The following is a 72089-nucleotide window of genomic DNA, read 5'->3' on the forward strand; positions in this document are numbered from 1 at the left end:
AAGTGCACTACAATAATATATAAAGGTTTTTAAATTTGGATAATTATATCAAAAGTTATTCAAAAAATGGTGCACCTATGTCTGTGAGAACTATGGAGACACTGGTAAAAGAAATTCAATAATAATATGTTATTGTTGTTCAAATTGAAAAAATCTTATATGGTTAGAAAGATCAGAAGATGGGTGAAAATATGGTGGCAATTTTAGAAATACCCACTTGATGAAGTGTAAATATGATGATGACAAAGTCGATAAACCAAGTTGATAAAATAAAACACGTCAAAAATGAGAGAAATGGAGGGAAATCAAACTTCCAAACCATAGCTTTGTCATCCAGGCCTATTTCCAAGCCTAAATAGTCAAAAGAGTGTACGAGGTACTTATGGTTTAAAAAGCACGTACGAGGTACCTATGGTGTAAGAAGTGCGTACGCGCTCTTTTTACTATAAATAGTCCATACGCACTATTGTATAATATATATATATATATATATATATATATATATATATATATATATATATATATATATATGTAAGTGTATTGTCTCCCCCTCTCAAACGCATACAAGGTCTCTCTCTCTCTCTCTCTCTCTCCCTTCCTCCATACCCCATCCCTCTCTCCCCTTCTCCCTTCCTCCATACCCCATCCCTCTTTCTCTTCTTCTCCTTCCCTCCCTCCATACCCCACTACAACTGTGTCTACACTTCTATAGAAGTAAGTGAATTATTTCTTGTCTACTACTTCCTCTTTGATTTTTATCATGTATGCTCTCCTAAGAAAATTGACTAATGGATTTGTGTGTGTATATTGAATAGGAGGAATAGGGTTTGAAATTGAACCACGGGTGTATTATCGTGACAAACAAGGAAACCTCCAGCAATATTCTTCCTGAATGTGTTTTTAATGAGCAGAGAAGATGTGGAAAATAGTGTCAACAAAGCAACATGATGAATCAGACTACCTGCAATATATTTTTAAGAGGAAACAACAGGTAGGAAGAGAAAGAGGGAGAGTAACATAGATGATGTCCTAGAGGATGATAGTGGTGGGTATGTGAGAGTTCCCATGTTGTTACACAACGCCTGTCACCTAAAGAAATTAAAGTTTGTTGTATGCATGGCAATGGTAGTATATGATGATGATCACTTGTCAAACAGCTTGGAACGGTACATACCCATGAAAGAAATCAAGTGTGTAATGCCTATAGCCACAATCGAGATCGGCCTAATAACCTTGCAAATTTAATAGCATCATATGTTTTAGAACTTAGGCAGTACTCTTAGGGTTAGGTCAAGCTCTTACACTTGCTTTTTAGCGAAGCCTCGTTGTTTGTTCGCTTGGAGTCTTGTTGATTGATGGATTTGTGTGTGTATATTAAATAGGAGGAATAGGGTTTGAAATTGAACCATGGGTGTATTACCATGACAAACAAGGAAACCTGCAACAATATTCTTCTCGAATGTGTTTTTAATGAGCAGAGCAGATGTGGAGAATAGTGTCAACAAAGCAACATGATGAGTCAGAGTACCTGCAATATGTTTTTCAGAAGGAAACAACAAAGAGGAAGAGAAAGAGGGAGAGTAACATAGATGATGTCCTAGAGAATGATAGTGGTGGGTATGTGAGAGTTCCCATGTTGTTACACGTCTGTCACCTAAAGAAATTAAAGTTTGTTGTATGCATGGCAGTGGTAGTATTAGAGGCTGTATTGTTTCCTAAGAGGTCATATGGTGTCTTGTGACCCCTTAAGACACCACATGACTCCTTAAGACACCATACGACCCATAGCAACACCATATGGTGTCCTAAGGGGTCATAGGATGTCATATGACCCCTCGGGATACCAATGATCGATAACAACACCATATGGTGTTCTAAAGGTTCATATGGTGTTCTATGACCCCTTAGGACACTATTTGGTGTCATTATAGGTCCTATGGCGTGCTAAGGGATAATATAGTATCATATGACCCCTTAGGACACCATATTACCCCTTAGATGTTGTTAGGGGTCATATTGTGTTCTAAGAGTCATATTGTGTCCTGGATTTGATCTCTTTCTCTCCCTCCCCTCTCTCTCTCTCTATCTCTCTCTCCATACCCTATCCCTCTCTCTCACTCTCTCCCCTTCTCCCTTCCTCCATACCCCATCCCTCTTTCTCTTCTTCTGTAATTCCTATAGTCATAATCGAGATTAGTCATATGGTGTCCTATGTCCTCTCTCTCTCTCTCTCTCTCTCTCTCTCTCTCTCTCTTCTTGTGTACTTCCTATAGTCACAATCAAGATAAGTCATATGGTCTCTCTCTCTCTCTCTCTTTCTCTTCTTCTGTAATTCCTATAGTCACAATCGAGATAAGTCATATGGTGTCCTCTCTCTCTCTCTCTCTCTCTCTCTCTCCTTCATTCCCTCCTACCCCTCCACCCTAATCTCCCTCTCCCTTCCTCCATACCCCTTCTTCTCTCCCACCTTGTTCTCTCCCTCTCTCCCACCCTCTACCTCTCTCCCTCCCTACCTTCCTCTACCTCTCTCCCTCTCTCTACCTTCTCTCTCTCTCTCTCTCTCTCTCTCTCTCTCTCTCTCTCTCTCTCTCTCTCTCTCCCTCCCTCTCCCTCTCTCTCCCCCTCTCTCCCTCTCCCTCCTTCCCTCCTCTCTCCCTCCACCCTACTCTCCCTCTCCCTTCCTCCATACCCATTCTTCTCTCCCACCCTCCCCCTTCTTCTCTCCCTCTCTCCCTCCCTCTACCTCTCTCCCTCCCTCTCTCTCTCTCTCTCTCTCTCTCTCTCTCTCTCTCTCTTCCCTCTCTCTCCTTCCCTCTCTCTCTCTTCCTCTCCCTCCCCCCCCCCTCTCTCTCTCTCTCTCTCTCTCTCTCTCTCTCTCTCTCCCTCCCCCTCCCCCTCCCCCTCCCTCTACCCTCTCCTCTCCCTCCCTCCCCCCTACTCTCCCTCTCCCTTCCTCCATACCCCTTCTTCTCTCCCACCTTGCCCCCTCTTCTCTCCCTCTCTCCCTCCCTCCTTCCCTTCCCCCCCACTCTCCCCCCCCCCCTCTCTCTCTCTCTCTCCCAATAGCGCGTATGGGGTACTGAAACTATTAGTTCATTGCCCTACCATAACTTTTTTAAGGCAAAGGAGCATGTATGCGGTACTTATTACTTGTAAGCATGTACGGGGTACTGAGCCCATTATTCGCTACCCTGCGATAACATTTTTTAGGCTTAGGTGCGTGTACGCGCTACTTATTAGTCCAGAATGGGAAAAAAGAATACCATTGAGCTTGCCAACATTTTATGGACTAAAAGAATACCATATGTGTCCTAGATTTGAAGAAACAGTCTGTCAAATTTTGACAATTTTTTGGACTCAAGGCACTTGAGAGATCGCATTGGTATGGTATGACTCTCGACATTCTGACGCTTTGGGATGCACGACAAGGGTATGCCTAGCATAAAACTGCCCACCCAGACGCGCTCGCGATGTCGATTTGTGCACATGACAAACCGAATCAATTCTAGCCCATCTTGCAACTTTGTATTGCATGCAACTGACAATTTTTGCAGCAGGCGAAAAAATGCTATCAATTGAAAATGGCTTGGAGTCAGCGAAAACTGAGATAGGCCATTGTAGATGAGTGTCACGCAACCCCATGGGTTCAAACGGATTAACCATATGTGTCCTGGATTTAAAGAAACAGTTCATCAAATTTTGACAATTTTTGGACTCAGGGCACTTGAGAGATCACATCGGTACGGTATGACTCTCGACGTTCGGGGGCTTTGGGATGCACGACAGGGGCATGCCTAGTGTAAAATTTCCCACCCGAATGCGCTCATGATGTCAATTTGTGCACACGATGAACCAAATCAATTCTAGCCAATCTGGCAACTTTGCATTGCATGCAACTGAAGGTTTTTGCAGCAGATAGAAAAATGCTACCAATTGAAAATGGCTCCGACTCATCAAAAAATGAGATAGGCCATTATAGAGGAGCCTCAAAAAACCCCACGGGTTTAAATGGATCGACCATATGTGTCTTGGATTTGAAGAAACAGTCTGTCAAATTTTGACAATTTTTTGGACTCAGGGCACTTGAGAGATCGCACCGGTATGGTATGACTCTTGAAATTTCGGCGCTTTGGGATGCATGATAGGGGCATGCTTGGTGTAAAATTACCCACCCAGGCGCACTCATGATGTCAGTTTGTGCACACAACGAACCAAATCAATTCTAGCCCATCTTGTAACTTTGCATTGCATGCGACTAACGATTTTTGTAGCAGGCGAAAAAATTCTACCAATTGAAAATGGCTTGGAGTCGTCAAAAACCAAGATAGGGCATTGTAGAGGAGCCTCACGCAACCCCATGATTTTAAATGGATCGACCATATGTGTCCTGGATTTGAAGAAATAGTCCGTCAATTTTTGACAATTTTTTGGACTCATGGCATTTGAGCGATCGCACCAGTATGGTATGACTCTCGATGTTTCGGTGCTTTGGGATACATGAAAGGGGCATGCCTAGCATAAATGTGCCCACCCGGACACACTCGCAATGTCAGTTTGTGCACATGACGAACCAAATCAATTCTATCCAATCTTGCAACTTTTCATTGCATGCAACTGACAGTTTTTGCAACAGACGAAAAATGCTACCAATTGAAAATGGCTCGGAGTCGTTGAAAACTAAGATAGGATATTGTAGAGGAGCCTCACAAAAACCCATGAGTACAAATAGATTGACCATATGTGTTCTGGATTTGAAGAAATAGTCCATCAAATTTTGACAATTTTTTGGACTCATGACACTTGAGAGATCGCACCGGTACGGTATGACTCTCGATGTTTCGGTGCTTTGGGATGCATGATAGTGGCATTCCTAGCATAAAATTGCCCACCCAGATGCACTCATGACATTGGTTTGTGCACACGACGAACCGAATCAATTCTAGCCAATCTGACAACTTTGCATTGCATGCAATTAACGATTTTTACAGCAGGTGAAAAAATGCTACCAATTGAAAATGGCTTCGATTTGTCAAAAGATGAGATAGGCCATTGTAGAGGAGCCTCATGCAACCCCACGGGTTCAAATGGATTGACCATATGTGTCCTAGATTTGAAGAAATAGTCCATCAAATTTTGATAATTTTTTGGACTCAGGGCACTTGAAAGATCGCACCAGTACGGTATGACTCTCGACATTTTGGTGCTTTGGGATGCATGACAGGGGCATTCCTAGCATAAAACTACCCACCTATACATGCTCATGATGTCAGTTTGTGCACATGACAAATCGAATCAATTCTAGCAAAATTTGCATTGCATGCAATTGACGGTTTTTGTAGCAGGCAAAAAAATGCTACCAATTGAAAATGGCTCTGACTCGTCAAAAACCAAGATAGGCCATTGCAGAGGAGCCTCGCGGGACCCCACGGGTTCAAACGGATTGACCATATGTTTCCTGGATTTGAAGAAATAGTCCATCAAATTTTGGTAATTTTTTGGACTCATGATACTTGAGAGATCACACTATTATGGTATGACTCTCGATGTTCCAACTCTTTGGGATGCATGACAGGGGCATGCCTAGCATAAACCTACCCACCCAGATGTACTCATAACATTGGTTTGTGCACACGACGAACCAAATCAATTCTAGCCAATCTGACAACTTTGCATTGCATGCAACTGACAATTTTGCAGTAGGCAAAAAAATGCTACCAATTGAAAATGGCTCTGACTCGTCAAAAACCGAGATAGGCCATTGTAGAGGAGCCTCATGCAACCCCACGGGTTCAAATGGATTGACCACATGTGTCCTAGATTTGAAGAAATAGTCCATCAAATTTTGACAAATTTTTGGACTCAGGGCACTTGAGAGATCGCATCGGTATGGTATGACTCTTGACGTTCCGATGCTTTGGGATGCACGATAGGGGCATGCCTAGCGTAAAACTGCCCACCTAGATGTGCTCGCAATGTCGGTTTATGCACACGACGAACAAAATTTGACTATTGTGAGCATGAGGGTGCTCTCAAACCAAACACATATTGTTGTTTATATTCATATTGGCGATTTTTGTTGTTTATATTCATATTGTTGATTGCATATGAAAATATTCATTTAAATTTATAAAAGGGCAGCCACCAAATACAACAAATACACAATAATGAACTAAATACAAGCAGTTTTGTAGGGTTAATTCAATATTTTAGAAATTTTATCAAATCATATTCCACAATTGCAATGTTTTATATCATATATTTTTGTTGTTTATATTCATACTGTTGATTACATATGCAAATATTCATTTAAATTTATAAAAGGACAACCAAAAAATACAACGAATACAAAATAATGAACTCAGTACACATTTATTGGATCGAATATCGATATTTATATATATAAAAAGGCATGTCTTCCAAGTCAATACACGTATTACAAAAATGTGGCATATGCCATGTCCAAATCGATAGACAATAGAAATGTAGAATATATCTACATGTATTGGTCATTCTATGACCAAAACGAACACTATATGATCCTAAACTTGTGGTGGATCATCAAAATCAAGCCTCTTCGATGCAGTACGTGGCTCTGTAGATGGCTGCAAAACCACAATTCAAAAGCTAAGTTAGAATTCTTTTGTAGAAAATAGTTCACAATTAACAACATAACTATGCATTTAACTTTAATTCCTTTGCAATTGAAATGTAGATTACCTCATTGGCTGATCTAGGAGCTAATGTCTTCGCTCTCCTCTCCTTGTCACTCTTAGGAGTTTTATTGAAGACATACTTAAATGGATCCACGTTATGGTTGTACCGCAAAGGGGTCTATTGTAGATTAAATGTACAATTAATACAATGTACTAACATAAGTATATCAAACACTCTTAAAAGCTATAATATAGAGAACAATGACATACCTGTGCCTGAGATGCTTCTCCAATGGACTAAGGATGGCTCACCATCGATGTAGAAATTGTCGCTATTACCTATACAAAAAATGTTCAAAGATTAAATACAATTAATATAATGATAAGTATTGAAGGTTAAAAACAATTAATTTTACATATCAAACAAAAGTGTACCGGGTCCTGAGATGCTTCTCCAGTGCACAGAGGAGGGCTCACCATTGATGAAATAAGTATGGATATTTCCTGTATGAAAAAAATATAAGATTATAATATATCACAAGTTCACATGTACGTGTGCATATAATCATGAAATCAAGAAAATAAATTAGAGATACATACCTCCTCCCTCTCTTGATCCATGGGCGAATCAGGGGCATTCAACAAATCCACATAGCTCAATGGTCGTTGTACATGTAAAATAGACAAAAAACACTAATCAATCTACAAACCCCAACTAATACTTGACACTAGTACATTTAGGCCTAATTTTCGATGGCTAATTGTCGGATTTGCAACGACCAAACGTTGGGCTTCGGACAAACTTTATCGTTGAAAACTCATCGTCGGGATTTTTGATGATGCCATTTGTATCGGTTGTCCAACGTTGTTATGAACTCCCCCAACGATAGCTATATCGGTGGATTTCCGTTGGATTTCCAACGGATGTTATGATTGCTCCTCGACGACCGTCTGACATGGCAGTGACGTCGAATATACAACATCCTTATTGGACATTCCATTAGTTGTCGTTGGAATTCCGACGATGAGAGATGATGGGGTCAAACGACTTTGCCGTCGGTGAATGAAAGCATTGAACGAGTTCTATTTTTAAAAATTGCATTAAACATTTTAATTTATTTGATTCAGTGTTATTTGCAAAAAATGATTATCAATGATGTTTCCTTTCTCCAATAATTGTCTAGGATCTTTCCATCAGATAATATGTAACATCGAATGACTAAATTTTTTCTTTACAAATGCTTATTTAATTTAATTATTATTTGAGCGTGAATTCAAATTTATATCTATATGAAAGCAAAACATACAAGCTTTAGAGTCATGTGCAAGAAAATTTCCTAAAAGAAAGCAAGCAGGCATTATCTTGAATGATATAGAAACAAGCTCATCAGCTGCATAGAAGAGAGCAATTGGAGAAAAGAAGAGGAAAGTGTTAAAGGGTGATAAATAGATAGATAGTATGCAATACAAACAAACAATGTCTAGAGTGTCTGATGTGACGTCTCTAATTTATATCCGGAGGAACTAACTGGTTTTGGAGTTCCTACGAAACCTATTGGGCCATGCTTTGGAGGAAATCAATGTGTTCATGCAAGGAGCACCTTTTTTCTATTATGAGAATGATGGTTTTGCACCGAAGGATATTTGGAAGTCAATATACAAAAATTTCTATAGTGTGGAACAAGAGTTGGCGGACTCGAAGTATAATTGTCAGTTTTCAGAAGACCAAGAGGTTATGTACACAATCTCTCAATAGAAGAGCGATTTCAAGAATTACCTCTCCCCCCCATGACTATTCAGGAAGCACTTCCTCAAACAAAGGACTATTGGCCTCCATGGGCTCAAAGAAAAAAATTGAAGCATAGACTCTAGACGATGTGGTGGTGTCCTTCGTGAAGAACTCTACACTATAATTGAAAATTCACGAGGGAAACTGCAAGATAGTGAAGAGAAATACAATCTTGAAAAGTGGGAAGAATGGATCTTGGTTTGGGTGGGGCCAAGTCAGGTGGCTCCTCTAGAGGTTGACAAGATAGAAATCATATTAGGATTTGAAAAAGATAACACTTGTGGAACTTCATGTGCGAGTGATCGATTGCGGTGTTTGGGTAATGCATTCCAAATAGATATAGTTGCATGCCATAAGAATAAAAGTCTTTAATCAAGACATTACCCATTTGGAATGCAACTGTATCTATTTGGAATGCATTACCCAAACACCACAATTGATTACTCGCACACGAAGTTCCACGAGTGTGATCTTTTTCAAATCCTAATATGATTTCTATCTCGTCAACTTCTAGAGGAGCCACCTGACTTGGCCCCACCCAAACCAAGATCCATTCTTCCCACTTTTCAAGATTGGATTTCTCTTCACTATCTTGTAGTTTCCCTCATGAATTTTCAATTATAGTGTAGAGTTCTTCACGAAGGACACCACCACATCGTCTAGAGTCTATGATTCAATTTTTTTCTTTGATCCCATGGAGGCCAATAGTCCTTTGTCTGAGGAAGTGCTTCCTGAATAGTCATGGGGGGGGAGAGGTAATGCTTGAAATTTCCCTTCTATTGGGAGATTGTGTACATAACGTCTTGGTCTTCTGAAAGCTAAAAATTACTTCAAGTCTACCAACTCTGGTTCCACACTATAGAAATTTTTGGATATTGACTTCCAAATATCCCTTGGTGCAAAAGTATCATTATCATAATAGAAAAAAGGTGCTCCTTGCATGAACACATTGATTTCCTCCAAGCGTGGCCCAATAGGTTTCGTAGGAACTCCAAAACCAGTTAGTCCCTCCGAACATAAATTAGAGACGTCACATCAGACACTCTAGACATTGTTTGTTTGTATTGCATACTATCTATCTATTTATCACCCTTAAACACTTTCCTCTGCCATTCTCCAATTGCTCTCTTCTAGGCAGCTAATGAGCTTGTTTCCATGTCATTCAAGATAATGCCTGCTTGCTTTCTTTTAGGAAATTTGCTTGCACATGACTCTTCAACTTGTATGTTCTACTTCCGTACAGATATAAATTTTAATTCACGCTAAGATAATAATTAAATAAAATAAGCATTTGTAATGAAAAGATTTAGTCATTCGATGTTACATATTATCTGATGGAAAGATCCTAGACAATTCTTGGAGAAAGGAAACATCATTGATAATCAGTTTTTGCAAATAACATTGAATCAAATAAATTAAAAATGTTTCATGTAATTTTTAAAAGTAGAACTCATTCAATGCTTTCATGCACCGACGACAAAGTCGTCTAACCCACACCATTATGCATAATAGAACAAATCAATATAATAGGCTATTATAAAGAATATATACAGAAATATGAAAGAACATTAAATTACCATTACAAACCCATAAACCATTAAATTTGTAAATGTCTCCCTATAAACACCACAACCATAACCAAAACAAAAAAAATTCTTACCCATAAAAACTTAGCTGGTGAGTTGCAAGTCTACAACATCTCTCAGATGATCAAACCGTTTCTTAATTTTGTTCTTCTGGTTAGTCAATGGATTTAGTTGCATGTTCAAGTTTTCTATTTGAAGCCTTCTGTTTCCCTATATTTGAGACATAATAAAATTCTTGTGAGTAGGAAATTGATTCAGGAGTTACGTGTGAAGAATTTGGCAAAGTAAATGATGACAATCAAACTCAAATTTTATCTGTCTTGATTAAAGAATTTTATCTTGATGGCATTAAATTAAAGTTCTTTCTCTATTTTTTGATGATCTCTAGAGCAGAGGTTGCTTTGCATCGACCTGGGATACATTTAACTTGAGTTGTATTTGCGGAAATATGTATCCTAGGATGATGCAATGCAACCTCTGCTCCACCAATACCAGATAGAAGAGAAAGTACTTTAATTTAAAGCCATTACGATAAAATGCTTTCAAGACATATATTAGGTATAAAAGGAAGCCTACCCTGTCATTTGAAGGGGTTTACCTACAATTCAAGTGATCTCTTAATTATAAAATCAATTCAATTCCAAGTGAACATGCAATCAAGCATTCATCAAGAATTGAAGGAGAAATCAAGTTAATAAAGTTATTTAATAAAGGAGATATTTAATAAAGATATCATCTTTTAAATTAAGAAATTGGCAAGAGATTAAGAATACAAACCTTCCATATTGCACACTTCAAGGTATATTAAAATCAATTTAAAGTGTATTCATTTAGGGACCTTTCATAAAATATTCTCAACTTACATATCATAAAAGGATCTTAAAATATTCATTGTTTATAATGATCAGAATTTGGTTGTTCCATACACCTTCCTTTACTATTTTAAAAATATCATTGACCAAAATATTGTGGAGCAGTAGTATGGAGTGCATTTCATCTATTTTATGTCTAAATATTTCATCATACCACTTTCTTTTCAAAGGTGACTGATCGATTGTGGTGTTTGGGTAATGCATTCCAAATAGATCCAGTTGCATACCATTTATCTGTCTTGATTAAAGACTTTTATCCTGATGGCATTAAATTAAAGTTATTTCTCTATTTTTTGGTGATCTTTGGAGCAGAGGCTGCTTTGCATCGACCTGAGATACATTTAACTTGTGTTGTATCTGCGGAAATATGTATCCTAGGACGATGCAATGCAACCTCTACTCCACCAATACCAGATAGAAGAGAAAGTACTTTAATTTAAAGCCATCATGATAAAATACTTTCAAGACATATATTAGGTATAAAAGGAAGCCTACCCTGTCATTTGAAGGGGTTTACCTATAATTCAAGTGATCTCTTAATTATAAAATCAATTCAATTCCAAGTGAACATGCAATCAAGCATTCATCAAGAATTGAAGGAGAAATCAAGTTAATAAAGATATTTCATAGAGGAGATATTTAATAAAGATATCATCTTTTAAATTAAGAAATGGGCAGGAGATTAAGAATACAAACCTTCCATATTGCACACTTCAAGGTATATTGAAATCAGTTTAAAGTGTATTCATTTAGGGACCTTTCATAAAATATTCTCAACTTACATATCATAAAAGGATCTTAAAATATTCATTGTTTATAATGATCAGAATTTGGTTGTTCCATACACCTTCCTTTACTATTTTAAAAATATCATCGACCAAAATATTGTGCAGCAGTAGTATGGAGTGCATTTCATCTATTTTATGTCTAAATATTTCATCATACCACTTTCTTTTCAAAGGTGACTGATCGATTGAGGTGTTTGGGTAATGCATTCCAAATAGATCCAGTTGCATACCATTTATCTGTCTTGATTAAAGACTTTTATCCTGATGGCATTAAATTAAAGTTCTTTCTCTATTTTTTGGTGATCTCTAGAGTAGAGGTTTCTTTGCATCGACCTGGGATACATTTAACTTGTGTTGTATCTGCGGAAATATGTATCCTAGGACGATGCAATGCAACCTCTACTCCACCAATACCAGATAGAAGAGAAAGTACTTTAATTTAAAGCCATCACGATAAAATGCTTTCAAGACATATATAAGGTATAAAAGGAAGCCTACCCTGTCATTTGAAGGGGTCTACCTACAATTCAAGTGATCTCTTAGTTATAAAATTAATTCAATTCCAAGTGAACAGGCAATCAAGCATTGAAGGAGAATTCAAGTTGGTGTAGGTGCATTTGGAAGACAAAAGGACTCAATCAAGCCATTAAAGACTTTGGAAGGTCTTAGGAGTGAAGAGCCAATCAATTATGATGTCTTAAGGGGGCAGCCTTAAACAACACACACTAAGCTTTGACTGCTTAGGTGTGTTGTGGGTCCATTCCTTCCCTTGACGTCCCTTCCCATCTGTTTCCGTTAAAAAGACAATCACCGTTAGCATTTGAATTCAAACAGTGTTCTCGCATTTGACTGCATAGAACAAAGCAAATGGCATAAGAAACTCTCATCTACCTTGCAGCTATCATAAGTTAACCTCCCCGAGGAGATATTCTCATGTCCTTTCCTGCTTTATGCTGTCGATGAAATACATAAGCGTCCTCACAATGCAGTCAATGCAACAAATAGATTTCCATTTTGATCAATTTTATTTGCCAACATACTCTCTACCTATGCCAAAATGGGAGCTTTGGAACAAAGTATGGGCTTCCATCAAAGCAGAAGGTAAGGGCAATTAATATCAGATGCTTACGGTTGGAAATGCTCTGTTTGACATGTTTGGAAAATGTGGAAGTATAGCTATGAAAGCGCATGAACTGTTTAGTGAGATGCATCAAAGAAACACGATCTAATGGAATGCTATGATTGCAGGATATGCATAAGATGTGTTTGAAATGGATTTAGAAACTTCCAACCAAATGTGATTAGTGAGTATAGATGTTGTAGTGCAACTGCCCAGGTACACATGCATGCAAAATATGTAAGCTTAGATAAGGCACATGAACTATTTGACATAATGCCTCAAAGATCACCCAATATCCAATGACGGTTGGGAGAAAGAAAACATAAATTTTTTGATAATCTTAAATATTTCTTTATTCATCACTATAAATCTATTATGAATTTAGTCTTAATATTGCAAAAATTTATTCTATTATGAATGCAATATTTAGGGATGTAATCTTTATATATATTTTTTAATTAGGAAAAGGTCCTAATAGAATCCCCAACTAATTAATCTAGAGAAAGATACCACTAAAGAAAGGAATTCAATCCTCACCACTATGGTCTTGAAGGCTTTTAAGACACTTAGATTCCTATTTTGGCCCGCTTTTCCTTGACCCTATGTTAAGATAGTAAACTAGTTTGAGAGAATCTATTGGGTGGGAAATTGTGTATGGTTGCAATTATTTTCATGCATGGAAAGTGATTTAAAGTTTGGACCAATAGAGGATAAGTATTTCTTGAACCTTCAAGGACATGTGTAGAGCATCGCATGGATGTTTCTCCATTATTGAACTCTTTGAATATGTAAGTAAATTATTTTTGGTTGATGGCATAGTAAGTGTGGTATTTGTCTTTTCGATATGTTGTGGATAATATTAATCAAATATGGAATTTTTTTGATGCTATATACACTATGTTTTGGATTGAATTTAGGTAAGCGAAGATGTAATGAAAGAATAAAAGAGGTACACAAAGGAAGAAGAGTGAAATAGGTGGTTTGGGATGGAGGTTACAAGTATATATGATAATTCGTATGGATAATTTGTTATCTATAAAGAGGCAAATAAGCTATCACAACTTCAACATGAATGAATGCCTCATCTACAGAAGAAAAAGGTACCTCTAATGATTTCAAAATTTGTCAAAATAGTTATGATATACCAAATAATCAAGTGGAATATCCTTTAGGTAACTAATATTATCTTCAAACTATTTATTCTGATTTTCATCTTATCCTTTCCATGTGCATTTCCCTTGGTTTTAGTCCCATTTTTTCTTTATTTTATTCAAAACAAAATTTATAGATGCCTCTACTTGTCTCACCACTCATTAATTGTTTAGGATTTTCATTCCATTCACAAAGGTTGGCATCTATTCTAAGACTTTGTGTCATGGCCAAGCTAAATTATTTGCCTCTAGTTTCTCTCCAATCTAGTCACCTAGTAGCATGTGAAATCTATCTCTTCCTAATTATTATTCTCTCCATCTTGTTAATGATCATTTCATTAATGAATCCTTCCTCATAATTTTGGATAAGTGAGACAATGTTAGCTCAAGGAATCTTTTCAATCCTCTTTCAAGATTCTTTCCCAAGTAATATCTTGCATATTGGAAAATAAATTTCGCTTCTATTTTTCCAAGCTACTCTTCCTTATAATGTTTAGATTTATTCTAAAGTGCTCATTGTGACTCATGTTTACTACTCTTCCTATTAGTCTCATTCCAATATCTCCTACAAAAATATGGAATGATTACATTTATATTTTATTTGTGTCTCCTAAATATCCACAAAATTTGGAACAATAATACAATTTTTTAATAATATTTAATTGTAAAAGAAAGGATTAAAATGGAACTAAACACTCTAAATAAATTAATCAGGGTTAAAGGGATAAACTAGGATCAATTCATGAAGGCAAGATTTTTTATCTCAAAATTAATAGATTCATGCAAGAAAAGAAATATTAAATCTAGAGATAAAATTCTTGAAAAATTTAGCTAGCTAAAAGCAAAAGAATGTTGTCAAGCTCTCATTTTCGCACAGACTGGCAAAGGTTCTAGAGGAGAAATCACTATTGAACTTACCCCTGTCTCATATAACCCTATGTTGGCTAGGCCCCACAATAATTAGAAGATCCTAATTACTATTGTCCTAAACCTTGCATTGATTGTCACAATTTCACAGTGAATTGAGTTAATTAGTCCATTAGTGAGATTGGGAAAGAGTTTGGTATTGAGTTAGGTGTTGGTGGAAGGTTTAAGGAGGAACACTATCATCATAATTAATGTTAGAGAGTGTTGTGTGAATAAAAATGGCCACGAAAGGAGTGACTATCCTAAGTGCTTGAGACTGTCACAAAAAGTGAGTGTTGCAGCAGTGAATCTTCCTTTGACCTTTGTGTGTTTGGGAGGGTAAAGACCCATTGTGGTATATGTTGAGTGGTTGGGAGGCTAAAGACCCACATATCATCTATCTACTTTGACATCCTAGCATGGTGTCCACCTACTCTAAAACCTTGTGGGCACTCTTTGTCTAATACTAACATATACATAACATGTGCCTCTCATATAACCCTATGTTGGCTAGGCCCCACCATAATTAGAAGATCCTAATTACTAAAAACACTAGATTCTCCCTTAAAAGGTTGTTGAGTCATAGAAGGCCTAGCTTGATAGCCCTATAGTCTCTCATACCTAAAATATCCTTGTGTCTATGATGGTCAAATGTGACTACCCTATGGCCCCTACTATGCTCTAGTAGACCTTTGTCCCTAATATTGATACTATTGGGTTTTTCTTTGTAAATCATATAGTAAGTCTAAATTATCCTTTGAAGGATGGGGAGGCCTATGGAAACTTTAGTCCCTTAATCAAGGTTACAAACTTCTCTCATGCCTCTTGTGTCCTCCCATGTACCTCCTTTTCCATAAGAGACTTTGCCATAGCAACCCTAAAGTCATTTGGATTGGCCATGTGTAGGAAAACTAAAATTTTGGACTTTCCACCCCTAATGAAATAATTGACAAGTAACTTGTCTTGAATGTAATCTACAAACTACAAGAACTCCAAAAACTAACTCTCATGTTGAGCCACTATGAAACCTTATTATGTAAATTGTGAAACTCATCTATGCATCTCTATCAAAAATATTTTGAAATAGAACACACTTTGAAGCACTCCAAAATGGTATCTGGAGAGGGTTTCCAATGTGAGTTGGTGCATTTTATCCTCCCAGTACCAAAGGTGGAAGCAAGTCCTCTCAAAAATTGTATTGAAAATTATGCCTTTAGGTTGCTCACATATAGATGCAACCCAAAGCATAAGTCCAAGCTAATTAGTAAACAAGACTTATCCTCAACCCCATTTGTGGATCTTAAAAATGTAGAGGATTGGAGATGAAGCAACTCTCAAATATGATCCTTTGGCTCATGATATGTGCTTGCTATAGTCTATACCTCTTGTATTTATGCATGACGAGGCTAGGTAATGTGTATTGATCAATATTCTATCTCCTCTATATGTATTTCCCAAATTCAAGGCGAACTCCTAATAAGCTCCCAAGATGCAAGTATATGCTCCTCTACTACAAGTGGATCCTCATGGCTTGTAAGATTTGAGGTCCATACTCGGGCTACTTATCTTGGTGAAAAATCTCAAAGTGATATGACCCTTCCTTCCATTTCCTACACCCTATTTTCTAACCCACACCTCATAACCTTTACCTCACTTCCTATCATTATTACCTTCCATCTACCTTTCGTATCCCCTATCTTAACCTCCTCCACTTTCCTACATCATATCCTACACCTTAACCTCATACACACTTACTTTTACATCACCTACCTAACCCCATTCCATCCTTCACATCCTTTTATCTCCCCCCATTCACTTTCCTACCTTCCAAACCCCTAAGATATCCTAACTTACTCTTTTGCCATTACATCCTTCATCACTTACCTCCCTATCTTATCCTAACCCACACCTCATAACCTTATACCTCTCAGCTTCCATTTTATACCACCTTCCTAATGGTACACTTATGCTCCCCTCCAAAACATTGAGAAAAAATAGCACTCGATCACTACACATTGCTCTCACGGTTCTGCAGCAGGGATTTTCTATCACTACCATATATACCAGCATCCATAATTAGGATATATTTTACATAATGGCACTCGATCACATAGATTTAGGTCATCCATCCCCTTAATTAGGATGTATTTTAAATATGGAAAGTAGTGTTATTATGTTTTAGGCTAACTATATTGTTCATTATTTAAAATGCAGTGTTTAAATAATACATGATTGTAGAATTGTTCAACAGTTTAGGTCTTGTAAGAAATTCTTCTTTTAAATCGATCATATCATATTACAGAAACCTCTCACCATCTCTGCTATTGCCAATTAATCTGATAAATATATAATAAAATTTGAATCTAAATATTTGAATATGTATAACAATGAATTTGTTGATTATACCCTACCTTTTTCCTGCAGTGATTAAACCATTCCTACATCCTGTAGCGATTAAACCCACAGGGAACTATGTCCACCTCCCTCCTTCGTGTTCATCGGGGGACGGCCCCTACCTACATGTTCCCTATTGTGATCCCCATTGTGATCCCCTAATATGCCCCGAGACAACGCGAACTAAGATACCTTGGGAGGGCCTTTAGGTAGGCACTCGTTCGCTCGACTGGGAAGGGACGCTTACGCGAATAGTTGTGGTTGAAGCTAGCGAAGATGGATAGAGATTCGATAGTGAGTGTCTACCTCCACTTCCACCGAATCATACTCCATCGCCACTTCCAGCCTGAGCTGTAGAACTGACTGGTTTCACACCAATGATCATCCCCGCCACGATTAAACCCATAGGTTCGCTACAGAGGCGGGACAAATGAGAGGTGGGATTTATGAAATGACTTGGTCTTTTTTTTTTTTTTAAAGTAATGCATGCGGTCGTTGTAATTTCGACAAACGCAGGCACTTTTCTAAAAAAACCCAAATGTCATTGCCAATTCCTTCTTCGTCGAAACCAAATGTTGCATTATCGTCGGAATTCCGACGAAATTGGGCATTTTTTCAAAAAAAAATCAAGTTTGATCACAATATACCTTCTCCGTCGGAAACCTCTGTTGAAATTTTAGGCTAAATGTATTAGTGTGATTTCAACATTTTCAAATAATTGTACAACTAAAAATGTGTTCAATTACCTTCTTCCCACATTTTGGCATCTTCGAGGAATTCTTTTTCTTAGGATGAGCCCTAGACACGGAGGGGGTACCCTAAAAAAACAAAATTAACATGAGATATTAATACATATAATAAATTAAATATAATTTTAAAAATATAAAATGAAATGACTTGCATATTCCATCAAAACAAAACATAAAAAGGGTTGTACAAAATATGATACCATATAGCCTTGTAGGCCAAAATCGATCACTGAGAGCGTGATGTCATCAATCTGGGATATTTCATCCCTTGTCAACTCCTACAAACAAAAAATTGGACCAAGCATTAAAGATAGTTAGTATATCTTGTATTTTTTTTAATTTAAAGTGTACTATTCTATTTTAACATGTTACAAAATTTATACCTCACGCATCAAAGTTGCAGCTATAGTAATTGGGGGAGGAGTATGGGATACCGTTGTTGCATCCTGAAATGCATATTATTTGTCTCAATTTAAATCGATGTATAAATAAAAATTCATTTATGTAATTAAAAATTTAAAGTGACTCATAAATAAAATGCTATGAATTCAAATTAACACACCTGTGTCTCTCGCTCATGGGCAAACACCATGTCCATCAACTCATCTATCAGCCTGAAATCCTCAGCCGTGCGGGCTTGACATCTACTCTTGTAAATCGTGCACAAATGAGATGAGGATCCATCTGCATCGACTGTATCATCTATCCTCGAGCATATCCTCGAGAAACTGACACACATATGCTGGATGGGCTCTTTATCGCCACCTAATTGCTCATCATCCAATACAATAGGGTGTGCTAATGATGTCCCATGCTCGATGATGGCACCAGTCAATGTTGTGGCCACCTGAAGAGTCTGTAGCTCCATCGACTCTTTCAGCTCTACTGGGACAACTTGATGCACCTTGGGTTTGGGTGCTAGGGGGCGGCGACTCTCCGCAGGTAATTGCCTATGGGTTTCAGGTCTATCTTGGGCAGAGCCACCACCTCTACCATGGAACTCTCTCATGTCAAAATAGTTTGGGTGCACATTGAGCACAAACTCACAATATACTTTTCTCAAAAAATATAATGGCACCTCATAATTATTACAAGGTGGATCATCAAAGACCATCCACCACCTCTGCCAAAAAAGATTCTTCATCTGCACATTGGTACACCAATGTATGGGAAACATCTTTGCATTAAGAGGTAATGACTGACCAGTTTTGGGATCAACAAAAAGGGCACACATTTGTTGTTTAGTAATATTTTTGGTTTTTACTCCATCGTATGATAGCCCATCGGCATAGAATTGATGACACCTATCCCTAAAGCTTCCCCACTTGGTAATTTGTGTGGAAACAACTATGGCACCACTAGCTAATGTTTCTAGGCTAGTGGCGAGTGATTGATGATGCTCAAGTTCAGAAGTTTTCAATTTAGCAATCAGTCTATCGATTTTAGATGTATTTTGTCCTAACTGATTAATTAATTGCTCTTGTGTTTCGGGTGTGCGGTCAAAAGGAGGAATTGAGGGTTGTTCTTGTGTGTTTTCAGGAGGTGCATTTGGTTGTTCTTGTTGTGGATTAGAAGAATCTAGTTTTTGAAACAAAAATAAAAAAACCTAATCAAAATTAATGAAATTAAATTCAAAATGTAAAACAAATTGAACAAACGGGAAAGAAAGACAAAAATAAACAAAAACTAACCTTGATCCATAGCTTGGAGGAAAAATCTAGCACCCTATTCGCAGTTTAGGAGAGGAAATGGAAAAAAACGAAGTAAAAACGTGCTATTCATGGGTAAATGAGACCCAGTTTTTTCTAAAAAACTTTTTTTAACAGGCACCGCATACACGGTTATATTTGGATTATTAGCACGTACGCACTCATTTTCCTATGAGCAGCGCGTACACGCTCATTTTCCTAGGCGTAGCGCATACGCACTCATTTTCCTAAAAGCAGCGCGTATGCGCTACCTTTTCTAGGATCGGGAAGAACAAATCTAAGTGTGTACGCGAGAATTTCAAATTTTAAAACCGCGTACGCACTGCTTGTTTTTCCATGTTTTTTTGGGTGGTGTCCACTTTTCTGACCACCATCTTTGTGCACATACCCTTTGTGTATCTTAAGAAATCCTTTCACATAGTTCCCAAATGAGTAAGTTATGGAGCATAATGAAGTATCTTACCATATTGTAGTAGTATAGAGAGATATTCTTGCATTTTGAATTTATGAAGAGATTCAAATTAAAATAAGAACTTGATCAAGGCTTTTAGGAAGCTTTAGGAGTGACATGTTTGACCTTAGAAAGGTTACCCTTTATCCCTTACCCTATTTGTCTTATATTGACAAAGTAGAAGAGTGGTTAAGTTTGTAAGGATAGGATGGTATTAGTTTGTGAGAGTATATTGTGAGGTTTCTTTTGTATGGTAATGATCTCATTTTTATTGTAAGGTCCATTTAAGGTTTGTGAGGGCATTTTAATGCCCTAGAGAAATTTTGTAAGGAAGCATGCGGTCAATTAGCACTAGCAAGCTCAAGATCATGAACATTTTCAATTGAAAGAAAAAATTAGTCAAGCTCAAGATCATGAACATTTTCAATTGAAAGAAAAAATTAGTTTATTTTTTATTTTGAAGAGGTAACTTGGAAGAAGTAATGTAGAATACATACACCTTCAAATAAACTTCAACAAAATTCTTATTTAGTAAACTTGTAGAAAGAAAAAACCTTAGAAGGTTGGAGAGCACTTTCTGCATTATAATTTACATAAGTAAGGAAGATAGAGGTATGTGATTAAAAAATTATCTAAATTTCATTTGAACTATTAGTAATTCTAGTGGAGCTTTATTGGTGTGAATTGTCATTTTGTAGAGCTTCACAAATAAAATGGAGACAAGAAAAGAAGATTAAAAATATTTAATCACAAGAAAGAAAAAAAAACCACTTTCATTCCTTATGACTTTCTTGTAGCAAAGTATTCACGTGAACCCTACTAAAGATAATTGCTAGTGTTCATCTCTTGGTGTTTTAAAAAAAAGAGTAAATGGGGGAAAACATTGGATGGATGGATGGTAAGGACTCATAAAAAACCTTAAATAAAGATAAATCAAAATACTCTCAACATGGGGAAGTACTTAGGAGATTTCATGCAAGGAAAACAAGTGAGAAAATCAAAATTTTATGTGACAAAGAAGATAGTGTAAGGATTTCCAAAGAGAAAAATCATCATTATTCAAGATGTTCAAATGATAAAGGGGGCACTAATCATCTTGGTGAAGAATTACTAACAAAAAATGCAATAGATATGGGTAGGTGGAAGAAATCAATAAATTATACATGCAAAAATTATACAATGAAGCAACCATTATTATTTATGTTATTTATTTACAAAATTTATTAGAGAAGATAAAAATCTAATTAATGGATAATTGTATGGAATTAAAATTATACCATATCCCAATATAAATATTTTTTAATGATAAGAAAGAAATCAATATACATTAAAAATATAGCCGAATTTATAATGTCTATCAATGAAAAACATTTTAAAGCTCAAGAGAGCTGTTATATCTTTAAGAACACGCTTAAACAAAGAATCCAAAAAGAGGAAAATAATAAAAATATATATAGTTAAAAGTCGTGAGTTAACAAACATAATTCAAGAAGTAGTTGAAAGAGTACAAGGGAAAAATAAGAAGAAAATAAGTTTTCTAGAACGTGTTGGTGTCATGCAAATTGCAAGGTACTTTGAAGATATATAAAAGAGAGGTAAATAGAAGGCAAACACAAAATATTGGATGGATGGTAAGGACTCAAAGACAAACTTAAAGAAAGATAAATTATAATGCTCTCAACATGGGGAAATAAATAATTAAGAGATTTCATGCAAGGACAACAAGTGAGAAAATCAAAATTTTATGGGACAAAGAAGATAGTGTAAGTATTTTCAAATAGATAAATTATCATTATTCAAGACGTTCAATTGATAAAAGACACATTAATCATTTTGATGAAGAATTACTAACTTATGCAGTAAATATGAGTAGGTGGAAGAAATCTAGAAATTATACATGGAAAACTTATACAATGAAGCAGCCATTATTGTTTATGTTATTTATTTACCATAAACCAAACAAGGAGTGGATGCAACCAAAACAGCTAAAGATAGATCTATACAAGCCCAAACTAGAATATAACATGTTGTACATAAACTTCCATAACTATGTAAAATAAATAGACCATGGACAAAAAAAAAAAACAAGATCCTTACTCCTTAATTGATACTCTAGACCTCTTTGTCACCATCTCATCTTTCTTCTCCACATGTTGAACCTAAATGGAATTACCATTGAGAGCTTACATACCTGATTGACAATGACAATGATGAATTCTCGATCGAGCAATAGAAGTGTGAGGCCTTTTCTTGTTTGAGATTGAAGGATTACGAAAACCCTTATTATTAATAAGGAGAGAGAGAGATCCCTGAACCTTTTTTGAATAGCTTCTATCTGCATTGGCCCAATATTATCTGCAAATGCATATAAGGTCCTGCCCAAAGTCTCTTCATCGTTATCTTCCATTGCAACTTTGAAAGCATCATAGGTTGATGCAAATTTTGATTTCCTTTGTACATCTTCTCTGTGAAATAAACATTCAATGTCTGCCTCACCCTCAAATAAATTAGTCCCCTCATAGCCATCTTAAAAGAATGATTAGTAGTGAAATCCACATGTATAAATTCATATACAATATGTGACATGACCTCGTAATCCTGGAATAGATCAAAACAATTTGAAACAAACATAGATATCAACTAAGAAGGAAATAGAACATGAGGGGATTGAGGAGAGAGGATGTTATCACCTATTAGTTCCCTAATTGCATCCTCCATTAAAGAGTTCTTCAAGTTGAAGATCCTCGATAAGTGCAGAGATAAAAGTGAACTTAAGACTAGAATTTCCCAGCACCGAATAGGGAATTTGACCCTATTGTTGTAATTGGCATACATTTTATTTGCTTTGTTAGCCAAAGTTGCCATGTCTGAATATGTTGAACAACCACCCCAGTCTATGAAACTTGACCCAGGCAGAAAATGAAAAACGATTTGAGGGAGATAAAACAAAATGGGGAAACTTAATACCCAATTCACAAGTGCACAGAGGTATAATCAACAATCAATAAAACCAATCATGACAGAATGAGAAGTTGGCAAAGTCTCATTTGCATGCATGGTGTAAAGTGAGAAAGATGGCATTCACAGGAGATGAAAGGACTTTGAAACTTGAATGCATAAACGTCGAAGATTTCAAATCCCTATGAACAGGTGTAAGATCTTCACATAGTCCCCACATCGCAAAAAGCATTTTAAAGATGTGTTTTACACAAGCCACAGAGTGAATGATGATGTAATTCAGTACTCACCACACTACAGAAATTTTTTACACAAGCCAGATAGAAATTTTTTTTTTTTGAAAAGAGTCAGTGACAAAGCCTCTCAAAATATGTATTTTAACGGTCAGTTTGAGATTTGTCGTAGCCCCAAAACATTAATAGTAATCACGGAATCTCCTTCAATAATCAAGTCTTAGCCAATGTGAGTCCTCATAGAAAATCCTTAGCTTCTACTACATTATTAGATCTGTAATGGGTGAAAAATTAGGGTTTCACCCTTTAATGTAGGAAAACTGCTAATTTTTATTTAAGGACCATCACATTTGGGAAAGATGGAATTTGATAGATCTATTTGATTAAATTCTAGGGTTTTAGATTAAACTAGATTCTTTCTCTTTAAATTGAATTGATTTAATTAATGATGCTGAAATTAGTTTAAATATGTGGAAATTGAAGCAACTATGCATAAACAGTGATCTATAGTCCTCTAACGAAGCCAAAAACCTGGATCTGAGGAGTAGATGAAGGTTTACAACTGTTCCCAAAAACTCGGCCTAAATTTTTAGGACCATGGTGGTGGTCGCCATGGTCCTCCACACTTTTCATCTTCCAAAAGGAAAACTATTCGTCTCTGCAAATAATGTTGTTCTTGAAAATTATATCTCTGTATCTATTTCTGCACACAGTAAAAAGCAGAAAATGGTTGGGAATAGGGCTTTGCCTTAGGTCAAACCTCAGTTTTGGAATTGATCATGAAATAGAATTGAAATGTAAACATAGGCTAGTAGTCATGACTCTCTCTCTCTCTCTCTCTCTCTCTCTCTCTCTCTCTCTCTCTCTCTCTTATGATGTCCTTTTTATCTTGATATTGAAGTAGTAAGATTCTAAAGTCCCTTGGGTGCTTAGTGTGTCTTGTCTCTTTGATGTCTTGGTAAAAGTTTTCAATGCAAACCTTTGTACTTTATCATGGGTATGCTTAGTCTCATACTCTCGCTAAAGTGGGGGCTAAATGTAGGATCCTAAATTGTACTCCTTTACACTTGTATCCTCACTTGGGCCCTCACTTTGGCATTCATCCTCTAAGGCCTGATTGAAGCCCTAATTCTACTCACACCATGTATCATGCTCAAATTCTCATTATCTACATTTATTTCTTGAAGATCTTGGGACCTGATGTCCAAGACCAAGGTGCCCAATGCAATGATCCTCCAAAATAGGGCCCATTTTGGGGCCTCATAATGCTAACATGATTTGAGCGGAAACCTAGATCCTGTGTCAGCCTATGTCAATTTTTTTTTTTTTTGACTAGCATGTATAAAAGGAGGTCTACCCCTCTTGTTTTGAGATAGCACACTCATATTTGAAATTCAAGATCTCAATTACATTCAGTAAGGAAGAAATCAGTCTTCTTTCAAGCATTGGAGATGACACTCATGTTCTATGTTTTATGAAGACTATCTACATGAAACCCTAATTCCTTATGAAGATAAACAAAACTTCATAAATAGGTATATAATTAGTGTTTTAGAAATTTTCACTCTTTCCCTCAAAATAAAAGCATTTCCATTATAGTACTTAAAAATTTGGGTTATCCCACAATAGTGGGCTACACTTTTTAGCCAACTTTGACACTGAAATAATCATTTTGAGAAAAAAAATTCACATTCAGACACCTATTACTGCTAAACCGTAAGGAATTTGTAGATGATGTGAACTAGAGATTTGTGGCATTTTGTGTGTAGATTCTAAATATATTTATTTGAAAATATTTAGAATTAATTTGTATCCATTTTTCTCTCTCTCAAAACCTAGTTTTTTACAGTAAACAACATTTTTAAAGAGTGATACTCATTTGGTAAGGCATAACTTCTTTTTTTTTCTAAAATAAATATCCTTGTGATTATTTCGACTTTAGTTTTGTAACATCCATATCTAATGTTTGCAATTGGTTTCATAACATTATATTTAGTAATTTATATTTTATTAAGTTTTAAAATTGATTTGACTATAATTTTGTCATATGTTCATTTGGTAGCTCGTAACTTGTTGTGTATGTATTGAATTTTTATTTTTATTTTGGTTGGAAAGAGGACTTCAATACCTATTACATAGATATTTTTCAAAAAAAATAAATTCACTTGTTTATTATTTTTCCATAAGCATTGAACACATAAGTTGATGTTTGGTATGAAACCTATGTTTAGTTAATCTAAAAATAAAATCATAATAAACTCAATATTTATTAAAATAATAATCATTGGAAAGATCGCTTAAAGTACTACTGTCATGCATTTGGGATTATCAAGTTTGATCCATTTGAGCCCCCAATTTGAGCTTCGAAGGCCAAAAATTTGCAAAAACCAAGAGAGTTTGTGGGGGGAGACCTCTAATAAGGAGGTTCGATCGAACCCATGTTCTATCGAAACCCCTTGGACCAAATTTTGTTGTAACAACCATGTTCTATCGAACATGGCCTATTTTAACTACCGACATTCAATAGAAACCCCCGTCTGCCAATTTTAATTTTTTGGGGGTATGAATGATTTCATATAAATATAGATGCTTTTTTTCATTTTTTACATAACAAATTTGTAGGATATTAATTCACTTTTTTCACAAAGAAGGCAATTTGAAGTGAATTTTGTTGGTGTGGAATTTTCAAAGGAAGGAGATGGGAAATAAAAGGACAAGGGTAAATAAGACTGCATGAAAGTATTCACTTGAAATAGAATGAAGACCTCGTGAACAAGAATCGACAAGATATATTAGAAAGAAAACAGGTATGCATCTTTACAATTTATAATTCATAAACCCGCTTAAATTAATGAAATTATAAAATATAATAGAAATAGAAGGTGATTAAAAATCAAAATGATCTCTTTCTCTCTCGCTCACATTTTACTCTTCTTTAAAGGTCATTAAAAATAAAAATACTCTCTCTCTCTCTCTCTCCCTTTCCTTTTAGTCTTATTAAATGTGATTAAGTATTTTTAGTCACTCCCCTTAAGACACTCTGCCCCCCCCCTCCCCTCTCTCTCCCTTTAGTCTTCTTAGGTGATTTAAAAGTATGTTTAGTCTCTCCCTCTCTCTCCAAATCCTTTGAGTCTTGTTAGGTGATTAAATATGTTTACTCTCTCTCTTGTGCGCGCTCTCTCTCTCCTTTTCTGTCTTCAATCTAGGTGATTACTAAGTATTTTTACGATAATTGTCTTACTCTTCTACTCTCTTTATAGGCCTTTTTAGTCTCCCCCCTTAAGACTCTCTCTCTCTCTAGATCCTTTTAGTCTTCTTAGGTGATTAAATCTCTCTCTCTCTCTCTCTCTCTCTCTCTCTCTCCTTCTCTCTCCTTTTAGTATTCTTAAAGGTTATTAAAGATTTTTAGGATCTCTCTCCCTCCCCTTTTGTTCAAGTCTTATGCGATTAAAGATTTTTAGGATCTCTCTCTCTCTTACTCTCCTATAATTGTTTGTAGCATAGATCCCCTTAAGTCTCTCTCTCTCTCTCTCTCTCTCTCTCTCTCTCTCTCTCTCTCTCTCTCCCCCTTAATCACCTTAGTACTTTTAATCTCTCCCCTTGAGACTTTCTCTCACTCTCCTTTTATAAGTTTTCAATCTAGGTGATTATTAAGGATTTTTAGGATATTTCTCTCTCGTACTCTCCTAATCTCATTATAGGTCTTTTTAGTCTCTCTCTCTCTCTCTCCCCCCCCCCCCCCCTTAATCACCTTAGTACTTTTAATCTCTCCCCTTGAGACTTTCTCTCTTGCTCCTTTTATAAGTCTTCAATCTAGGTGATTATGAAGGATTTTTAGGATATTTCTCTCTCATACTCTCCTACTCTCATTATAGATCTTTTTAGTCTCTCTCTCTCTCTCTCTCTCTCTCTCTCTCTCTCTCTCTCTCTCTCTCTCTCTCTCTCTCTCTCTCTCTCTCCCCTTTTAGTATTCTTAAAGGTTATTAAACATTTTTTATGATCTCTCTCTACTCCCCTACTCTCTTTAGTTGTTTCTAGTATAGGTCCCCTTAATTCTCTCTCTCTCTCTCTCTCTCTCTCTCTCTCTCTCTCTCTCTCTCCTTTTAGTATTCTTAAAGGTTATTAAACATTTTTATGATCTCTCTCTAATCCCCTACTATCTTTAGTTGTTTCTAGTATAGATCCACTTAATACTCTCTCTCTCACTCCCCCTCCCTCCCTCTCTCTCTCTCTAAGTATTCAATCTAGGTGATTATTAAGGATTTTTAGGATCTTACTCTCTCTTACTCTCCTACGCTCTTTATAGTTATTTTTAGTCTTTCCCCTTAATACTCTCTCTCTCTCTCTCTCACACACACACACACACACACACTCTCTCTCTCTCCTTTTAGTCTTAAAGGTTATTAAATATTTTTTAGGATTCTTTCATTTCTCCATCTTCAGTAGAGCGATGCAATCTTGCAGTGGCAAAACAAGTTGATAGGTGGCAGGTAGATTTGGCTGCGGGCTCCAAGGTGGCGGTAGACTCCCTTGTGCATGATTGCGTGTTGGATTTGGGAGTATGTACCACCTTAGTGGATCTTTGTGTTCTTTCTTTGGGGTCCTATGGTGTTGTGTTGGGTATGGATTGACTTGAGGCTCATTAGGATAAGATTGATTGCCGCAGTAAGAGGGTGCAGTGTCTTGATGATAGTGGTAAGAATGTTGAGATAGTGGTTGTGCAACAACCTATCTCTCTTCACATGATTTATGCTATGCAAATGAAGAGATGTGTGCAACAAGGTTTTCAATTGTTTGTAGTGAGGATAAATGATTTGGATGAAGGAGAGAATTGAGATGATCTCTTTTCTTACCATCCTATTCTTCAGAAGTTTTCAGATGTATTTCCTAGTGATATTCCAAGTATGCCACCTAAGCATGACATTGATTTCCGGATAGACTTAGTCCCTGGAGTAGAGCCTATATGTAAAGATTCTTATCAAAAGACTACTCAAGAGTTGAGTGATTTGCGATTGCAGTTGGAGGAGTTGCTAGCTAAGGGATTCATACGCCCTAGTGTTTCCCCATAAGGAGCACTTGTGTTGTTTGTTAAGAAGAAGAACAAATCTCTTTGCTTATGCATTGATTACAGAAAAATGAATAAGGTGACAGTGAATAATCATTATCCTTTGCCAAGGATTGATGACCTTTTTTTATTAGATTAAGGATGCTATGGTCTTCTCTAAGATAGATCTTAAGCCAGGGTATCACCAGTTGCGGATTCATGAGGCATATTCATCGAATAACTTTCTGTACTCAATATTGTCTTGTTATGAGTTTATAGTGGTACCTTTTGGGCTTACTAATGTGTTGTCAGTGTTCATGAGCTTTATGAATGGAGTATTTAGGACCTATCTTGATAGGTTTGTACTTGTGTTTCTGGATGATATATTGGTGTATTCGAGGATTTTAGAAGAGCATGAGGAGCATGAGGAGAATATGAAGCAGGTGTTGCAGTGTCTTCATGAGAATTAGTTATATGCCAATATGGCTATGTGCAAGTTCTTTCAGACCAAGGTTAATTATCTTGGCCATGATATTTTTAGAGAGGGTATTGCAGTGGATTCGTCTAAGATTCAAGCTATTGTGGATTGGACAACACCCACTAATGTGGGAAAGTTTTATATTTTTACGCGCCTTGCATGTTATTATCTTCGTTTTGTTCATGGGTTATTAAAGATTTCTCATCCTATCACTTCTCTTCAGAGAAAGGGAAGAAGTTTGTGTGGTCAGATCAGTGTGAGGCAGTTTTTTATATCCTCAAGGAGAGTTTGACTAGTGCACCTATTCTAGCTGTACCCGATCCTCTAGGAGATTTTATGGTGTACAAAAATGCTTCTTTGGAGGATCTAGGAGTAGTTCTTATGCATGATGGTCATGTGATAGCCTATGAGCCACGTAAACTCAAAGACCATGAGTTGAATTGTCCCACTCATGATTTAGAGTTAGCAGTATTTGTGCATGCTTTGGTAAGATGGAGGCATTTTCTTCTTGGGCATCGGTTTGAGTTGCATAGTGATAATCGCAATTTGCTATATATTTTCACGCAGCCAAAACTCGAATGCTAGGTAGTGGCAATGGATGGAGTTTCTTTGTGAGTACGATTTTGAGGTGAAGTATATTCAGGCGAAGGATAATGTGGGAGTAGATGCATTAAGCTGCAAGAGGCATAAGGTTTCAACATTGACTCTCAACATGGATTTGAGGAGTCAGATTCTTAGTGCGCTTCCTTTAGATGCTTGGTACCAGGAGGTTAGTGTGGAGGTTGCTTCAGGTAGAGCTCTTGAGGGGAGATATGCAGGTTATTCATTGGAGTCTGATGGTCTTCTTTGATATTTGGGACGTAAATATGTTCTACCTTCAGATGGACTTTGAGTTTTGATCTTGTCAGAGGCGCATCATGCACCTTACTTAGCACATCCAGGTGTCAAAAAGATGCATGCAGATTTATGAAAATTTTATCATTGGGCCAGTGTGAGGAGAGATATAATAGATTTTGTGTATTGTTATTTGGAGTGTTAGTGAGTGAAGGTAAAGCATCAACATCCCGCAGGTTTGTTGCAGTCGAACCTAGTTCCATATTGGAAATGGGATATCATATCTATGGATTTCATTGTTGGATTCCCTATGCCTTCTTGTCGTCATGATGCTATCATGGTTACTTTTGATAGGTTGACCAAGGCGGCACACTTCTCTCCTATCTGATCTTCCTACACAATAATGATAGTAGCTTGGATTTTCATTGAGGATATAGTGATATTGCATGGTATTCCTCATTGGATTATATCAGATCATGATCCAATGTTCACTTAAGTATTGTGGACCTCTCTTTAGCATGATTCGGGAGCCTAGTTCAACTACAGTTCAATGTATCATCTCAAGCCAGATGGGAAAACTAAGAGAGTTAATCAAGTTTTAGAGGATATGCTATGAATGTATGTTATGGATCAACATTCTCAATGGGTGAATTACCTCTATTTGTTGGAGTTTGCGTACAATAATGGATATCAAAGCTTGATTGGTATATCTCATTTTCAAGCATTGAATGGATGACCATGTCGTATGCCCTTGAGTTGGGACCATTTGGAGTATAGAGTGCTTTTTGGTTCAGAGATGCACTACAGGATATGGAGCAGCAAGTGACTCGTATTAGATACCATTTGGTGGTAGCGCATGATAGGAGGAGAAGTATGCAAATGCTCATCACGTGGATCGACAGTTTTCAGTGGGTGACAAGGTGTTTCTGTGGGTTCATCCATGAAAGAGTCCTATTTGTTATGGAAAAGGATCTAAGTTGGCACCTCATTTTGTTAGACCATTTTGAGATTTTGGAAAAGATTGGTTATGTGGCTTATTGCCTTGCCTTGCTTCCCAGCTTGTCCTGCATCCATGATGTGTTTCATGTATCATTTTTGAGGCCATAGTTTCCCGATGTGTCTCATGTTTTGGATTGGAATGCATTGCAGGTAGAGGATGGGAAACTTTCTTTAGAGCCCATGCACATTCTTCAATGTGGGGGCATGACCCTTAGGAGCCACAACATAGGGTAGGCAAGGGTCCAATGGGACTTGAGTGATGATTCTTCAATGACTTGGGAAGATGTAGCGTGGATGAGAGAGCTTAATCCTTACTTGTTCTCAGGCTTTCAGAAGTAAGCCTAGGCAAAGGAAGCCTAGGCAAAGGGGGGGAGGATGTAGTGTCCCTCCTTGATTCATCTTTTGATTCATGCGTCAATAAACTTGTTTAGACTCTTTGATGATGTTTTGATTGATACTATGGCTTTACTTATATCTCAGATGTTTATTGATGATGCCAAACATTTTATATGGACACTTGAAATATGATGACTTATGTGGATGATGGTACATTTTGGATTACTATGATGGATGTACTTACATTTGATGGTTTTATGCACGTGTTATTTATGGACAGATGTTATTTCTTATGAGGTTGCGATGACATTTTGTGTTAGTGCTAATCCCACTTCATGATTATATTGAATATGATTATGATGTCATGATTGTCATGATTGTCTTACTACTGTATTTGTGATAGAGACAATATCATATCACTCATTATGAGCATGATATGACATTGCGATTCTCTCTCACTTGCCTAATCATTTATGATATATGCTATTATATATATGTTGTCTTGTGGATATTGGTGGTTGTGGGATTGCAACATCGAATCCACCTGGTCACACCAGTTTGAGTGTGTCTTCATCCCAATGGCAAGTTGATCAGAGATCCAGTATGGGTTTCTTCTACACACTCTAGGCTTAAGTTGATATCCTTGTCAATCAGTGTCTTGACTTAAGTCGATGGTTAGAGTCTTGTTTTGTGTTGTTCGACCCTATTTCAGGTTGCCTTGTGGTGTTATAATTATTTAATTAATTAATAATTGATTTATATAGTTTATTAATATTTAAATTAAATTAATGTATACTTTTGATATTTAATTATTATTGGATAATTTATTGTTGATGATTAATATTTATTTTGATTAATGTTTATCAAGAATTGATTTATTGGGTTTGCATATCTTGTCCTAGGATATGAGTGATATTTTACGATTGTCATTAACACCTTGCCAAAAGAAAGTCCCGAGATGCTTATTGAGCTTTGCAAGTTTAGAAGAAGATAAATGTTGACAGGAGAGTTGGTAAATGGGCATAGCTGGCAAGACCGATCTAACTGAGGTTGCTCTACCTGTAGATGAGAGCCATTTTCCTTTCCAAGTGTTAATCCTGGACTTGATTTTATCCACCAAGTTGTCCCATAATTTTGAGGGTCTTCTACCCTTGTCAAGGGGAATGCCTAGGTATTTACAAGGAAGAGTTCCTTCACTAATCTCCTAGACATTGTTGATCACATTTCCTAAGGAGGAGTCTATGTTGAACATAAAAACTACAGACTTGGCCAGATTCACCTCTTGACTCGAGGCTAGCATATAGGAATTAAGGATGCCTTTGAAGGCTCTCGCTTCCTTTACACTTCCCTGCCCAAAAAGCATCATGTCGTCGACAAATTGCTGGTGCATAAAGGGAGGGAGGCCGCTGGTAATAGGGATTCCTTAGATCCCACCTTCCTCTTTGGCCTTAGAGATGGATCTGCCTAGGGCTTTAGCCATGATGATGCAAAGGAAGGGAGACATAAGATCTCCTTGCCCAAGCCCTCTTGAGTTGTTGAAGAAACCTTCCAGGGAACCATTAACCAAGACCGAGAATTTGGAGGTGGATATACATTCAAAGATTAGGTTGATCTAGGATTTGGAAAATCCAAAGGCCTCCAAGCATTTGCATAGGAAGTGCTAGTCAACTTTGTTGTTATCTTTGCTTATGTCTAATTTGACTAGCATACTTGGTGCCCTATTGAGTTGGACCGAATGAATGGCCTCTTGGGCTATAATAATCCCATCATAGATTTATCTATCTACTACGAAGCCAGTTTGCTCTTCACTAATGATAATGGGGAGAAGATTTTGGAGTCTGGCTGCTAGAGTTTTGGTTAAGAGTTTGTACAGAGTGTTGCAAAGGGCTATTGGTCTGAAGTCATTAAAGCTTTCAAGATTCTCTTTTTTGGGGATGAGAGCTAAGAAGGTATTGTTGATTTCTTTGAGAATCTTACCAGATTTCCTAATACCTTCTAAAGCGTCTGTGATCTCTGTCCCCATAAAACCCCAATATTTCTGGAAAAAGCTAGTGGGGAAGCCATCCAGATCTGAGGCCTTTTCGGGATTCATCTTCATAAGGACAAATTTAACCTCCTCCTCAGAGAATTTGTTTGATAGGATTTTGTTGTGATCATCGTTAATGAGTTTTGGAAGATTCTTGATAATATTGAGTTGGCCTCTGAGGTTGGAGCCTTCAATATTGTTTAAGATTTTATCAAAAAATCTTGCTACCTCGGAGGTAATATCATCCGGTTTAGACAGGATGGAGCCTTGGCAGTTCTTAATTTTATAAATTTGATTGACCCATCGCCTCTGCTTAGTACTATTATGGAAAAAATTAGTATTTCGGTCCCCATCACTCAACCAAGGCTCCCTCGATTTTTGTTTCCAAAAGATCTCTTCATTTGAGAGTGTCTTTTCATATTCAGAGAGTAGAGCCTTTTCTTTGAGGAAGAGATGTTCATCCATCCCCTTCTCAAGAACCTCAATGTTAACATTCTTAAGATCATTTTCTACTAGGCATTTTTTATTGAAAATATTTCAAAAATTAGTCCTATTTCATTCTAAGAGATTCCTTTTGATAAGATTTAACTTGCTTGTGATAATAAACATCTTTGAACCAGAGAAGACAGAGCTTCTCCACCAATTCTCAATAAGGTTTAAAGAGTTATCATCTCTAAACCACATGCTCTCAAATTTGAAGGGAAATTTTTTAAGGGAGTGGTCAGATATTAAGTTTAATTGGAGTGGGAAATGGTCAGATCCTGATAAAGGGAGAGGCTCTGTCTTCAGGGAGTAATTAAGCTCCGAGAGCCCCCCATGGATAAAGAACCTATCAATTTTCTCAGCGATGTTACAGAAACCAGTTCTTCTGTTGTTCCAAGTGAAGGCATTCTCTGTCGTCTGGATTTCCAACAGGGAATTCATATTGATCCAATGATTGAAATCTACAGCTGCTGGAGGGAGTTTGCTGCTACCTCCTCTTTTGTCAGCTACCTTGGTGATAGCATTGAAATATCCACCAATGATGCATACATCATTTGGGAAACTTCTAAGGAAAGACTCAAGTTCCATCCACACCCTAGCCTTATCCCTATTCTAGATAGGGCCATAGACATTAATCAATTTGAATCTTAGGTATTTTTATAGCTTTCTACTTCTCCTCCTATCCAATTTTTCTTAATCTCTAAAGGTGTAAAAGAGATGAATCTGGAGTCCCAAATGATAGCTAAGCCCCTTGAGGCCCCTATGGCAAGGGAATGTTTTAGCTGTCTAACGCCTAGTTTTTTCTCAAAAAGGACAATCTTAGAGGAGTTTATTTTAGTTTCTTGGATTAAAACTATGTCAAGTTTAGAGTTAGAGATGCAACGCTTTAAGATGCGTTGTTTGTTAGGGGCATTCAGACCCCTAACATTCCATGTTATGATTTTCATGGCTCCGTGGGGAGGAAATTCCCCTCCCCTACATTAAAAAGAGTAGATATTTTAGACCGGCCCCTTGCTTCTCCATCCTTAGATCTTAGTTCAGCAAGGGATCTCCTGCCTCTTCTCCTACTGAGTTTAGCACAGTCAGGAGAGCCTTTTCTTTTATCAGAGCTGAGAATGCCTAGGGTGTTAGGATTATCATTTTCTAAGTTATCTAATGGTATAAAGAGTTCATTTGTTTCTAAGTCGACTCTGGCAATATCTACTAGATTTTTGACAAGGAGATCCCTTTGTCTTTCCAATTCCTCATCATCACAGATTTCATCAACCAGTTGATCCATAAGGTCGTTTACTACTTCTTCCCCTACCCCTACAAAATTGGCAATGATGTTAACTTACTTGGCCACACAGTCACTCTCAAATTCTACAATTGTATCAGAAACAACCATCAGAGATGGAGGGTGGACATCTGCCTCCTCAGCAACCTTCATACATGAGACTTGAGAGATTGCTTGACCATGCAAGGATGCCATTCCTAGATCTGAGGAAAGAGTATCCTTCTTCGCTAATTGCACAGAGGAGGTTAGTTCCATTAAAGGGGGACACCTCAAGGGACTCACCCTCTCTGGTGGGATGAGAGAGCTAGATGATGGCATATTTGTCAATCCGAGCTACTCTATTTGAGGGAGCCACTCACTAATTTCACCCTCTTCCAGGTCTCAATCCCTAAGAAAAGAGTCAACTGTAGGTGGATTAATAGTTGGCAATGGAGGAAGAGGGGAGTGAGAGGTCTTAACAGGGGAGCTATGAGGACATAGGTCCGCGGTGAGATGATTGGTGTTAATATTATTCTTAAAGCCTTCAAAGGTAAAACCCCCTCCTTCCACAAATCTGAATGGGGTGCCATTAGACTTGAGAAATGATTCAGGGGAAGGTTTCTCATAGGGGATCTTTCTTGGCATAGTATCTTCGAAAGAACCATTATAAAAGGGTAATTCTAGGGTTAAACAGAAATTATCGCATATCATTGTTATGGGCTCTAAAGATTTAATGTTAATATTCATGTTAACGATCAAAAGCTGGTTAAAGAAGCTTAGGGCCGATTTCTTAACTTCTACAAATTTACCTATTTTGTTGCCTATTATTCTTAAAAAATCATTATTTTGCAATTCTACAGGAAATTTCTCAAGTGAAATCGCTCTATTAACCATGCAGGAATTGAATTGAGATGGAAGAAAGAGGGGTTGCCATTCCCATCAATCAAACCCTAGACCCTTGAATGTTAATATGTCCCGTTTAGTAAAGAATTTCTTAAATTCTGATGACCACATTCAATAGCTAAGAAATTATCAGGAAGGATGTCAATTTTTACCTGGTTATTGAAAGAAGACGACACCCAGTTAGCAATTTTTTAAGATGGGATCCCCCAACCTTTCCACCAAGCAAAGATCATTCAGTCGTTGCAATGCATTTGATACCTAGCCTAAGTATAGGTATCAATTTCAATGACCAAACCATTAGGAGTGGCTGGAGGATTTGCAAGTAAATCCATCATTGGATGCTTAACTTCCTTTGAAATGTGATGATTCCTGAAAGAGTGACGGCCAAGGGTTTCCATACCCTTTTATAATTTACCCAAGGATTTTCGTGGAGGAAAAAAAAGGTGAGTAGAGGAACTCATTGACTAGATAGGTTTTACAAAACCCTCGTCCCGACAATGCTTGGGATTCCGCTTGAGGCAATTTGGTTGTCCTAATGCCTTTTTATTTCTGTTGCTAACCACATGCCAATCCTGATCCCAGCCCTTGCAAAAAAGAGGGGGAGCCCTAGCTGCATCAACTAGAGAGTATTTTGTTTTTGCAAAGAAGGCCTCTTGTTCGCGGGTTCGAGATATGACCCTGCCTGGATCCTTAGTCCCAGAGTAATTAGCCAAAACAGTGAACCGATTTGCAAAGATTTTGTGAATTCCCCGTGGTGGATAGGAGTGCTCGAAAAAGAATGGCGATGCATTGCATTAATTTTTCGCACGCAGAGCCATGATTGCAATCCTTAAATTCCTTCATTAAATTGTTATTATTTAGACTCTTTGATGATATTTTGATTGATACTATGGCTTTACTTATATCTCAGATGTTTATTGATGATGCCAGACATTTTATATGGACACTTGAAATATGATGACTTATGTGGATGATGGTACATTTTGGATTACTATGATGGATGTACTTACATTTGATGGTTTTATGCACATGTTATTTATGGATAGATGTTATTTTTTATGAGTTTGTGATGACATTTTGTTAGTGCTAATCCCACTTCATGATTATATTGAATATGATGATGATGTCATGATTGTCTTACTACTGTATTTGTGGTAGAGACGATATCATATCACTCATTATGAGCATGATATGCGGTTGTGATTCTCTCTCACTTGCCTAATCATTTATGATATATGCTATTATATATATGTTGTCTTGTGGATATTGGTGGTTGCGGGATTGCAAGACATCGAATCCACCTGGTCACACAAGTTTGAGTGTGTCTTCATCCCAATGGCAAGTTGATCGGAGATGGTATGGGTTTCTTCTACACACTCTAGGCTTAAGTTGATATCCTTGTCAATCAGTGTCTTGACTTAAGTCGATGGTTAGAGTCTTGTTTTGTGTTGTTCGACCCTATTTCAGGTTGCCTTGTGGTGTTATAATTATTTAATTAATTAATAATTGATTTATATAGTTTATTAATATTTAAATTAAATTAATGTATACTTTTGATATTTAATTATTATTGGATGATTTATTGTTGATGATTAATATTTATTTTGATTAATGTTTATCAAGAATTGATTTATTGGTTTATATTTAATTGGCACTTTTATATTATTATTTAATGGTTTAATGTTTATTTGGATAATTATTATTTATTGTTTAATTATTATTGATCTTATGATGTTATTTGTGGCTTTATATTTTATGTCCATGGTTTATTTTATTATTGGCTATTTTTATTTATTATCCAAATTCTCTAATACTCATTTGTGTTATTTAATTATTATTTATCCTACCTACCCTATTTTACTATTGGTTGAGAGATTTGGGTAATTAAATAAGATTATTTTATATTTTCTTACCTCGATTTTGTGCATGGTAGGTATGAAATATTATAGTTTCGATTATTTTGATTGGTTGGCTTATTGCATAGTTTTGAATTGATTTTTATAAATATATTTTCCTGAGCATTTGTTGAGGTTGGCTTTCTAGAGAATTTTCTATGTTATTGGAGATTTTCAATTGTTTGGAGCTTGGGTTTGGCATGGCTAGATTTTGGATTGGATTGCTTTTCTTCAAATTTCTTGACCATAACTACTATTTTCTAGGTTGGAGGAATTCTTCCTTCTATTTATTTTTAATTTGAAAGGATTGTTTTCAGCCTGTCTAAGAAAGATTGTCTGTCGGGATGGGGAATTTAGAATTGTTGAAAGATTTATTTGTATGTGTTTAAAGAAAATAGCTGGGGTAATGCATTCATGTGGCTATATCTCTTGATATATTATCGTGTGTGGCTTTTATCATAAATTCTACGATTATCGGGAGACCCCTATCCTTTGTTTGATGTGTGTGCCTGGAGTATTTTGGAGTCTTTCTGGCTTGCTGTTGATTAATGCATTTTGGTTAATCTTCTATCAATTTTATTTTGTGTAAGAACCTTGATATTTTGTGATAGAGGCTATCATGTTACTTTATGTATGTGTTGGGAATGATTCCCGTGAATGTTCCAGGAAATTATTATTGAGCTCTAAGTTAGACTATTGTCTTATGTTGCATAATCCCTTTCTTTGATACTTGAATACGACCCAGTTGGGATAGTGTTCACATCGATTTATATCCTTGTTGATTTTTTGGAGTTGTCATGATTTTGTATCTCCATGTTCTGAGTTTGGTCACATGGGCGCTAATTTTTTTTATCAAATGCACTAATCGAATGATTGCACTAGAGAAATTATTGAATGTGCCACTTTTATAAATATATGTGATGTTTCCCTTTGTGTAGGCGCTAAATATCTATGTGAATGTGCTATTGTATATGGTAAAGGCCCTACATAATAGCTTATACGAGCTAAACTATGTAGTGAATGCATTATTCTGGGTTTCATATGCACATTTTTTATTAATGAATGCGCTGTACTATTTATCAAAATCACTAATCTGTCCTGTCAATTGTATTTTGGTTGTTTGGACTTTCTGTGATGGTTTTTCTGAGTCTGTTTTGTACCATAGGCTATTTTTGATATCCTTGAGATTCTCAGAGTTGTATATTGCTTAGATTTTGACATTTTATTATGTTTATAGCTCCGAAAAGATAAAATTATGCCTTTCTATTAAGGATTATATTGTTATTTCTCCAACAAGAAGGTTTATTTCTTACTATGGAGGATTGCATTGTGATGGCTCTAGCAAGATGATTTGTGCCTCAGTGTAGAGGAATGTTTTAATTTGGTTGAGCAAGAGGATTATGCCTTTCTCTTGTTGATTGATTTTTATGAGGCTCTTGCTTCATATGTTGGCATTATGGATTTGGTTATTGATTGAATTTACATATTTATATGTATCCTTATATGGATGTTCTTTGTGGGTTATATTCGTATGAGCCTCCTTGTTTTTGATATTGTTGTGATTACCCTAAGGTCTTGGAACATGGTTAGGGGGATTGGGCTTCCATGTGATGGTCGGGACCATGAGAGAATAGCTTGTCAAGAGGTTCCTTGTAAGGATGCTTGAATTCTATACTACCAGGAACACATTGGAGGTTTCCTTGATTTAAATAAGTGATAACCATAATAATTAATTTGATGGGCTGGGTAATTAGGATTCATCTAAATAAGATAATAAATGGATTTTGGTGCCCCACCTCATAGCCCTTGAGCGGAGACTCATGATGATCATGGGAAGGTCATGGAGACAACATAACCAAACTCCCTTGATTCTTTCATAGGTTGAGATGGTTCCACATGTCTATTAGGATGACAAGTGGAGATCTTGTAGTGTCGAGTGGAGATCATGATGTATGTATATATTTTCCCTTCTATGTGAGGATAACATGTGATGAGACTCTTCCCTACATGTGTCCTTGTTCCTTTGCCATGATTATTGAGATGTCATTGGGAGTTTTTATGCTTTTGATTTAGCTATGTGATGTGATTTGGATTATTGTTTTTGTGGTTGCTTTTCAGTTGTGGCAATTTTATGGTTGTGATCTCTTTGGTTGTTAGTTGTCAGCCTAGGTCTAGAGTGTGGGTGGGAACTTGTGTCATCTCCTATAATGGGGAGTGGTTTCTTATGGTTCCACATGGTCGGGTGGTTTGATGCCTTCTTCCATTGGTATGTTCTTCATTGGATGCTCTTGTGCATGGATGCGGATTCCTTATCTCTTTAGCTTTTGGATGGATTCTTGGAGCATATTAATGTAATGTGATTCATATGAAATTTATGTTAGTAGGTTATGTGTGATATTTGTATTTGTGGAATGATAACTATGTATCTTGATGTAAGAGGATCTTGTATTTATATGTAATGGAAAATGATGTAATAGGATTGTGATCATGATTCTTGTAATAGGATATGAATTCGACATTCTTGTTAATCTATGTTGTATCTTGAATATTGATCATATATGGAAATATGGAATTGGATTCATAGTAAATGTTAAGATGTCTTTGGGTTAATCATGTTTGGAAACTTGGAATAAAGTGTATGTTCTTAATTGGAAGATAAGTTATATCCTTCTTGTACTTGTCTCTTGGATATGGTTATGCACTTAGTATTATGTTGGTGAATATGACTATTCATATTAAAAGAAATGGATTAGCTATGTTCTAGGTGATCTTTAGTAAAGAATTAATGATGATACTTCAATTAATAAGTAAATGGGAATTAGGAACATTTGGATTGGTTATCTTAAATTATATCTAAGGGGATTAATGGCATTGAGAATATAATTGAGGGGTTCGCAATAGCTAAGATAAATTGATGTTTTCTTAGGATGCTATTAGAAGTAAATGATATAAAATAATGTTAGATTGTATTGGATTATGGTAGTAAATGTGATTGTATTGGATTTTGATAACTCATTGGTTTGTATGTTTATGCATGGACAATTGTATGGTGACATCAAGTTTCCACTTTATATTTTATTCACAATGATAGCACATGCACATGCACATGCACATACACATACACATACACATACACATACACATACACATACACATACACATACACATAGATATACATATGATGTGTATCTAATCTACCATAGATATCTTAATAGCATCTACTTAAAAGAAAATATTAGTCTCAAGGTACCTATATTAAAACTATTATTGAGGATAGGCATCTCGAGGCTATATCTTTTGGCATGTTTTCGACATTTTTCGATTGATATAATTAAGATATCTAAGCTAGTTTTAAAGATTATTTATGTAGTGACATGAGTGCATTAACAAAAAATAGCTTAACTTAAATTTGACACTCATTTACATGTCAATTTATTAATCTTTAATAAACATACTAAGAATGATGTCTTATTAAATAAAAATATATCCTAAAAATACTAAAAATACTATTCATACAAAAAAAATGTCTATTAAACTAAAAGTTCCTTTTCTTAGGAATTGCATGTTGGCATATGATGAATTGGCATGTTGATATGATGATAATGTATGTTTTCATTGATGTCAATAAGTGTAAGTGAACTGGTATGTAGATTGAAAGAAGTTAGTGAACCGATGTCGGGGTTTCACTAAGTGTGACTACTGGTTGGTAGTCTTAGCTCTCGGGTTTCCGGTTTGGCAATCTAGCTTGTGTGATGCAACAAATGACATTCTGTGATGAGTTAGCTAAGAGATGAGGATGAGATCAAGGTGCCAAGTCACCGTTGTGCACGTGAAGGATTTCCTTGAGGATCTTGCATAAGAAGATTGACTGCATTAAAAGTCTACCTCAAGAATGAACATTCTTCTTGGCGGTATGAGAAGAAAGCGTGATGAGTTATTGATTCCCATGTATGGTGAAGAATGAACGATGTAGATTGTCTTGTGATCTATTTGAGATTGTACTGCTCTATGCAAAAGTGTTTGGATGGTCAGGATTGGACCGCTTGTATCGTAAACCTAAGATGCTTAGGGTTTAGGGTTTATGCTACCGACCTAATTGTTGTCTATAAGGTCGATGATGTTTGTTATTGCAAGTTGTTGGGAAATGTTGTGTGTGTATCCGAGTGATGAGATACTTGCCAGACCAATAAGAGAAAACTGTAGAGTGTGATTGCAAAAGTAGAGGAACTGAAAAGGATCTGCCTTGGCATGTAGTGTTGTTATCATATCAGAGTTTTTACCTATTGTCTTCTAACCATTTCAACAATTGGAAAATCCCTTTACAGGGTAGCTTTAATAGGCTTATTGTAAATCCTCTAACCAAGTGACTCAAGTTTATTGAGTTCTTTAAATCCTCTAGCAAGGTAACCTTTAACAGGGTTTCAACCTTTAATAGGGTATACAGCCATCCCTTAACCGGGTGATCTTTAACAGTATTGGTTCCTAGTAGAACCTTATTGTAAAGCCTTTAACCGGACTAGGCTCCTAACAGAGCGAGCTTCAAAAGAGTTCAAAAACAAGTTTGTGGGTATTCATCCCCACTTTGGTTTTTCCCATTTGGGTTTCCACGTGAAAAATATGTGTGTCATGTGTTGTGCATTTTTCATGTGATTCTTTGTTTGAGTGATTATGCATGCAAAGTTATTAGGTTATGGTATTACTGTTACACCACATGCATATGTTTATTGTGAAGTTGTTATCAAGAATTGAATGCATTTGAAGTGTTCAGACTTATCAGTGTATGTTGTTTGAAGTCTTATTGTGTTTAACCGGTATTGCCATGGTTAAGTTCAGTGATGAAGACAACCGGTTGGTATTGCTTTAACTTGATAAAAGATCCTGCCTTAACGATGAAGAGGGAAGGTCCTAAGTTCAATAGAGATAACTTGAAAATATGGAAGGACAGAATGAAGATCTATATCAAGAGTTTGGGTGCTCAACACTAGAGCTATGTTGAGAATTCCTATGTGATTCCCACTGGCACTCTGACTGATGATCAGAAGAGAGAGATTCAAGAAAATGGGCAAGTCATGGAAGCTCTTATTAGCAGTTTGTCTGATATAGAGTTCATTGATGTACAAGATAAGGACACTCCTAAAGATGTATGGGACACATTGGAAACTATTTATGGTGGTGATGAACATGTAAAGCAAGCTAAGGAAGAGAGCCTTAGAGGAAAATTTGAAGACATGAGGATGGTTGAAGGTGAGACCACTCAACAATATGGCATAAGAATCAAGACTGTTGTTGGAGATATCAAGAGAATTGGTGGAATGATTGATGATGCCACCGTTGTCAGTAAAGTATTGAGATCATTGTTATCAGTCCATGCAATCAGAGTTGCTGCTATCCAGGAACTAAGGTCTATTGATAAAACCAAGGTATCCTTAGACTCTATCATTGCAAAGTTAACTGCATACGAGTTGGATAGCTATGATGGAAATGTTCAAAAGACTGAGTCATCTTTTAGAGCATCTGTTACACCAACTAGAAAAGGAAAAGAAACAAGTACTAGTTATGAATCCATGCAAAGTAGAGGTATGGATGATGAAGAAATTCTGATGGAGTTTGAAGCTCTTCTTGCCAAGAGACTTCCAAAAGGCACTGGAAAATACAGAGGTAAGCCTCCTTTGAAATGCTTTTCCTGTAATAAGATAGGACCTTTAGCTGTTAACTGTCCTAACAATGACAATAAAGATAAACTGGAGAGGTTTAGAAAGTATAAAGGAGGAAATAGAAGAAATTGTCTTGTTGCAGTGGATGAAGGTGTTACTGATGAAGAATCCGAAGATGAAGAAAATGAAGATGTAGTATTTGTAGCTGTGAAGGAAGAAGTGTCTGACAAGAAAGCACTTGTCTCTCGCATTGACAACTCAAATGAGTGGATAATTGATAGTGGTTGTTCTCACCACATGACTGGTGATAGGATAAAGTTTCTATCTCTAGAAGAATATGATGGAGGTGTTGTCAGATTTGGGAACGATGCAATATGTTTGGTAAAAGGTAAATGATCCATCTCACTAAATGGAAAGAGCAATGCAGATGATGTCTACTAGGTAGAGGGTCTTAAGAATAACCTGTTGAGTGTTGCTCAGCTAAATGATAAAGGACTCATTCTGGAGTTCAAAGGTGGATTCTGCAGTATAATTGGAAAGAGGTGAGCTTATTGCCATCGGTAAGTAGACAAGAGGTAACTTATTTTAGTTGAATACCAAGATAAGTCAGTGTCTAATGGTTAAGTTTGATGACAATTGGATATGGCATAGGATACTTTTTCATATGAACTTTGATAATATTGTAAAGGTTAGTAAGATCAAGGAAGTAAGAGGATTGCCTTTGCTGAACAAACCGGAGAATTCCTTGTGCAAAGAATGTCAACTTGGGAAGATGTCTTCCCCAACTTTCAAAGGTAAGTCTTTTTCAGCAAAAAACTTACTTGACCTTGTGCACACTGATTTGTGTGGTCCTATGAAAACTAGAAGTATTCAGGGAGATAGGTATTTCATGATTCTTACTGATTATTGCTCAAGAATGATGTGTGTCACATTCTTGAAAGACAAGTCTGAGGCGTTTGGAAAGTTCAAATCCTTTAGAGCATTAGTAGAGAAGGAAAGCGGTCAAAAGATAAAATGCCTAAGAACTGATCAAGGAGGTGAATTCACTTCTGATGAATTCAACAAGTACTGTGAAGATAGCAATATCAAGAGGCAGTTGTCTGCCCCAAGGACACCACAATAGAATGGCATAGCAGAAAGGAATAACAGGACTGTAGTTGAAGTGGCTAGAACAATGTTGATCCAAGGAAAGGTTGCTCACACTTTTTGGAGAGAAGCGGTGAGCACTACAGTCTATACTATGAACTGGGTACTTATCAAGAAAGGTAGAGTTAAAACCCCTTATGAGTATTGGACCAGGAAAACTCCCACTATGAGTTACTTTAAAGTGTTTGGTAGTAAGTGTTACATCAAGAGAGGTGAGCATTTGAGCAAATTTGATGTTAAAAGTGATGAAGGAATATTTCTAGGATATTCCACTAAGAGCAAAGCTCTTAAGTGCTACAACAATAGAACACAAAAAATTGGTGAGAGTATCAATGTCAGGGTTGATGAATCCCCTCAGGAACCTGAGGAAACCCACAGAGAAGAAGTGGAAGATGAACCGAATATAGCCTTCTGGGAACCGATTAAGAAAGAAACAAGTAAAGATCTCAGTGTTCCTGTACCAGTAGAAGCTGTAGTAGGAGAAGAAGAAGAGGTAAGTGAAGGAGAAGAAGAAAAGCTAGCAGATTAATCTAGAGTCATTCCTAGACATGTGAAACTACATCATGATCTGAAGCAAATCATAGGAGATAAAGATGTAGGGATACTCACAAGAAGAAAAGTGAAAGAAAATTCTTGCATGATATTTGAATTACAAGACTTCCAGAGAAGAACTTATAGATGAAGACTGGATTAAAGCAATCGAAGAGGAGCTAGACCAGATAGAAAAGAATGCAACATGGTCTCTAGTACCTAGACCAGAACACAAAAATGTCATAGGTACCAAATGGGTCTTCAAGAATAAGCTAAATGAAGAAGGCACAGTTGTAAGGAACACAACAAGACTTGTATGCAAAGGATATGCTCAGGAGGAGGGAGAAGACTATGGAGAAACCTTTTCTCCTGTGGCTAGGCTAGAAGGTGTCTGAATGCTACTTGCATTTGTAGCATTTAAGGGATTTAAGGTTTATCAGATGGATGTGAAGTCTTCATTTTTTAATGAAATCCTAGAAGAGGAAGTGTATATTGAGCAACCAGAAGGGTTTGCCTTATCTGAAAATAGTAACATAGTGTGTAGACTACACAAAGCCCTGTATGGATTAAAACAAGCACCTAGGGCATGGTATGAAAGGTTACACTCTCATCTTGTGAAGATTGGATTTCAGAGAACAAGTGAGGATAGCAACATCTATCTAAAATCTAAAGGTGATCAGATTCTGATTTGTGAAGTATTTGTAGATGACATAATCTTTGGAGGAGATGATAAAATGAGTCATTCTTTTGTAGATGAAATGGATAGTTTGAGATGTCTCTGATTGGAGAGATAATATTATTCATTGGTTTACAAATTCAGAAAATGAAAGAGGGTATCTTTATTACCCATTCCAAGTTTGTCAAAGAGGTATTGAAGACCTTTGGCATGGAGGAGAGAAAACCAGTTGGTACACTGATGGTGACCGGTTGTAAGTTGACTAAGGAAGATGATTCAGCGTTGGTGAATGAGAAGGAGTACTGGTCAATGATCGGTAAGTTGCACTATGTGGTGCACAACAGGCTAGATATTGCTCATGCAGTAGGCATAGTAGCTCATTTTTAGAAATGTCTTAGAGAATCCCACTTGATAGTTGTCAAGAGGATTCTTAGATATCTGAAAGGAACAGTTGACTATGGATTGTGGTATCCATATAATGGTGACTATAACCTCAAAGTATATACCGATGTCGATTAGGCAGGTAATGTGGATGACCGAAAAAGCACAACTAGTGGAGCGCTCTTTCTTGGTGGAAGACTAGTCTCGTGGACAAGTAAGAAGTAGGGCTATATTTCTCAGTCTACAGCTGAAGAAAAATATGTGGCAACATTTATGAACTGCACTCAAGAAATCTGGATGAAACATGTATTGGAAGGTTTCAAAGTACCTGTATCTGAACCGGTGAATATATTTTGTGACAACACAAGTGTAATAAATATTTCCAAGAATCCGGTATTGCATGCTAGAACTAAGCACATTGAGCTTAAATATCACTTTTTGAGAGAGAAAGTTCAGAATAAGGAGGTTGTACTACAACATGTTTCCAGTAAGGAGAAACTAGCAGATATATTCACTAAGCCCTTACCGAAGACTACATTTACCTATTTGAGAGGTGAATTAGGGGCTCTGCCCCTTCACGAAGTCAACTAGAGTTGTGTGCTCCACATCAGTCAGGTACTACAGTGTCAAATCTTTCTGGATTGATATGTTGAAGGATGATACTCCATAGGGGGAGCAACATAGTAGAGAATGGAAGCTTGTGCCTCCACTTTGGCATTGTTGTCAAAGGGGGAGAAGATATATGATGTATGGGGAGAAGATATCTGATGATGCAGAATACACTGGTCTATGATGTTTATAGTTGCAATGCTACACTAAGTATCGCCATCAATGCCAAAGGGGGAGATTGTTGGTATATGATGAACCGACATATTGATATGACGATAATGTATGTTGTCATTGATGTCAATAAGTGTAAGTGAACTGGTATGTAGATTGAAAGAAGTTGGTGAATCGGTATGAAGAAATGCAGTGAACCGGTGTTGGGGTTTCACTAGGTGTGACTATCGGTTAGTAGTCTCAGCTCTAGGGTTTTTGGTTTGGCAATCCAGCTTGTGAGATGCAACCGATGATATTTTGTGATGAGTTAGCTAAGAGATGAGGATGAGATCGAGGTGCCACATCAGCCTTGTACACGTGAAGGATTTCCTTGAGGATCTTGCATGAGAAGATCGACTGCATTAAAAGTCTACCTCAGGAATGAACATTCTTCTTGGCGATATGAGAAGAAAGCGTGATAAGTTACTGATTCCCATGTGTGGTGAAGAATGAACGATGCAGATTGTCTTGTGATTTGTTTGAGATTGTATTTCTCTATGCAAAGTGTTTGGACAGTCAAGATTGGACCGCTTGTATCGTAAACCTAAGATGCTTAGGGTTTAGGGTTTATGCTACCGACCTAATTGTTGTCTATAAGGTTGATGATGTTTGTTATTGTAAGTTGTTGGGAAATGTTGTGTGTGTATCCGAGTGATGAGATACTTGCCAGACCAGTAAGAGAAAACTACAGAGTGTGATTGCAGAAGTAGAGGAACTGAAAAGGATCTGCCTTGGCAAGTAGTGTTGTTATCAGATCAGAGTTTTTACCTATTGTCTTCTAACCATTTCAACAGTTGGAAAATCCCTTTACTGGGTAGCTTTAACATGCTTATTGTAAATCCTCTAACCAGGTGACTCAAGTTTATTGAGTTCTTTAAATGCTTTAGCAAGGTAACCTTTAACAGGGTTTCAACTTTTAACAGGGTATATAGCCATCCCTTAACCGAGTGATCTTTAACAGGATCGGTTCCTAGCAAAACCTTATTGTAAAGTCTTTAACCGGACTAGGCTTCTAACAGAGCGAGCTTGAAAAGAGTTCAAAAACAAGCTTGTGGGTATTCATCCCCATCGTGGTTTTTTCCATTTGGGTTTCCACGTGAAAAATCTGTGTCATGTGTTGTGCATTTTTCATGTGATTCTTTGTTTGAGTGATTATGCATGAAGATTTATTAGGTTATGGTATTACTGTTACACCACATGCATATGTTTATTAGTGAAGTTGTTATCAAGTATTGAATGTATTTGAAGTGTTCAGACTTATCGGTGTATGTTTTCTGAAGTCTTACTATGTTTAACCAGTATTGCCATGGTTAAGTTCAATAATGAAGACAACCGGTTGGTATTGCTTTAACTTGATAAGTTGTTGAGAAAGTTTTTGTCTATACTAATTCACCCCCCCTCTCAGTACCAGTCACGGTATCTATTGTTCATCATTATTCATCATTGCATGCAGAAATTATCAACATATGTAAATAAATATTAAATAGAGGAATGAAAAACATAGAAATAATAACAAAGAGGAGATAATTTTCACATGGTTCACCCAAACTCGGGCTGTGTCCACCAAACAGAGAGTCCAATATTATTATCTAGTAAATCAAACCGATTACAACCAACAATCTCTTCGAACTCAATATCGCTACAACTGCTATAAAATCTCTATAGAAAACCCTAACCATTAGCATTTTTTATCAAGACTTATGTCAGTTACAAAATTAGGGTTAGAACATGTCCACCAATAAAAAAAATAACTCTCGACGCCTTTATAAAATAATTAAAGTTCTTTGAACAAGGGGTGTTGCGCCTTGAACCTGTCTTGGGGGTGTTGCCCCCAAACCCTCGTTGAATAAATTGGGGAGAAACTAGATCAATAATAGTATGGAAAATTTAACCCCCGAGTCTGATTAGGCTCTGTATAACAACAATCTCCCACTTGAAGACTAAGCAGACTCTACAACATATCACCTTTCTCTCCCTCTTTCTTTGGGGGTTGCTCGACTTCTCACAGACTCTGGAGAGGATAAAGTCTCTTAGCTCTACTAGGTGGTTTTCTGGTGGTGCTTCTGGGTTGTCTTCTAGTTTATCTCCTATGTGGCCTTCTTGGTGGTGATTTTGTTGGGACTCATTAAATTTGAGTCAAGTTTTGAGGCCCAATTCAAATTTCTACTTTGCATTTCCAAATGACTTAGTTTGAATGGCCTAGCGAGAGAGAGGGTAAAATTGAGCTAGTTGATTTTCAGAGGGTAAGGCTCGGGAAATATGTCCTACACCTTTCATTTGGCCTATTCAGTGATGTGAAACTTTCATAATTCAATTTGGATAAGTTTACTAGGTACCCATTTCGAGGGGTGAGCTGAAAGTGCATTTTAGGCACAAATGCAAATTTTATTGAGTAGCCTACTTTGAGTGCTTATATCTTTTTCCCTGTTAATCGTCATGAATAATTTCAAAATGGATTGGATTCTATGTATAAATGTGAGTCAGCCTACAAAGTTTCAAGTCTTAACAAATCCATTTGCTTAGTTTTTGAAGATCAACCCATTTGCAGTTTGTGTGGTTTGACAAGTCCCTGTTTCAGCACCTAGTCAAAGCCCTGTTTCGCATAAGTGTAAAAGTTGCTTCAGTGAGTGTCATGTCAAAACATTTGCTCCAGATTATTATTGGTATAAATAAAAAGCTATGTTTCCAGTTTCAGGATCCTACCAATCCGTTTGATCGGTTTTCAAAAGGGTCTATTGAGCCATCATTTTCAGTCTTCTGCACTTTCATTGCTATATCATTTAAAGTAGCTATTTTCATGAGCACACCATTTGCACCCAATCATACTTTTGATCGAACTGAGAATTCAAAGATTTAATATGTACTTCAAGGTACCTGTGTTTCAAATTTGAGGGTCTACGGAGGTTGTTTGATATTTTTGAGAAAGGCACCATGTGTTGCCAGAACATTGACTTCATCAGGTCCGCAGTGTCGACAAAGCCAGTTGGGCATTTTTGAAAATTTATATCTCTTCACTCGGGACTCTTCTTGAAAAACCGTTTGGTAGAGTTCATCCTTGTATATCAGAGTACACGCTTGTCAGATGGCGAGGTCCAGAAAGGTGTTTTGACCACTTTGAAAATTACGTCTTCGCGATTAAATGCGAAAATGTGGCGTAATTGCCTGAAGGTTGCAAAATTTAGTCTGATGATCCGAAAATGGTGCCGATTGATTCCAGAGGTAATTTTAAGGTTCCTGAGATATTCCAGAGGTTAGTTGTATGAAAACGAAATTTTTTTTAGCCGGACCCACTTTGGGGCCCGACTTGGCTGGCCACTTCATGCATCTTTTGAGGCAAAGTTTGAATTGTTGTTTTAAATCATATGTTATATGATTTAAGAATAAAAGAGAAACGTTTAGAGGAAGAACGAGCAAACAAGAGGAGGAGAGGAACTGGAAAGAACAAATGAATCTTGTTCCTCTATTAACTGATGGAAGGCTCTAGCAGATGCATTGCCAAGTCAAAATGGCAGCAATATCCCTCTATTGGTGGTTGACCCAAGCATATAAAAATCAAGCAAATGCAATGATGGCAGATGCAACTTCATTTGAGGTGGAGTATGGAGGAAATTCAGTAAATTTTTAAAGCTTTCAGAATTTGCCTTTGGCTGGTGTAAAGCCCAAATTTTACAACCTTTCAGCAAACCTCCTCCCCATATGAAATTGCAGATCTGTAGTGTGGTTGGAAGCTGCAGTTAAACTTCAAACATATGTGGCATGTGCAAAGCCAAAACCCTTCCCACGTGCCAGACAAGAGGCAATGTGCAGCAGGCAGCATGGTGAATGGGGAAATATGTTGAAGTTATATTTTAAAACCTCAACCAATGCAATTTAATGGTGTTTGGTCCTCCCCCCTCTCATGTGATTGAGCAGAATGCAATGAAACCTCCAAACAATGAAGTAGCAGCTCCTCTTGCGTGGTTTCGGGGAGCATATAAAACTTCCAACAACAAGGACAAATGAAAATGTGAATCATCCTCTGCGTGGTGGGTTTTTAAAAGGAAGCCATTTAAATTTTAAAACAAATACAAATGGCATGTGGAATAGCAGTAGTGAATGGTGTTTGAGCAGTAAGAAAGTTTTAGACCAAAGGCGCCATTAAAACTCAGGAAAAAACCTTAAGAAAGTGCATTTCTGGGCAAAACCATTTGTCCCACATTCACTGTGGAGGGGAACTTTTTGATGTTTATAAGTAAATCTCCACCAATGTATAATGTCAAAGCCTCAAGGCTTTTGACGGATGGTGCCGGTTGGGCGCCCAAGTGGACCCCACACGCGCGGGCATGTTTTTCGCGGCAATTGAGGAGGCCGACAAGTGGTGATAGGTGGACCCCATGTAGGCACGGATCCTGAGGTAGGTAGGCGAAATAGCGAAAAACCACGTACGCGAAAATCGAGGTAAAGATCGCACAGGTTGAAGAAGATCCAACAGCTCGCGTGATTTCAGAGCCCGAAGATGCACGTCGCTTACCCATCGCGAAATGGCGAAAGCTAGGTGGCAGGTCCAGTTGGCGGTTTAGCAGGCGGGTCCCGATGAGGTGGCTATCCAGTGGCAGTGATGTGGTGCACAAGTGGCAAATACATGGCAATGACGTGGCGACGAGCAAGCAGCTTGGTGCCGGATGGATGAGGTGTCATCCACGGTGGCACCCAATGGACCCCATCGACCGATCAGAGACCGCCATGTGGCAAGGCGTCAGGCCAAAATCAGAGCAAAAAATAAAAGTTAAAATCAGATTAAATATATAGTTGAGACTATATTAAAAATTCAAAAATTTAAATGATTGGAGACACAAAATGATTAATTCGCTTAGAGGCTTATTTTTGGCCAAAATATGAAGTATTATATATTGCCAGAAAGCTCTCGAGATGTGGAATGTAGTTATGGAGTTAGTTTCAACAGATATGGGATATTTCAAAAGAAATTTCCATGGGAAGGAAGAAGATATTTTTGCAGTTAGGGACAAAGGAGACACTTGGCATGTTCTGATGGATTCTGATCTTTTTCCCTGTCCTTCTTATTCCCAATTCTTCTCAATTGTAGGGGTTCGAGTTTTTGAGAGATTTTCTCCAAGGGAGAAATCCAAAATTGTAGGTTCCAGTGATGGCATCATTTTATTTTTGCAAATGACAGTGTGTTCTTCGAGGTTTTCAGTGTTGTCTTTGCTATAAGTTTTGTTTTAGTTTGTAGGTTTACACATATGCAAGGCATGTGTGAGTTGCCACAAAATTGTCTCGAAAATACCATTCAAGTTCATACAATTTCATTTTATCAAGGGTAATTTGGATTTGTTTCTTTCAGTCTTCTCTGAGAGTGTAATGTGTGTTTTGGGTATTCTTCAAGGAAGGATTTAAATCCTAAAATCCCGCATTAGTGATTTTGAGTGTGTAAATTAGATGTGTATGAGTATGGTTTTGTGACAGAGCAGAGGATTGTGTTAGTGTAAGGCATTAATACATGAGAATTTAATATGGAAAATAACTGGTAACTGAGATCTCTCATTCAGTTTTATGCATGACTCTGTGGCCTGGATAAGGCACTGGTCTTTTGTAACATTGAAGGGTTGTCAGAACATCAATTTAAAATCCAATCAGAATATCTTTTTATGTTTTATGTTGTGTGGAAGTGTTCCACCTATCTCATGTTCAAACCTGTTGAGTTGTCAATGTAGATTTAGCCTATCTACAATACCCTCCTTGTTTTTGAACCTTTTATGAGATCTCTCTATTTTTATTTGATGTTGTCATATGTGGGTAAATGAGTCTGATTCAGAGCATCAAAGGGTGTCCCCCATTAGGTCTAGCAGAACCTGCAGTGTAGGAGGATCATTAGGGTCCTATGTTATGTTGTCCAAGCCCTGAAGTGTTTCATTGATTGAGATTGGCTTTCTCATAGATTGATTTGCAGGTGAACTTGGGTTAACCGGATTTGGTGAACAACAGATTCCAACCATTTTGATTCCAACAAGTTTTCTCGTTTAACATATCTATTTCTTTGACCTATGATGATGAAGATAAAGAAAAATATTATGAGAGGTGGGACCCTAGTAACATCACTTTGGACCCTTTAAAGTATGGGGGTAAGATAAGTGTCTGAGACCCTCCACCTCACCCTTATGCAACTTCACTCATTGCTTATCAACTTTGTGTTATTGTTTTTGGTTGAGATCTAAGCCCTATTTGGACTATTGGGATGTTATTTTATATCGGCCCACCATTTTTTGTGAATAAGTGTACTATTATTTTCTGATAAATAGAAATGCTAACTCTCGTTCATAACAAAAATTATTTCAACTAATTTTTTCATTTATTTTTTAAAATTTGAACATAAGCCGAGTATGATTTATTCATTATTATGGAATAAATTTTAACTAAAAATTAAATAATGTCTATATATATTTTTTTAGCATTTATTTATCTCATTAATATGTCTATGTGTAAAGGGTACTTTAGATATATTTTAATAAATAATATCCATATAAATATTATTGAGAAAAATGCTTTATTTACATTAATATAAGTTAATATAAATTAGATACAAATAAAGTAATATATGATAATAGGTATATTTTAAACTAGTATAGATATCGTACATGTGTATGATTCATAAATACTAAGATATATTAAATACCTTAAGATTGATATCTCTAGGTGTCTTCTAGATAGATGTATTTAAGATATTTATGCTAGTTATTATAATATCTAATGTTATTTGATATTGTTATTATAGTTAATAAAAATGTACTAAAAAATGAATAAAAATTTAATGTAAATTATCAAATTAAAATATGAATATTGAGATTGAAATAAATATTGTGTCTATAAATAAAAATACAATCTAATATTAATAAATTATAAATAATAAGAAATATTAAAAATTGAGCTTATTAATAAATGAGGATTCGATTATGATAAATATTTTCTATTAATTATTATGATAAATATAAATATATAAATATTTGAAATGGTAAGATATTTCATTTATTATAATAAATAAAATTATAAATAATTATATTATATGAATAGGAAATATAATTTTTGTAAAGATAATTAATATAAATTATAGGTATCTTGTTGAGAGTTCATAGATGAGATTAAATAAATAATAATTAGAAATTGGTTTTATGATTATAAATTTATATGGGTTTTTTGGTCAATGGTTAGATTAGTTTTTAGTTTTGTGAAGTGCCACCAATAATATGGCACAATAGTTTTCCCTTATGTTAGGGTTGCAAGTTATTCTAAGACTAAGGTATAAGAAATAGAATTTGAAGTGGACTTACAAATTGTAGTGAATGTAATAAATGAAAGTTTAATCTTGATTGAAAATCAAAATTGATGTTGGATTTTTATTTATTTTTATTGAAAAATCAAAATGAATTACATAAATTGATTTAAAATAGTAGTTAGAAAAGCTACAACAATTGAAACATGAACAACATATGATGACTAATAGCTACATCAACATTTTTTTATATTTTTATTATGGATAGTGAAGTTGTATGCCTACATGATTTTGCATTGTATGGGAGAAAAAACTAGGAAAAAAGCATCTCGTATAATCATAGGTTTTGTCAAAGCATTAGTCTCCTAATGTTTGGGAAAATTCGAATGAAATAATAATTAAAGATTTCAAAGGGCTAAAATCATGAAGTGTTGAAGGGAGCAAAGATTATATTACAAGATTTGTACAATAGTGATACCTGATGATTAAAGAGGATTTATATGTTTTAGGAATGATGTATAGGTTGATATCAAATGCATATATCATACCCTCTTCCAAGTTGCTTGATAATTATTATGGTGGCAACATGTGAATTATATGATAATCATGAAATATAATTGTATGCGGGAAAAGTGGGCCGATAGAACTCAATATGTGAAAAACCGAGCTCTATGGAGCTTTGCTCACACACCCACAGGACTTCTTGGTGCAAGCTACAGAGCCATGAGGTATGGCTCAGCTTCCCAAGGATGGTTCCATGGTTCTCTATCTTGCACGGTCCCTCAAACCAATGTTTTTGCTCTCAGGTCACTGAGCAAAATGGTTTAGGGATGGCAAATGCAAGAACGAGGGATGCTTTTATTGATTTTAATATGAGATGCATCCTAAGCTATGCATGATGCTACAAATGCAATAAACTAGCTATAAGATGACAAGATTAGTAAACAATACTATCCTAGCATGCTATATTTGTTCATGATTTAAGCTATATGATGAGGAACATACTCTAAATTAGCATATTTAGATTAATTCCTGTTTTAAAGAGAAGCTAAATGATGAGCATATAAAATATGAAAGCTTGAATGGATTTGAGTATAAGTGTGATGCTAAAGACTTGGATCTGAAAATGGAGGAATGAGAGCTCTATTTATAGCAAAAACAGGTCAATGGATGGTCAGGATTGAAAGAGGCAATCAAGGGCCAAGTTTGAAAGTTGGGAATCCATGTTTGTAATTGGCACCAATGAAATGGTGACAATTCTCAAGATAAGGTTGGTTGAGAGGAGGTGTAAGAAGCATTAAATGCTTGAGAAGACCTCATGGTTACCCTAGGGGTTAAGGGTTAAGGTTAAGTTAGGGTTATCCATTGGATAAAGCTTTTACCCAAAGGATAAACTCTTGTGCAAAGGTTTAAGGATAACCATGGTCAAAGCAATAAATGCTTGATGAGACCCTTGGGTTAGATGAAGGTTGAGTTTATGGAAATTCTTTAACCATGTAAGAGGGTTTGAGTTAACTATTAATGGTTATGAAGACTTTGGGGATAACTTTGTAAGAGTCCTTCCAAATTTGGGGGCTTTCAACAAGTTAGCTTGTTGAATGGATAAAGGCTTTAATGCATTTTGAAGACTTTGTTCCAAATTTGAGAAGTGACCTCCTCAAATTTAGGGAAAAGGGACAATGGATGGGTTTGGGTTAATTAATTAGGATTAGAAGAATCTAGAAGAGGTTAGAAAGAGAGTTAGGATGCAAGTGGGAGGTGTAGGATTTTGCAAGTGGGTGAGGGAAAATAGGTTTTAATTGAATTTAATTCAATTTGGTTGCAATTAAATAAATTAGATTTATTTAATTTAGGATAACTATTTTGAATTTAATTAAAAAGTGGATAGGGGCTTTAATTGAATAAATGAATTTATCCTATTAAATGGTATAGTGAATTTAATTGAGTAATTTACTTAATTAAATAGAGGAATGTGGATTATTTAATTAAATTAGATTTAATTAAATAGAGAAATGAACATCAAATATTCATTTAGGAATATGGTCATTTTTATATGTCTACAATAATCTATATAGAATGGTGCATAACAAGATTTTATGAGAATGCATTATGGAAATACTACTTCCAATAGGTTGAAGGTGGTGGATGATTTGCAAGCTTCAAATGATATTAGGATAAGATGGAAGAACACCAAAAAGGGCTCAAAATGGAATACTACTTGTAATGGCTATATATAGATATCAAGAAAATTGGGAATCAATTAGATGTTATATGGAAATATGTGGTAGATATGAATACAATTATGAGACATGGTTATTTTTGTTCATAAAGTCAATGAAAATTTCAAGTGGCTACATAATGCCTTATATGGATAACAAACTATTGACCAAGGAAATGTGATGGGATTCCGTATTACATGATCTTAAATTTCATTATCTTATAAGTATTGGGGACAAGCCTATGTTGATAAAGGTGGCATTAATTCTAATCTCGAGTCTTGGAGCTTACAATCATGCTTTTAATTTGTATTTATTAAAATCAAATGAACATTTATTAATAAATCTAAAAATGTTAATTAATCAACTTATAAATTGTGAATCACTAATATAATCTAATCTATTAAGATTGGAGAATAATAAGTTATATGTATAATATTAAATCAATATTGGTACTAAGATATGCATATTGACGGTGAAATCTGTATTGTACCAATGCTCATGCTGAAAGCTCAGTTTTTCTAATTTAGGTGATACTTAGGTTCAATGACAATCTCCTCTGTCGGTGAGTTATTTTACATAAATGGAAATTTAAGAAGTAGTTGCCGCAAATTTTCTGTCAAATATCTTGTGCGGAACGGTGGAGATGCACTCCGAGATATCCGGATTAAATCTGCACTTTACACGTTTGAAAATTTGCGCAAATTTGGTGAACACTCCTTCGTTTGGTCTTAGATTCTTGTTACACAAGATTGACAAGCTACGTCAGGGCCATTGATGGTGATATAAACAATTTATTCCTATCAGAGGAAGAAAAATAATTTATAATAATTTTTAGTTTTTTAAAATTTAATTCACATCAATTTTACATTTTAAAGGTTTGTTAATCATTTATTATATTTAGGTGAGGTTTACATGATTGAAGTGTTGGGACTTCTTGAGGTCACCATCCTTACATTATTGTGACTAGGATGTGTTTCAAACCTACTATTAATCTAACTCAAGCATGCTTAAGGACGCTTATCCCAATATTGCTTGGACTCAAGTATATTTAGCGACAACCTATTACGCTTAATGGCCACCCACCATAGTCCCTGCTTTGACTCAAGCATGTTTTATGACCTCAAAAAACTTGATGTTTCACCCCTCACCTAAATGTATTGAATGCTAGATGGACCATTCATATTGATGAGAGATAGGTTTGTATGGATTTACTTATAATAAAATATGGTTCAATGAGTTATCCTCAAAAATTGCACACTTAAAACCAAATAAAATATGATTTTTGTATTACTAATGATATTATAATAATTACTAAAAACAAAAGCTACAAAGAATCAAAGGTTTAAGAATGACTATGTGTAAAAATAATTTACATTTAAAATTTCTAAAAAAATTACTATAAAATTGCTTTCAAATCTTTCTTATTCACACACTAGTTTGAGTTAAAACTTAACATATAATTATTTTAGATGGGTTAAGGTATAAACAATTTAATAAGATGAAAAACATGCTTTACCTCCCTATGGGCATAGGACATTATCAAACATTACATTCAAAAGAGCTTTGTTGAAAGAAAACTCCATTTAAAGAACAATGAGAACTGTCTACTAAAACAAAGGATAAAAGTTTGTATGTTAGGCAGAGAACTCAACAAGTCAGTGGCAACCCTATTTTGGTAGTTTTCTTATGTTTATTTCAAATCATGTTTGTAATACCCTAAAAATGGTCATCTAAACCATAGGCCCCTAATCTCGACAACGTCACCAAGGTCCTAACCAAAGGCAATTAAATCAATCTTGAGAACACAATTAATTCTTTAAACATTAAATGTCACATGGCAAAATTAATCAACCAATATTAATTAAATTAATTAAATCATTCCAAGAAAATCATTTTTAAACAATTATCTTATTTATTTTATTAAATATCTTTTGCATATTTAATTAAATAAATCAATTTGCCATCAAATCAAGAAAGAGGAATTAATTTTAATTAAATAAATCAATTGAGCACAAATCTTCAAAAATGGAAATAAATCAAAAAAAGAATTAATTGACCAAAAAAGAATTAAAAATTTGAGAAAAGAAATCAATTGGAGATAATCTTGCAAAAACAAATTAAAAATTGATGAATAATCTCAAAGAAAGCAATTAAAACAATTAAATATTAAAATTGAATGAAATAGAGAATAAATCAGTTTTTTCCTGATTTTATCTTAATTTTAGTTCAATTTCCTTTAAAACTAAGAAAAGCATCCAATCACATCAATTCATCTGGATTGTGCTTCCTCTTGGAAAATCTTGACTGCTCATCATCATTTAATCTCAGCCGTTGGTTTCTTTCTGAATTTTCTATAAATTCAGGTTCATCTCTCATTCAAAGAGAGGCTGGAGAATATATTGTTATTATACTGTTTTTGCTCTAGACTCATTGAGATATATTGCATATTTATTATTTCATATTGATTAAATCATTTAGCTGAATATTGCTTAAATCTTATTAGATCAATCTTGCATCCATCTAGCTAATATCATGCTCATATAGATTAAATCCTTCGTCTTGATGTTGTCTAGTCACTAGTATTGCTTATAATCTGAGAGCAATCATATACTCGCATCTTTTAGAAGGCAATGGGTCGATTTGTTATGGTTTATTATTCATTGATTATATCTGATTAACCATCCATGTAATGACTTGATTGAAGTGTTGTGTCTTGGAAATACAGGTTCTTATTCCACTTTTCACACACACATTTCTGACGCCCACCATGGGGCAAAAAACTACTTTTTCGGCCTCAAAATCATTTTTTAAAATCCTGTACGATATTATATTGACGCCTGCAGTTTATCGTATGAAACAAGATCATATCCTTTAAATTGTCGTATGAATTAGAATATGGACTCGTACAACATACTGATTTTCTTATAGTTTGTCGTTCTTTGCTGATTCCTAACTCGTACGACATACTGCTTATGCTATCTTTTTGTCATTCTATGCTGGTTTCTAACTCATACGATAAAACTAATCTGTCATTCTGTTTTATGAATATTGTCGTACGATTTTGTTTTTTGATAGATTAAAAACAGATTACCTTTCAAGATTTTTGCTTAAATTTTGATGATGCTAACGTTGACCCTGGATTGTCTTATGTCTAATTGAGATTTTTACAGCCTGACCAATTTCTTGCAGGACGCTTGTTAAAGAATCTGTCAAATCAAACATATGCCTGTCAAAGAATGAAAACAACATGACTACTGATGCGTTGTTTTTGCAGGTTGCCTAAAGAGAATCAACCAAACATCGTGTATTCTTTAAATTCATTTTTTAGGCACTTAAATTGCTATTTGGTTAAAGAACAAATCTGTCTTTCGTGTTTTCAGAAAAATCTAAGAGGTAGGAGAGTATGCTCTTGTCTTTTATAGACAATTAGAAATCTAGACCCTCGAAGCATTTTTCTAAATTTTGAGATTTGTGTACCTTTAGCAAGCCTGTCACAGTGGGAAAAAGTAATCACCCTGTGAGAACGACCCAAGTGAGTATAGCTGGACCTAAGCATTCCAACTCACTATAATAAATAGGTCTCTGATGATTAAAGTCTCAGAGGATGGGATTATTTGAGTTTTCTCTTTGAGATCTCTCATATCGGGCATTTTGTAGGACCTCACAGTCTCAATCGCGTTTACGTGACTACAGCTTGTTTCGGTACCTTGTTGGGCTATAGGGCTCAATCATGCTTGCGTGACCTCAAGGGGTAATTTCAAATGGAATTCCTGACTAAGAACTATAAGATAGAAGCTACCTGATTCACCTCTGAAAGGTTGATAATCTTTGTGCAAGAGAGATAGTAACTCTCCCAAGACACTTGCCATATCGTGCCCCCATTAGCGTTTGGAGTCGGCTAATACGACATTGAGAATCCATTGCATGAGACTCAGTGGCCGTATTCTGATTAGCTATTAGGTGTGTACCTAAGTCAGCAAGCAAAGGTTTTCTTCTCTAAGCCAACTTCCATAGGGTTAGCGTGTTGTGCTTGAAATATTACATATCTTGCGTGTTTTCTGTGTTTTCATCCCTAGAAATAAAAAAAAAATGAAATATTGAAATTGGAGAAAACAAATCAAACAGATCAAACAACTCAGTGATAAACTCTGTCTATGTCAAAACTAGCCTATCCTGGTAAAAAATCAGTCCATTTCAAAATTGATCATACTCAGCCATTGAAAAAGTTAGAATTTTTAGTCTCTGCTCTGTGAACAGTCGTACTAGTCTTCTAAATTGTCGTCCTGCACCATATCCTGTGTGGTACGAGTATACTAAATTGTCATACTTGTTAGGATTCCCATAGATACTGAGATGGGGGGGTGAATCAGTATATAACCGGTATACAAACTTTCTTAACTTAAAACATGTAGAACATATTATAACAGTGTACCGGTATGCAAGAAATAATGCAATAAACAAAATTAAGAACATCCACATGAAAAACACACCATAACACAAGGATTTAATGAGGAAACCCGGTGTGAGAAAAACCTCGGTGGGATTTGTGACCCACAATATTCACTCACTCGCCAATAAGAGAATATTACTTACGATAGGGGCCTGCACATGCAGGAAGGCCAACTACCTAGAGCTCACTGCTCAAATAGCAAGTCTCACTAACTTACAATGTGGATTAAACAAATCCAATATCTTGTACTGCTTTACAATAGCATCTATAATGCCTGATCCAGTACTGGTTGTTGCTCTACTTCTTACATAAACCCTTCAACCTATATTTCGCATAATAGGTCTGCCTTAATATTTCGCATACATCATTTTCTTCACTTACTTCCTTACTTACAAAATGTCTATAATGATCTCTTCTATATATAAGAGTCATTTTACAACATGCCAATTCGGCTTACAAAGTTTTCCAATAATAAACAAAATATAATATGACAAAATCCTGTCGGCCTCTGTGCCGGTATATTTCCTTTCTTTGTGTCGGTGTCGGTGTCCTGAGTGTTGGTGTAGAGTGTGATCTGTTGATGTCGGTGCACTAACTTGTCGGTGCAATGCCTTGCCAGTGCCATAGGTTTGTGAGGTTGCCATCAATGACAAAACCTTCAATCACTTACAATGTCTCATTGGAGTGTGCATATGCCAACAATCTCCCCCTTTGGCATTAATGGCAACACTCATGAGAAATTTCAAAAGTGTATCAAAAAATTATCAAAAATGTTACCAAAAATGTGTGTGCTCCCCCTGAGCATATGATTCCTATGATGTTGAATTTTCTCATCCCACTACTCCCCCTTTGGCATCAATGACAAAGGTTGTCAAGATGTCAGTAGAGTTTGTAGGTTCAACCTTGTAACTGGGTAGTTACAATTTGAAATAGATCCGCCAAAATCAAGTTTATATTCTCCATAAACTTTTTACTATCTCTTATTGTTGTCTCTGTTCTCTTAACTGTACCAGTGAGATGCTGCAAATGCTCTGCTGATGTTTTTTGTCCCTGTATTAGTGCCTCATATATTTCCTTCTGCAGTGATGCTAGATAGTCCAATCTTGGACTCAGTTTTAATCTTAGATGCTTTTCCTTATTCACTATTCTCTCCTTTTCTCTTTCCAATTTAAGTAAATCTTCCTAAAAAATTGTTATCTTCTCCTCAAAAACTGATAGTGTATCAGGTGAGTTAACAAAATTATCTGCAAGTTTATTGATTTCATCCTGTACCTTGCTCATCTTTTTATCTATATCTACAGTCAAAAAGTTTGTCTTATAGGTGTCTTTGTACAGAGTTTTGTACTCTTTCAATAAATTACACAATTCCGGTAGAAGTGTGTCAAAATCTCTGTTACACTTCTTTATTTGCTCATCAAAGAATTTCTTCTTTTCAATTTCTACTTTATCCTTCAATGTCTCTTCCTTTATTTTCTCAATGTTTTCTGTGATATATTTACACAAGGTATCAAGTTGTCCTAAAGAATCTTTATTGTCTATATTACAATTAGAAGCAATTACCTTCAAAATTGGTATGGTATCATCTATTGCCTTATAAGCTCGTGTGCTGCAATTTGTTATCTTTTTAATTCAATCTAATAGTACCTCAGTCACATTAGCTGATTTGTAGCCTAATGATGAACCTAGATTCTGAGTACCATCAGTGGAAGTAACCAAGCTTGTATTGACCTCTGGTAGGTCTGTTTGTGTCTGTATTTCCTTAAGAAATGGTTTTCCTACTTCTCCAGTTGTCAGTGGCACTATTTCCTTCTGTTCCTGTTCTCGTTGTTGTTCCTGTTCCGGAGCCTTTTGCTCTGTTTTTTTCTTTGTTTGTTGCATTGTCTCAATCTAAGTCCGAGTCTCTACCTTATGCTCTTTGTTATTTGTCGCTTTCTCATGTGTGTTATCAGTTTGCTCAGCTATTGGAGGCTCACTAGCCATTTTAGTCTTATCAATTGTATCTTTGTCTACCACAATGTTGATCTTTTGAGTATCAACATCCACGATATACAAGACTTCAGGATTAGGATTACCATCTTCTACATCCATACTTTCAGTTGCCGGTTGATCTTCTATAGCTATTGTTTTTACCGGTGGAGTAATCAAAGGAGGTGGGGGTAAGTTGTCTTTAACCTTGATACTAGGTGATCCACCAACTTTACCTTTACCCTTGTCTCTTTCTTTCTGATATACCTTTATAGGTTTGGGGTTCCTGTATTCTTCTTGTTTTTCTTTTTCAACTAGGAATATATCCCATCCATTTTCTGTCTCCTCGGTCACCTCATTAACTCTTCTAACCATTAAAGCAATGTGTCGGTGTGCAGTACAAAATACTGACCGGTTAGCTTAAGCAATTAAGTCATCAATTTCTTTGGGTGAATTTACCAGATATACAGCAAGTAGCTTCTCTATCTTTATTTTCTTGTCTAGTTATATTACTGCTTGTCTTCTTACTTCCAGTCTCTTAAATAGTTCATCAGGAATTTCATTTACTACTTCCATCAAAAATTTGTTATACATATCCATATGTAATATAACACTATTTTCTACTTGTTCTTTTTCATCAGTTGTCAGAGTGTCATATATTTTCTCTATATTCTTCAATTTGCCTTCCTCTGTAATTTTATTCAATAGTATATCAAGAGGGGCCAAGTCCTTCTTTGTTCTCTTCTTTTTGGGTGTCAGTTTCTTCTTCTTTGGTGTAGCCTTTCTTACCGAAGATCTTACTGCTTGTTTTTTTTGTCTTGTCCTCCTAGGTGAGGGTTTGGTTGCCGGTGAGGGATCTCTTTTCCTTACAACTCTTTTGAAAGTTGTAGGCATGTCACTCTCCGAAGAAGTACCTACCGGTGATAGGTGAGTTTCAGGTTGTGGAGCTGCTAACTCATCCTCTGTTATACCAGTTTGTTTTAACACATCTTCTTTAATGGCCTTTGCTTGTCTAGAGCCTTTTCTTACAACTGCCTCAACCTTTTTCACTGTTTTCTTTGATTGTATTTGGCTTTCAATAGTTTCTACACTACCAAATATTTCTTCTTTAGGTTCTCTAGGAGCTTCCAAAAGTGCTTTAGCATGTGTTTCAATTATATGATCATCTGTTTCATAGCCCATCTCTGCTACCCAAATTGTCTTGGGGATGACTGCTTCCATCCAGATCTCATCCTTCTTGATTACAAAGCATATTTCATTTTCATATTTGTCAACAATCTTTTGTGATAACCTGATTCTTTTCTTCATTTTGATGTTTAGTGCTTGAAAGAAATCATGGATATTGTTTTCCTTGTCTTCTCCCATATTATTGAATAGTTTTGTTAACTATTTACCTACCGGTATATCATATCCAAGTTCTTTGTAGCCTATACCGGGAACTTGTTTGGTTATATGTAGCATCAGACATACTAGCAGATTTCCAAACCTAAAAGTTCTTTTCTTGTCCTTCTTAATCTTGCCTAAGTTGTCAATTAATTCATCCTTTAACCACTCACATACATTAATCTTTGCATTATATTAATGTCTATTACATCATTTACTCTTAAGTACCTTTTATCGGATGTGGCACCAGTTAGGTTTGTAACTAGGTCATTGGATACCTTCTTAGTTTTGTCTGGTCTTTTATCGGTGGTCGGTAACCCTGTGATAGCTTTCACAGCTTCCTTAGTGATTTTGTGGATTACATCTAGCTAGAAAAATTCACCATGTACCCTGCTTAAGACTATCCTAATCACATCCTTGGGGAATTCAGGAATGCTAAGGATCTCAGTAAATCATAGGGTTTCAATGATCTTGTGTTCATCTTTTACATTGTCGGATTCATCACATACAGTTTTAAACATGGTTTTAATCTCTTCATCTCCTAGTTCCTCAATGTTGCAGTGAATGTAAATTCTGGGGTCTTTAGCATAAACAACTCCCTTAGGAATTTGAGAAAAAAGCACCTAAGGTATCATCTTTCTTTGCTACCTCGAGAACTAATTGAAATACGGGCCTAGGTCTTTTTATAACTTCGACAATAGTAGGGTTTTCTATATATTCAATTGCAGAGGTGGATGCCATGATAAAATACCTTTTACTGCCTTTAGGATGGATGATTGCTTGGAGTGTTCTTGCCTCTTAGCTCAGAATCTTCACGCTCTTCATAAATTTGAAATCTCGGTGAAATGAAATGGAGCCAAAACCTCGAATTTATAGTATCTTTTCACCATCTACCACATTAAATGCATGTCGGTTAAGTATTCACTTAACATTGTCTGTCGGTAATAAGTAATTTCCAACTTCTTATCTCTAACCAAGGGAATAATAGCACGTGTCATTAGATTGCCAAACCCTCAAAGAAACTTTCTTCAATTAGATGAAGAACTTCCTGCTGGTGGAGCACTTCTCTATCCTGTCGGTGAAGCATCACTCTGTCCTATTGGTGTAGTATTGACTGGTTCTACCGGTAGAGGGGTATTCCCAATATTTAGATCAGCTTTTTTAATCCATTGTTTTGAGAATTCTTGCTTAACCTCTTCAACTTTTTATTTACCTTTCAAGTTAGAACTTTTGTTATCTACCGGTGATCCTTTACTTCTACAGAATTTAGCAATATGCCCAATCTTATTACATGCATAACAAGTTACATTATTCTTCTGAATAGCTTTCCCATAACTTATGCCGGTTTGTGTTCTGCACTGATTAGATAAATGTCCAAATCTTCCACAAACATAACATCTTACATTCATTCTGCAATTTTCAGAGTTGTGACCAACTTTGTTGCATTTTGAACATTGACTGGTGGGTGTGTTGATATTCTGATAATTTCTAGATCTACATTCATTTGCTCTATGACCATACTTATTATAGTTAAAGCATTTGCTGTGATCCTGAGTATTTGTAGTACTGGAGCTTTCACCAACTTCAAAGCCAATTCCAGAAGTGTCACCTTTAGGTTTTTTATTCTTCAGTAAGGTGCCAAGTTCCTCTGAGATTTTCTTGAATTTTTCTTTATGTTGATTTACAGTTTCTAGTTCTCTTTCTAGGACCTCTTTCTGTCTCATCAGTTCATTGGAGTCATTCTGAGTGTGCATCAGATTTGTCTTCAACATGTCATTTGCATAGCTAAGTCTTGTGTTTTCATTTGCTGCATCACTTAGTCTTCTAGTCAATTCTTCTTCATTCTTCTTCCTATCCTCAATCTCTTTACAAAATCTCATAGTCATATCCTGCATCTCATTCTTTGTTGTCATGTTCTCTTGTTTCAGCTTGCTTATCTGATCATTAAGTGATACCTTTTCATCATTCCCATTTTGCAATTTTTTAGAAAGTTCTCTTTTCTTATTTCTTGCAACAGTAAGATTTTCTTGAAGTGTCTGAATGATATCCCGAGCTACCCTTAAATCATCTTCTAGTTTGATATTTTTCAATTTCTGTACATCATAGCCTGAAAGAGCTCCTTCAAGTTGCTTCATCAGATTTTCCATCTTTACTGGTGTCAAGATCTTCCTCAAGTTGTTAGGCTTCTGAAAATAGAGGAACAAGCTCTGATACCAATTGTTAGGATTCCCACAGATACTGAGAGGGGGGGGTGAATCAATATCTAACTGGTATACAAACTTTCTTAACTTAAAACATGTAGAACATATTATAACAATGTACCAGTATGCAAGAAATAATGCAATAAAAAGAATTAAGAACATCCACATGAAAAGCACACCATAACACAAGGATTTAACGAGGAAACCTAGTTTGGGAAAAACCTCGGTGGGATTTGTGACCCACAATATTCACTCACTGACCAATAGGAGAATATTACTTACGATAGGGGCCTGCACATGTAGGAAGGCCAACTGCCTAGAGCTCACTGCTCAAATAGCAAGTCTCACTGACTTACAATGTGGATTAAACAAATCCAATATCTTGTACTGGTTTACAATAGCATCTATAATGCTTGATCCAGTACCGGTTGCTGCTTTGCTTCTTACATAAACCCTTCAACCTATATTTCGCATAATAAGTCTGCCTTAATATTTCACATACATCATTTTCTTCACTTACTTCCTTACTTACAAAATGTCTATAATGATCTCTTTTATATATAAGAGTCATTTTACAACATGCCAAGTCAGCTTACAAAGTTTTCCAATAATAAACAAAATATAATATGACAAAATCCTGTCGGCCTCTATGGCGGTATACTTCCTTTCTTTGTGTCGGTGCCGGTGTAGAGTGTGATCTGCTGATACCGGTGCACTAACTTGTTGGTGTAATGCCTTGCTGGTATAATGCCTTGCCAGTGCCTGTAAAGCGGAAAATCGCGATCGAACCCTAGTTGCTCTCCCCTCTTCCAACTCCAAGGAGAGAGAAGGGAGGTTCACTCTAGGGTTGATGGTTTTCACTTAGGGGAGAGACTTTACATTCAAAAGAGGGGTTGAAACCCACAAGATCCAATCTCACACAATGCAAGATTGGATGCTAAAATGAGTTTCAAGGGTTATGACAGCAAGACTACCCTCTTTTGTAAAGAATGTGCATAGAAGAATTAAGCTAGGAATGCATAGAAAGTGAGAAAGATTTGCTCATAAACTGAGATAGGAATACAGTATGAAGCTGCGGACCTGGAATTAGTAGTAAAATGTCGATACGGCACTGTCCTATAAATTTGAGTGAAAGTTGTCGGGACGATGGCGCCCGAGCGCCACGGTCCTCCGAAAAATCCGCGAAACAAAGGGGGATCTGTTCGTCTCTGCACAAGGATTCCAGATCTTCAATTTCAGCCGCGTACCTGCAACCTACACATAGAAAAGCGAAGACGATTGGGGGGTTAGGGATTAGGGGTTTGCCTTTAGGTCAAACCCCGGTTTTGGAATTAACCAAGAAATGAGCAATGCTGTAAATGTAAATGTCTGTAATGTAAAACAAGTACTAATACCTTGTTGTAAGGATGTTTGTATCCTTATGTGCGAAGGTATAGATGTTGTATGTTGTATGTTGTAAGTGATCTCCTCTTCAATGGTTGAATCCTTGTCTTGAATGCAACACTTAGCCTTGAATGGAGACTTGAAATGATCAATTGCTTGAAGGAATGCTTGAATACTTGAGTATAGTTTCCACGCTTGTACACATATGACCTCCTTACCCAAATGGGAGAGGAAAATGTAGTTTATATACTTGTCAATTAGGGCTGATAGACCGATTTTCCCGACCTTAGGCTGACTAGGAAAGATAATTTTCCAATTTGCAAACATAAAGACCCGAAGTCCAAAAGAGACCGGGCCCAAAATAGGCCCCAGGGACTAGGGCGCTGGACGCCATGGTCCTGGGGGACCAGGGCGCTGGGCGCTCTGGTCCCACCTCCCGGGACAGCAGGGTGCAAAGGAGGTTCAGGCCAGGGTGCAAGAAAATGCAGTTTTCAGTGTCATAATCAGGTTTCGGGGTCTCCATTCAGGTTGCGTGTTGCGTCGCCATCGTGAAGACCGAAATGCAGTCGAAATTGCAAGTGTCGCAATTTTAGGACGCTACATTTAGCCCCCACTTTAGCGGGAGTATGTATGCTCATACTTTCGGTAAAGTACAAGGTAACAACATTGAAAGACTTTCACCAGGTCAAGGAGGCAAGATACACCAAGCCCCCAGTGGACTAAGGATCTTACGACTTCGATTGACAAAGTAAAAGGGAAGAACACGAGGGAGAACCATGACTGTCAGTAGTAAGGTTCCCTCACTATGAGTCATGCAAGAAAGATATCAAAAATTTTCAAGGCAAGGTTAAATTTGCCAAGAAATTTTCAAGTATCTTGAAAAGATATGAACGGGATGTATGCCCCCCTACGTTAAAGCGATCGCACACGCCTCACTGGGGGTGATTGCTTTAAGGTAGTGATACATATAAGAAAATGAAAAAGGGAAAGGAGCACGTTATCACAAGGATTTAGCCCCCAAGTGTGAGATAAACCCAAGGATAATAGACACAAAACACAAAGCACGAGGTGACTTCGCTTTCCTCGGGGTCAGTATGCTGTATGATAATTCATGTATATATATCATATGTATGTATGCATTATTGTTCTTCATTCCCCAATCAAGGAAGGTCACCTAGAAGAAGGGAACACATGTGTCTTTTGAGTCAACATGAGAGAGACCAAAAGAGATCTCAATGCTTTGCATCGTCCTCAAGTAGACAACACTAAGGACAACAAATAGAAGAATGAGAGTAACGTATAGAGGAAGTAACACAAGAGAGGAGGAGAGAATATGCTATGCTAATGTAACTAGTCTAGCACGTCATCTACCCCCCGATCTTACTGATCAATGTTTCGGGAAGGTAGGGAACACGCTAGAGGAGGAACATCCAACACAGCAGATGGAGCTATCACAAGATCCAAACAAGGGCTATGTTCATGTTCCAAGCCACGTTGTTCTTGTCTAGGAGCTAGGATAAGTGCTTTAGAAAATTCGTTAGATAAATGGTTATCAATATCAACAAGTTCATATTCACTATCAGAAGCAAGAGAAGTAGCATTTTCATCATGAATAACATTTTCATCTATAGCATCATCAAGATTTATAAAAATAGGGTCTTTAATTCGCACAGGATCAAGACCATCATGCATCTTATGTTTAGGAGATTTTGTAGAAAATGGAATAATGCTTGTTGAAGGTGTTTTTGGAGATTGCAAAGTTTGAGAAGCAGCTGCTTGAGCTCTAAGACGACGCTTTCGTCGACGTTCGCATGCAGAACGATTTCGTCTAGTCTTAGTAGGAAGTGAAGAAGATTGAGGAGGAGGAATGTTCTCATCCCTATCACTTGGGTGTTTAGGTTGTGGTCTCTTAGGTTGAATAATAGGAGAAGAAGAAGGTCTCTTCTCTCTATAAAAAGAAGGAGGAGGAACTGCTCCATATAAGGGAGGAATATTTGGTTTAGGAAGGAGACCAAGTCCATCATGACGAGGAGGTATAGGTCTACTTTTAGGAAGTTTATTAATCATAGGCATAGTCACATCCATAGGGATGGGTTGGGAATCTTCTTGAGGAAAGACATTAGTTTTATCTTTCAAAGGAAGGACTTCCTTCTCAAGAATGATAGGAATGTCAAGTTTGGGTGTTCTAGGTTCACTTAGAGATAGGATCATATCTGTTTTCCACTTTTGGTAAGATTTGAAAAGATGATCACTTCGCGGAGGAAGAGATTGGAATTGTTTAGGCCAAAAGTAATCAATAGGAACGCTAGAAGTTCTTTCAGCTGGTTTAAAGAGACTATGATTGACAGTAACAACTTCACCATTATGGGGAAATTTCAAACACTTATGAATAGGAGAAGCAATAGCTTTCATGGAAGATAGCCAAGGATAGCCAAGCTTCACACGAAATTGTTCGGAAGATGGAATAATAGCAAAGTTCACATCAAGGGATTTGTTATGGACCTCAATAGGCAATGTAATAGAACCAATTGCAGGAGAAGAAAATACATCAAATAGTTTCACAATCACATCTGTTTTGTTATATATCACTTGATTCAATTGCAAAGTAAAAAGAAATTCTTCAGTAATAACATTAACCATGCACGAAGGATCAATAAGCACTCCACGACAAGGTGTATTCTTGATTTTTGCAACTATGTATAAAGGACCATCAGGTGCCCTAATGGTTTCACTAGAATCAAATGTGATGGAAGGTTCTTTAGGGTTTTCTTGCTGCTCTACAAAGTTAATCACATTTGGAGTCATAGACACAAGGCCATCAGATGAAAGAGAGGAATCATTAGTCTCAATCGCATTAGAGGTATGAGAAGGTAATGGATCAGTGAAAATCTGAAGATTTTGATTAGGAGGAGCTACAGATGTATTGCCTTTATCATTCACTCCAGAAACAGAGATAGTATTATTATCAATCAAATCTTGAATTTTACCCTTTAAATAAAAACATTTTTCAGTATCATGCCCAGGCTGACGATGAAATTGACAAAAAGCTTTGTTATCAAAATAAGGTGAAGTAATCTTTGCAGGATCAATTTGCCTTATAGGAGGAAGAGTAAGCACATTTTGTTCTAATAACTTATTCATAATACTATGCAATGATTCATTCAAAGGAGTATACTTTCTTTCTTTCTTGAAAAATTTAGAAATAGGAGGCACACCTGATGCTGCATTCACATTGTTGTTGTTGATGATGTTTTCATTGAATTTGATGGAATCTCTGTTCGGTTTAAACTTCCCAAATGGTTGTTGACTGCTATCACCCTTATCACTTGGAGCCATAGGATGTGATTGTTCCATTTGACTCACAGTCAGTTGATAACTGTGAAGAGTTGCACACAACTGTTGGAAAGAAGTAAACTCAGAAAACAGAAGCTTGTCTCGAATATCTTTTTGTAAATTAGAAATAAAGATTCTTTGAATATCATTGTCAGGAACTGGAAAAGAAATTTGAGCATACAAATGCTTATATCTACCAATGAAATCAGTCACTTTTTCTTTAACACCTTGTTTACAATGCATTAAATCAATCAAAGTAACCTTAGGACTTATATTGTTTTGAAATTGTTGAATGAAAGCATTTGCAAGTTGTTCGAAAGAAGTAATAGAATAAGAAGGCAACGAGCAATACCATTGTAGGGCTTTGTCTCTTAATGTTCTAGTGAACAGTTTTGCAAGCAACCTTTGGTCATAAGAAAAATCAGTACATATTGTTTGAAAAGTCTTAACATATGTTAGAGGATCACCTTTACCATTATAAAGCTCCAAATGTGGAATTTCAACATGTTTAGGGGGAATAGCTCGAACAATGTCAAGAGAAAGTGGGCTCGCAACATCAAATGTGGGCACACTAAACTTAGATTGATTCATAGAAGCAATTTGTTGCTGTAAAGAAGAGACAGTTTGTGCAAGATTGTTAATGGTCGCTTCAGTCGAAGAGTTCATATTAGATGTGTTAGATTGAGATGGAGGTGTTATGTTATTGAAAGAAGGTAAAGAGTAAGGTGGTGGGACCCTATGATAATTAGTCATAGGAGATGATTGGACAGGAGGAACACTACAAGGAGGAATGGAATGATTGAATGAATTGCCACCTTGCGTCATGTTCATTTGTGGAGATATAATAGGGACACTCATTGAAGGAGTGAATGAAGAAATCGGATTGAATGAAGGAAGAGGGTTAATTGAAAAGGAAGGATTGCCCCCCTGACTGGTGATCACAGGAGGAATGTCTTGTGTAGAAGTAGCCATTATGTTTGATGTAAAGGTAGGTATGCTAGCAATAGAAGTCATCAAAGGAATAGAATGATTGACTTGAGTAGGAGGTTGTGTATAACCCAAATTTTCTGCA

The sequence above is a fragment of the Cryptomeria japonica genome, chromosome 3 (assembly GCF_030272615.1).
Source record: "Cryptomeria japonica chromosome 3, Sugi_1.0, whole genome shotgun sequence".
NCBI classification, from domain to species: domain Eukaryota; kingdom Viridiplantae; phylum Streptophyta; class Pinopsida; order Cupressales; family Cupressaceae; genus Cryptomeria; species Cryptomeria japonica.